Source organism: Hylobates moloch, unplaced genomic scaffold (assembly GCF_009828535.3).
Source record: "Hylobates moloch isolate HMO894 unplaced genomic scaffold, HMol_V3 SCAFFOLD_15, whole genome shotgun sequence".
Classification (NCBI taxonomy): domain Eukaryota; kingdom Metazoa; phylum Chordata; class Mammalia; order Primates; family Hylobatidae; genus Hylobates; species Hylobates moloch.
This window is the reverse complement of record NW_026652290.1, coordinates 53,479,925-53,535,107: the sequence shown is the minus strand read 5'-3', so window position 1 is coordinate 53,535,107 and position 55,183 is coordinate 53,479,925. Positions and strand designations below refer to the sequence as shown.

Genomic DNA, 55,183 nt, shown 5'->3' with positions numbered 1-55,183 from the left:
GTGGTTGGGACAGTGAGGGCAGGCAAGGCCTCCCAGCTTTCCCAGGCCCCAGCCCTGGTTGCTTCACTTGCTGGAATTGCACATCGCATCAGGCCTCTGACCCTCAAGAGAAAGTCTGGGGGTGTGGGCTAGGAGAGCCTGGTCTGGAGTCTCCAGGGTCCCCTCAGGCCTCTGGGCAGGCCCATCCCATCATCTGCCAGCGGGTCCTATATACCAGAACATCCATGGGCAGCTGTGACTCTGGCCACTAGAATGCAGCTTCAAGAGCAGCTTCAGGCTCTGGTCCCAGGGTCAAGCCTGGCTGTGTGAGCCCTGATGACTCTTCCTGGGCATCTCTTGGAGCTGGACACCGTGTGGACATAGCTGGATCTGCTGAGCCACGGGTACCCACAGGGGCAGTCCCAGGCGCTGACTACACAAGCAGGAGAGGCCCATGTGTGCCAGGCAGAGGAGCTGGGCCTAGGGAGGGGGTCGGAGCTGCCTCTCAGGGCTGAGCTGGACAAATAGGTTCTTAATGAGGGCTGCCCCCATCTGGGCTGTCAGATGCCACCCCAGATATGGTATCTCCCTTCTCCTCCTGTCCACACTACGCACAGCATAGTAGAATTCCAGCTTCTGTCACTCTGGCCCTGCTCTCTGCCCTCTGTCTATAGCCCTCCTCTTTCAGATATTCAACAGGCTGCTTCTGCATCATTCGGGCCAAGATCACCTCCTCAGGGGGGCCCTCCCTGATCACATTAGCTAAACAGCAGCCCCCAGCCCATTCCCCACTTTACCTTTCCTCATAGCACTTATCACTATAAGACAATATAGTCAATGTTCATTTATTCTCTGTCTCTCCCGCTGGAATGTGAACTCCATGAGGGCAGGGACTTTGGCCTGTCTAGTCCCAGAATTCCCAGGGCATGCACTAAATATGTTCGATGAACATGAGCAAGCATGCACATGCAACTGACACACGACAAACTTGCACACGCAGACACACAACACACATGCATGCACCCCCGCACGCACTTGTGAGCAGAGGCATTCTCATGTCTCACTTGGCTCAGCTCCCGAGAGCCTGAGGGAAGCGTTATCACCCACACTCTCCCACTCAGGCAGCCTCCAGTCGGACTCCGCTCAGCCCTCCTGGTGCTAACTCGGCCTGACACGCCGGTTGCACATGGGACCTCCTGTGGAAGCTGCAGCGAGCCCACCACCATTGTGGTGGCTGCTAATTGGCTCTGTGTTGGGCCGTGGGTCATCGCTCGGTCAGCCATGGCTGATACTTTCTTCCCACTTGTCTCAGGAAAGGCGCTGCTGTCCCCTCCGCTTAGTCCTCAGCAGGCCACTGAACCGCACATGCCTGGCCACGTGGGACCAACAGGGCCAGCCAGCCTTTCGGATGGTGGCTCAAGCCCCACTCATTCTTGAGAGAGAGCAGAGACAGCTCAGTGACAAGACTGGCCCTGGGCTGAGTTGTTGCCCACGGATGTAGTGTAATAAAGAGGGTATGACGAAGGGCCCAAGCCCAGCATCTGTGCATAACCTGTCACGGTGCCCCTCCATCACACACCTACACACAAAAAGAATCTCAGGAAGGTGGAGAGTATAAAGGTGGTTAGCAGACGCTAGGAAGAAAAGGGGTGGGATGGGGAATGAAGAGAAGTGGATAATTGGGTCCCAAAATACAGAAAGATGGAATAAGTGAGTTCTAGAGTTTGATAGTACAGTATGAAAATTTTAGTTCACAAGAATTTCTTGCACATTTCCAGATGCTTTCGTAAGACGCTTCCTAACTTTCTCATTATGCTGGTTTTTAAACTATTCTCTTTCCGCTCTTGAAATCATGCTGGTTTTTTGTTTTTTGTTTTTTTGTTTTGAGATGGAGTTTCGCTCTTGTTGCCCAGGCTGGAGTGTAATGGTGCAATTTTGGCTCACCGCAACCTCTGCCTCCCGGGTTCAAGCGATTCTCCTGCCTCCACTACCCGAGTCGCTGGGATTACAGGCATGCACCAGCACGCCCAGCTAATGTTGTATTTTTAGTAGAGACGGGGGTTTCTCCCTGTCGGTCAGGCTGGTCTTGAACCGACAGGTGATCCACCCGCCTCGGCCTCCCAAAGTGCTGGGATTACAGGCGTGAGCAACCGCGCCTGGCCCATGCTGTATCCTTATCTGTTGTCTGTTGTTGTTTGTTTTTGAGCCCAGAAATAACTTCTCACCTATATGTTCAAATGATTTTTCACATGAGTGCTAAGAAAGTTCATTGGTGGAAAAGCAGCCTTTTCAAGAAATGGTGTTGGAGAAACTTGATTTCCACATGCAGAAGAATGAAGGTGGACCCTATGTCACACCAGGTGCAAAAATGAATACAAACTGGATCAAAGACCTAATCCCAAGTGCTAAAAGTATCATATGCCTAAAAGAAAACATTGGCCACACTTTTATGACATCAGATTGGGCAATGCTTTCTGGGATATGACACCAAAAGCATAGGCAACAAAAGAAAATTAGATTCCTTGGATTACATCTAAATGACAGACACTTTTGTGCATCAAAAAACACTGTGAACTGAGTGAAAACATAACCCATGGATTAGGAAAAATGTTTGCAAATCATATATCTGAAAAGAGGCTGATATCCATCATATATAACGAACAGCTAGAACTAAACAACAAGAAACCCAAAGCATTCCATTAACAATGGTCAGAAGACTCGAGTAGACGTGTCCGTAAAGAAGATATAGCAATGGCCAATAAGCATCTAAAATGATGTTCAAAATCACTAATCATAGGGAAGCGCAAATCAAACCAAGAATGTGATACCACATATTAGGATGGATATGATAAACAAACAAGCATTGGTGAAACTAGAGGGAAGTAGGAATGCTCCAATATGATTGGAGGGAATGTAAAACCGTGAAGGAACAGGGAAAATAGTATGGCCTGTACTGGAAAAATTAGGAACAGAATTATCGGATGTTCCCGCAGTTGCATTTGTGGGTACCTACCAGAAAGAATTAGAAGCCAGGAGTGGAAGAGATATTTGTACACCCATATTCATAGCAGCATTATTCACAAGAGCCAAAATGTGGAAGCAACCCAAGGGTTCGTGGACAGATGAATGAAAAAGCACACTGGAGTTCATTCATACAATGGAAGACTGTTCAGCCTTAAAAAGGCAGGCACTTCCAGCCGGTGCGGTGGCTCACGCCTGTAATCCCAGCATCTTGGAAGACTGAGGTGGGCGGATCACCTGAGGTCAGGAATTCAAGACCAGCCTGGCCATTTTGGTGAAACCCTGTCTCTACTGAAAATGCAAAAAATTAGATGAGCGTGGTGGCGTGTGCCTGTAGTCCCAGCCACTCGGGAGGCTGAGGCACAAGAATCGCTTGAACCCGGGAGGCGGAGGTTGCAGTGAGCCCAGATTGTGCCACTGCACTCCAGCCTGTGCGACAGAGTGAGACTCCACGTAAACACAAAACAAAATAAAACAAAACAAAACAAAAAAACAATAAAACCAGACAGGCACTTCTGACACAGGCTGCAACACGGATGAACCTTGAAGACATTCTCGTCAGTGAAATAAATAAATCCCAAAAGGATAAACACGACCAGGCTCAGTGGCTCGCACCTGTAACCCCAGCACTTTGGGAGGCTGAGGCAGGCGCATCACTTAAGGTCAGGAGTTCGAGACCAGCCTGGCCAATAGGGTGAAAGTTCATCTCTAATTTAATTTAATTTTTAAATACAAAAATGAGCTGGGGTGGTGGCACACGCCTGTAATCCCAGCTACTCGGGAGACTGAGACACAAGAATCGCTTGAACCCACGATGTGGAGGATGCAGTGAGCCAAGATCACGCCACTGCACTCCAGCCTGGGCAACAGAGAAAGACTCTGTCTCCAAAAAAAAATAAAAAATAAAAAATAAAAATAAAAATTAAACACGGGATGATTCCACTTATATCAAGTGTCTAGAGCAGTTAAATTCATAGAGTTGCAAAATAGAATGGTGGCCCCCAGGGGTGGGCGAGAGAGAGGAATGGAGAGTTTGGTTAATGGGTGCAATTTCCATTTTGAAAGATAAAACTGTTCTGGAGATGATGGCGGTGATGGTTGCTAAACAATGTGAATGTACTTAATGTCATTAAAGTGTAAACTGAAAAAGTGGAAATTGTAAATGTTTATACTGGCCGTTCTGTATGAAATAATATATATTTATCATTTGTAATATTATACATGGTCGATTTTCCCCTAATCAAAGATGAAAATTAAAGCAGTTGGACCTTGAAAAAGAAAAGCAAGAAGCGAACAATACACACAGGCTTTCTCCTGATTAGAGGAAGAGCCCCAAATCTTCTGCGGACACTCACTTTTCTCTTCTTGTTTTTGCATTATTATGAGGAAATCCTTAGAGGTTAGGGAACTTGGGCAACTTTGGCTAATGAGGAGCTCTGTGCCTTGAGCCCCCCAGGCCACAGAATAGTCAATACTCAGTCTGTGCCTCCAGCCCTGCAGTGTGAGGTTCCAGTCCTGTGGGCTCCACACCCGTCACCTGTATCAGGAGGCTCATGTCTCACCCTGTCTTCCTGCCAGTCTTGAGGACGGAGTCTGAGCCTCCATCGTGCACCACTCAGGGAGCACAGTGGACTTGTTCTCCGTGGTCATGGCCCAGCAGAGGGGAAGGGCAGTTCAGCGAGTGCTGAGGGACGGTCGGGAGCCTTGTTTTGTTTCCTCATCCTCAGGACAGACAGGAGAGTGCGGTGGGCAGATGGGAGGAGACCAATGTGCAAACTGTCAGCTCAGCAGACTGTGGAGTTTCTGTTCTTGCTTGTGGTGGTGGGGGTCTCAGAAATCTTATTCCAAATTTTGCCTTCCTCCCCCACTGGTTGTCCTTTTCATAGACATCTCACCCATGATAGCAGGGATGAGTCCCCCTGGGACCTGAGGACTAACATCCCGCTGGAATATTATGAATAATATCACAGTGTGTACACCAGCTGTGATTTTAGGAGTCCTATTTATTTTTAGGATATTAGGAGTAATATCACAGTATATAAAAAGTTATATTAAAAGTTATATCTCCCTAGGGTATTGTGAATAACCTAGGGTATTGTGAATAACACAGTGTGTACACCCACTGTGATATTTGAAGTAATATCTCCCTAAGATATGACAAAAAATATCAAAGGGTGGACCCACTCCGTGACATCAAAAGTAACATCTCTGTGGATATTCTGAATAATATCACAGGGTGTACACAGCCTGTGACATTAGGAGTAGCATCCCCATAAGATATTCTGAGTAATATCACAGGGTGTACATCCCATGTGACATTATGAGTAACATCTTCTTAGGATATTACGAACAACATCACAGGGTGTACGCCCCCTGTGACTTTAAAAGTAACATCCCCCCAGAATATTATGAATAATATCAGGGGTGTACACCCCTTGTGACATTAGGAGTAACATCTGCCTAGGATATTACGAAGAATATCACTGGGTGTACACCCTCTGTCATATTAGGAGTAACATCCTTCTAGGATATTATGAATAATATCACAAGGTGTACACACACTGTGATATTCGGAGAGATCACTCAATGGGATATAAGGTATCATATCACAGAATGTACATGCATGGTGTACCCCCACTGTGATATTAGAAGCAGTATCTCCCTATGATAGCATGAGAAATATCAAAGGGAGTACACTCTCTGTGATATTAGATGTCATGTTTACCATGGATATTATAAATAATATCACAGGGTGCACACACATGAGGTACACCCACTGTGGTATTATTTGTACTGTCTTAGAGAGATATAACTCTCTAATATAACAGAGAGAACTATAACTCTGTAATATCTCTGAGATATTACAAATAATATCACAGTGAGTGTACACCCACCGTGAGATTTACAGTAATGTCTCCCTATACGACTACAAGTATTATCGAAGGGTGTCCACCCCCTGTGACATTAGAAGTAACATCCTTCTGGATATCAGTAATAATATGATAAGGCATACACACCCTGTGACATTTTGTACACCCTTTGTGACATTAAAAGTCACACCCCCCAGTATATTACGAATAATATCAAAGGCGGTTGATGCACACGGTGTACACATGCTGTTACATTAGGCGTAATCTTTTTCTGTGATTTACGAATAATATCACAGAAGGTGTACACACATGGTGTACACTCCAGGTGACATTAGGAGCAACATCCCCCCAAGATATTAGAAATAATATTCCCAGGGTTGCATACACATAGTGTACTCTCCCTGTGACAGTGGCAGCAACATTCCCCTGGAATATTACGAATAACATCAGAGGGGGTGTACACGGATAATGTACGCACCTTGTAAAATTAGGAGTAGCATCTCCCTACGATGTTATGAATAATATCACAGAATGCATACACACATGGCAGATACCCCATGTGATGTTAGGAGTTACATTCTTCTAGTATGTTAGGAATAATACCACAGAGGTGTTCACACATGGTTAACAGCATATGGGATAACATCCCTCCAGAATATTACAAATAAGATTCACAGGGGCTGTGCACACATGGTGCACATGCCCTGTGACATTAGGAGTACATTTCCCTGACACGTTACGAGTAGTATCACAGAGTGTACACCTTCTGTGACATTTGGAGTAACGTCCCCTAGGATAGTACGAATAATATCACAGGGTGTACATCCCCTGTGACCTGAGGAGTAACATCTTTCTAGGATATTGTGAATAGTATCATAAAACGCACAGCCCCTGTGACACGAGGAGTAACATCCACCTAGGATATTAGGAATAATATCACAGGGAGTACACCTCGCGTGACAGTAGGAGTAACCTCCCCCGAGGATATAAAGAACAAATACAGAGGATGTGCACGTGTTGTGACATTAGCAGTAACATCCATTTAGGATATTACGAATGTTATCAGACCCCCTGTGATATTAGGAGTAACATCCCCCTACAATACTGGGCACCATGTCATAGGGTGTACAGCCCCTGTGACATTAGAGGTAACATTTCGTTAGGATATTATGAATAATATTCCAAGGTATAGAGCCCTTGGGATGTTAGCAGTAATATTTCCATAAAATATTATGAAGAATATCACTGTTTGCAAACCATAGGTGACATTAGGAGTAACGGCCCCCAAAACTATTATGAATAACTTCACAGGGTGTACACCCTCTGTGACATTAGGGGTAACATCTTTCTAAAATATTACAAACAATATCGCAAAATGTACACCCCCTGTGACATTAGAAGTAACATGGCCCGAGGATATAAGAAATAATATCAGACTGTGTACCTACATTGTGACATCAGTAGTAACATCCCTTTAGGGTATTCAGAATATTTTCAGAATGTGAACACCTTCTGTGACATTAGGAGTAACATCACCCTACAATATTGGGAATAATACCACACGATGTACACCGCCTGTGACATTAGTGGTAACATTTCTTTAGGATATTACGAATAATATGACAGGGTGTACAGCCCCTGTGATATTAGAAGTGGCATATCCAAAAAACTTTACAAATAATATCACTGTTTGTACACCACGTGTGACATTAGGAGTAACATCCGCCGAAACTATTATGAATAACTTCACAGATTGTACACCTTCTGTGATATTAGGGGTTAACATCTTCCCAGAATGTGAAGAATAACATCACAGGATGTACACCCCCGTGACATGAGGAGTAACATCACTCTAGGATATGATGAATAATATAACAAAGTGTACACAACGTGTATGGCGGGAGTCACATCCCCCTGGGATACGACGAATCATAGCACAGAAAGCACACCCCCTGTGACAATAGGAGTCACATCCCCTTAGGATATTACGAATAATATCACAAGGTGTACATGCATTGTGACATTAAATATCCAGCTAGTATATTGTGAATAATAGCACAGCGTGTACACATTTGTGATATTAGGAGTAACATCTCCCTAGAATATTACGAATAATATCACAGGGTGTACACACCCTGCGACTTTAGGATAATCATCCCCCAGGATAACTACAAATAATTTCACAGGATGTTAAACCCCTGTGACAATAGGAATAATATACTTCTAGGATATGATGAAAAATATCACAGTGTGTACACCCACTGTGATATTAAAAGTTATACCTCCCTCAGATATTGTGAATAATGTCACAGGGTGTACAGCATGTGTGCACACCCACTGTGATTTTTAAAGTAATATCTCCTTAGGATATTACGAATAATATCAAGGGGTGTACACACCCTATGACATTAAGATAATATCACTTTAGGATATTTGAAATAATATCCCAGGGTGTACAACCCATGTGACATTATGAGTAACATCTTCCTAGGATATTACGAATAAGATCCCAGGGTTGACATCCCCTGTGACGTTAGGAGTAACGTCCTCCCAGGATATTACGAATAATATCAGAAGGTGTACACACATGGGGACATTAGTAGTAATATCCTGCTAGTATACTGTGAATAATATCACAGGGTATACACACCTGTGACATTAGGAGTAACATCCACCCTGGAATATTCCGAATAATATCACAGGGCGTACGCCTCCTGTGTATGACTTTAGGAGTATCATCCCGCTAAAATATTAGGAATAATGTCACAGGGGGTTAGACTGTGTAATGTCACAGGGTGTACACACCCTGTGACATTAGAAGTAACATCTTTCTAGAACATCACGAGTAATATCACAATGAGTACACCCCCTGTGACATTAAAAGTAAAATCCCCCTGAGATATTCCGAATATTATCACAGGGAGTACACCCCGCGTGACATAGGAGTAATAACCCGTGAGGATATAACGAATAATATCAGAGGGTGTACACGTATTGTGACATTAGTAGTAACACCTCACTAGGAAATTACAAATAATATCACAAAGTGTACACCCCGGGTGACATTAATTTCTGTAACATTCCCCTAGAAGATGACCAATAACATGACAGGGTGTAGAACACCTGTGATTTATGAGTAACATTTCTACAGAATATTACAAGTAATATCATTCAGTGTGCACCCCATGTGACATTAGGAGTAACATCCCACGAAACTGTGACAAAGAATTTCAAAAGATGTACACCATCTGTGACATTAAAAGTAACATCACGCCAGGATATTACGAATAATATCACAGGGTATACAGCCCCTGTGACATGAGGAGTAATGTCTTTTTAGGATATGATGAATAAGATAACAAGATGTACACACCCTGTGACATTAGGTGTAACCTCCATCTAGGAGACTATGAATGCCATCGCAGTGAACACACCCCCTGTGATAACAGGAGTAACACCCCCGTGGGATATTATGAATAATATCACAAGGTGTACACACATTGTGACTTCAGTGCTAATATTCGTCTCGTATACTGTGAATAATATCACAGGGGTGTACACCCCTGTGATATTACATTAGGGGTAACATCTCCCTAGAGTATTATGAATAATATCATAGGGGGTATACACGCCTTTGGTTTAGGAGTAATATTCCCCTAGGATATTACAAATAATATCACAGTGTGTACACTCACTGTGATATTAGGAGTCCCATTTTCCTAGGATATTATGAATACTATCACAGTAGGGGTTCACACATAATGTGTACATCATGCGTGTACACCCAATGTGATATTTGAAGTCGTACGTCCCTAGGATCTTATGAATAATATCAAAGGGTGTACACCCCATGTGACATTAAAAGTAACGTCCCTTTTGGATATTCCGAATGCTATCACAGGGTGTGATATTAGGACTGCGATATTAAGAGTAACCTCTTCCTAGGATAACCCATGTGATATTAGGAGTAACCTCTTCCTAGGATATTACGAATAACATCACAGGGTGTACACCCCCTGCGATATTGGGAGTCATATCAGCCTCTCCTCTCCATGGATATTAGGAATAATATCTCAGGATGGGTGTACACCTCCTGCTGTATGGGGAGTCATATCGTCCTCTGCCTTCCTGGCTACTAGGAACAATATCAGAGGGTGGGTGTACACAGCCTGCGATATTGGGAGTAATATCACCCTCTCCACCTCCGGATATTAGGAACAATCTCACAGAAGTGTGTACACTTCCTGCGATACTGGGAGTAATAGCATTCTCTTCTTCCGTGAATATTAGGAGCAAAATCACCGGGTGGATGCACACCCACTGCTGTATTGGGAGTAACGTCATACTCCACCCCCTGGAGATTATATTCGGATCAATATCACCGGGTGGGTGTACACCTACTGCGATATTGAACGTAATATCATGCTCTCTCCCTCCCTGGACATTAGGAGCAATATCACAGGTGGTACCTCACTGAGGTATTAGGCGTAATATTAGTATGAATTATTCCTCATTTATTAGTAACATGAATATGAATTACCAATATTAATATTAAGAAATAATTGCTAATAAAAAGTTTTCAGATTATTAATATTAATATTAATTATTAAGAGCTAATATTACTGTTTTCTAATGAATAAGATCAAGATAAGTCATTAATATCAGGCGTTATTAATCATTAATATTAATCATTTATTATCATTAGTATAACTATTTAATATTAATCATCGTTATTATCAGTATTGATTTTTAAAATTATATTATCAGTTATTAATATTGATAATTATTAGTGTCAATTAATAATTGAGATTATTAATTGCGGTAAGTCACATTGCGCCATTCCACCCCTCCCTCGGCAGCTCGTTTACGACCCAAAACGGGGATACAAATGCCCCTGAGAGAGCAGCGGTATGGGATAGATGAGGATGGTCACGTGGTGGAGAGGCGTGTTTTTCTGTACCAGCCCTTCACCTCTGTCGACCTCAACTGGAAAACCAATACCCCATCCTATACCGAAAAGCCACAAGCCCTAATTGATTTGCTCCAAACTGTTATCCAGACCCACAACCCCAACTGGGCTGATTGGCACCAGTTGCTCATGTTCCTCTTTAACAGCGATGAAAGGCGGAGAGTCCTCCAAGCAGCAACTAAGTGGCTAGAGGAACGTGCACCAGCTGATTATCAAAACCCCCAAGAGTATGTAAGGACCCAGTTACCAGGAACCGACCCCCACTGGGACCCACATGAAAGAGAGGATATGCAAAGGCTAAACTGAGACAGGGAAGCTCTCTTGGAAGGATTAATGAGGGGAGCTCAGAAGGCCACCAACGTTAACAGGGTCTCTGAGGTCATTCAGGGAAAAGAGGAAAGTCTAGCACAATTCTACAAGAGGCTGTGTGAGGCCTGTCGTATGTATACTCCTTTTGATCCCGATAGCCCTGAAATCAGCGCATGATTAACATGGCTTTAGTCCGTCAAAGCGCAGAAGACATGAGAAGAAAACTGCAGAAACAGGCTGGGCTTGCAGGGATGAATACATCACAATTACTAGAAATAGCTAACCAGGTGTTTGTAAACAGGGATGCAGTAAGCCGTAAGGAAAACGGCAAAGAGAATGGAGGTCAGGCCCGGCGAAACACTGACCTGTTTGTTAGCTGCAGCAATCAGAGGGCCCCCCCCGCCAAAGAGGCAAGGGAAGCGGGGCCCTGGGAAAGAAACTCAGCTTGGCTGTCAGAGTTTGCAGCGTAACCAGTGTGCTTATTGTAAAGAAATAGGACATTGGAACAACAAATGCCCTCAGCTCAAAAGAAAACAAGGTGACTCAGAGCAGGAGGCCCTGGACAAGGAGGAAGGGGCCCTGCCCAACCTGGCAGAAGGGTTATTGGAGTGAGGGAGACCGAGCTCAAGCGTCCCCAAAGAGCCTATGGTCAGAATGACAGTCGGGGGTAGAGACATTGATTTTCTTGTAGATACCGCTGCTGAACATTCGCTAGTGACCACCCCGGTCGCCCCCTTATCCAAAAAGACTATTGACATCATCGGAGCCACGGGGGTTTCAGCAAAGCAAGTTTTCTGCTTGCCTCGGACTTGTACTGTAGGAGGACATAAAGTCATTCATCAGTTTTGGTACATGCCTGACTGTCCCTTGCCCTTTTTGGGAAGGGACTTGCTCAGCAAGCTGAGAGTCACTATCTCTTTGACAGAGCACAGCTCTTTGCTGCTAAAGTTACCCGGAATGGGAGTCATTATGACCCTTACGGTCCCCCGAGAGGAGGAATGGAGACTTTTCTTAACTGAGCCGGGCCAAGAGAGAAGACCAGCTCTGTCTAAGCGGTGGCCAAGAGTACGGGCGGAAGACAACCCTCCAGAGTTGGCCAGTCAAGAATGGGGCCCAGCTGGTTAGGCAAAAACAGGACCCGGTCCCCAGAGAAGCTCTTCAAGGTATCCAGGTCCATCTCAAGCACCTAAGAACTTTTGGAATTATTGTTCCTTGTCAGTCTCCATGGAACACTCCCCTCCTGCCTGTTCCCAAGCCACGGACCAAGGACTACCGGCCGGTACAGGATTTGCGCTTGCTTAATCAAGCTACACTGACTTTACATCCAACAGTACCTAACCCGTCCACATCGTTGGGGTTGCTGCCAGCTGAGGACAGCTGGTTCACCTGCTGGGACCTGAAAGACGCTTTCTTTCCTATCCGATTAGCCCCTGAGAGGCAGAAGCTGTTTGTCTTTCAGTGGGAAGATCCGGAGTCAGGTGTCACTACTCAGTACACTTGGACCAGACCAGGCTTCCCCAAGGGTTCAAGAACTCCCCCACCATCTTCGGGGAGGCGTTGGCTCGAGACCTCCAGAAGTTTCCCGCCAGAGACCTAGGCTGCGTTTTGCTCCAGTAGCTTGATGACCTTCTGCTGGGACACCCCATAGCAGTCAGGTGCGCCATGGGAACGGATGCCCTACACCGGCACCTGGAGGACTGTGGGTATAAGGTGTCCAAGAAAGAAGCTGAGATCTGCCGACAGCAGGTATGTTACTTGGGATTTACTATCTGACAGGGGTCGGAACGCAGCCTGGGATCAGAAAGAAAGCAGGTCATTTGCAATCTACTGGAGCCTAAGAGCAGAAGAAGGCAAGTGAGAGAATTCTTAGGAGCTGTGGGGTTTTGTAGGCTGTGGATCCCAAACTTTGCAGTATTAGCCAAGCCTTTGTATGAGGTCACAAAGGGGGCGGGGACTGGGAACCTTTGGAATGGGGATCCCAACAACAGCAAGCCTTTCATGAGTTAAAGGAAAAACTTATGTCAGCCCCAGCCCTGGGGCTACCTGATCTGACAAAGCCTTTTCCATTGTATGCATCAGAGAGAGAAAAGATGGCAGCTGGACTTTTAACCCAAACTGTGGGGCCCTGGCTGAGGCCGATGGCCTAGCTCTCTAAACAACTAGACAGGGTTTCTAAAGCATGGCCCCCCTGTTTGAGGGCCTTGGCAGCAACTGCCCTGCTAGTACAAGAAGCAAATAAGCTGACTCTTGGGCAAAACCTGAACATAAAGGCCCCCCATGCTGTGGTGACTTTAACGAATACTAACGGACATCATTGGCTAATGAATGCCAGATTCACCAAGTACCCAACTTTGCTCTGTGAAAATCCCCGTATAACCATTGAAGTTTGTAACACCCTACACCCCGCCACCTTGCTCCCGGTATCAGAGAGCGCTGTCGAGCCTGATTGTGTAGAAGTATTGGACTCAGTTGACTCTAGCAGACCTGACCTCCGGGACCAGCCTTGGGCATCAGTAGAATGGGAACTATACGTGGACGGGAGCAGCTTCTTCAACTCCCAAGGAGAGAGAGGTGCAGGGTATGCAGTGATGCAGTGGTAACCCTGGACACTGTTGTTGAAGCCAGATCGTTGCCCCAGGCCACTTCAGCCCAGAAAGCTGAACTTGTTGCTTTAATTCGGGCCTTAGAACTCAGTGAAGGTAAGACTGTAAACATTTACACTGATTCTCGGTATGCCTTTTTAGCCCTTCAAGTGCATGGAGCGTGATAGAAAGAAAAGGGCCTATTGAACTCTGGGAGAAAAGACAGAAAATATCAACAAGAAATCTCGCAATTATTAGAAGCAGTATGGAAACCCCACAAGGTGGCACTTATGCATTGCAGAAGACATCAGCGAGCTTCCACCTTGGTGGGTTTGGGGAATTCCCGCGCTGACTCAGAGGCTGGAAAAGCAGCATCTGCCCCCTTCCGGGCATCAGTCACAGCCCCTCTGCTCCCTCAAGCACCTGATCTTGGACCTACTTCTTCTAAAGAAGAAAAGGACTTTCTCCAGGTAGAGGGGAGGACAAGTGATGGAGGAAGGATGGATTCGGTTACCAGATGGGAGAGTAGCTGTGCCACAGCTGCTAGGAGCTGCAGTTGCACTGGCTGTGCATGAAACCACCCACCTAGGTCAGGAGTCACTGGAAAAGTTGTTAGGCCGGTATTTCTACCTCTCGCATTTGTCAGCCCTTGCCAAAACCGTGATGCAGCGGTGTGTTACCTGCCGACAGCATAATGCGAGGCAAGGTCCAGCCGTTCTGCCCGGCATACAAGCTTATGGAGCAGCCCCCATTGAAGATCTCCAGGTAGACTTCACAGAGATGCCAAAGTGTGGAGGTAACAAGTATTTACTAGTTCTTGGGTGTACCTAGTCTGAGTGGGTGGAGGCTTATCCAACACGAACTGAGAAAGCTCGTGAAGTAACCCGTCTGCTTCTTCGAGATCTTATTCCTAGATTTGAACTGCCCTTACGGATCGGCTCAGATAACGGGCCTGCGTTTGTGGCTGACTTGGTACAGAAGATGGCTTAGGTATTGGGGATCACATGGAAACTGCATGCCGCCTACGGCCTAAGAGTTCCAGAAAGGTGGAGCGGATGAATCGGACTATCAAAAATAGTATTATTGTCTTCCCCGCTGGATATTAAAAACAATACCACAAGGGGCGTCAAACCACCTGCCAAATTTGAGGGAATGTTATCCGCTCCACCCGCCCCCCGCCGGCCCCCGGATATTAGAGACAATAACACGGGGGTAATGTACACCCACTGCTTTATTGGGAGTAATATCATCCTCTCCCTTCTTGGATATTAGGAACAATATCACACTGTGCGTGTACGCCTGTCGCGAAATTCAATGGAATGTCATCCTGTGCCTCCCTGGATATGACGAACAATGTCACGGGGGATGTACAACTTCTGAGATATTGGGAGTGATATCATCCTCTCCCCTCTGGAAGTTAGGGACAATATCACAGGGGTAGTGTACACCCTCTGTGATGTTGGGACTAATATCATCCTCCCGCCTCCTGGATATTAAAACCGTATCACAAGGGGCGTGTACACACACTTCGATATTGGTATTCATACCATCCTCTCCCTCTTTGGATATTCGGTGCAATAGTTCAGGTGGGGTATACACCACCTGCAATATTGGAAGTAATATTATTTTCTGCCCCCCTTGATATTAGAAACAATATCACAGGGGGTGTCAACAGCCCCTGCGATATTTGGAGTAATATCATCGTCTCCCCTCATGAATATTAACAACAATATCGGGGGGGTGGGTGGGAGTACACTCCCTTTGATATTTGATATCATCCTCTTCCCCCCTGGATATTAGGAACAACATCAGGAAGGGATGTACAGACCCTGCGATATTTGCTGTCATATAATTGTCTCTCCCCTAGATATTAGGAAAAATGTAACTGGGGATGTGAACACCCCTGCGATATTGGGAGTAGTATCATCCTCTCCCCCGTTGCATATTAGGAACAGTATCACGGGTGGGGTGTACTGTCTCTGCAATATTGGGAGTGAAATTATCCTCTCTTCCCCTGGATATTAGGAAGGGTATCAGAAGGGGAGGGTGTACATTCCCTGCGATATTCAATGTAATCTTATCCTCTCCCTCCCAGGGTATTAAGAACAATATTACAGGAGGGGTGCATACCCCCTGCGATATTGAGAGTCATATCATCCTCTTTTGCTCTAGATATTAGGAACAATATCACAGGGTTGTGTACACCCCCTGGGATATTGGGAGTCATATCATCCTCTTTCCCTGTGGATATTAGGAAGAGTATCACAGGGCTGTGTACACCCCCTGCGGTATTGGGCGTCATATCATCCTCTCTCCCTCTGGATATTAGGAAGAGTTTCACAGGGGTGTGTACACCCCCTGCGATATTGGAAGTAATATCATCCTCTCCACCCAGGAAATTACTAACAAGGTCACGGGGGGTGTACTACCCCTGCCATATTGGGAGTAATGTCGTCCTCCCCAAACCTGGATGTTAGCAGCAAGATCACAGAGTGGGTGTACACACCCTTCGATATTGGAAGTAATATGATTCTCTCCCCACCTGGATATTCGGAAAAATATCACAGCGCGGGTACACATTTCCTACGCCGTTGGGAGTAATATCATTCTTTTCCTTTCTGGATATTAGGAACAATATCACGGGGGTGGTGTACATTTACTTCGATATTGGGAGTAATATCATCCTCTCCCCGTTGGGACATTAGGAACAATATCCCAGGGTGGTGTCCACCCTCCGCGATATTGAAAGTAATATCATCTTCTATTTCCCTGGTTATTAGACACAATATCACAAAAAGGTGTACAACCCCTGTGATATTGGGAGTAATATCATACTTTCCTTCTCTGGATATTAGAAAACAATATTCATCAGGGCTGAATACCCCCTGCGATAATGGGAGTAATATTTTTTCTTTCACAGGCCATTAGAACAATATCACAGGGGGTGTTTACACACCCTGCGATATTGGAGGTAATATCATCCTCTGCCCCCCAGAATATTACCAACGATATCAAACAGGGGTGGTGTATACCCCCTGTGATACTGGGAGTAATATCATCCTCTCCACCTCCGGGTATTAGGAACAATATCCCGGCGGGGGGTGGTGCACCCCCAGTGATATTGGGAATAATGTCATCCTCTCCTTCCCTGGATATTAGGAACAATATCACGGGGGTGTACACCTGCTGTGATATTGGAAGCAAATCATCCTCTCCCCCGCTGGATATTAGAAAAAATAATCACACAGAGTGTACACCCACTGTGATATCAGGAAGAATATTACAGGGTGTACACCCACTCTGACTTTAGGAGAAATAGCTCCCTAAAATGTCACAAATAATATCACAGGGTATACAGTAATATCTCCCTAGGATATGACAAATACTATCACAGGGTGTACCCCCACTGTGATAACAGGAGTAATACATCCCAAGGATATTACCAATAATATCACAAGGCTGTACACCCACTATGACATAGGGAGTGATATCTCCCTAGGATATTATGAATACCATCACAGAATGTACACCCATGGTGTGCACCCATGGTGATATTAGGAGTAATATCTACCAGGACATAACCAATAACAGCACAGGGTGTACATACATGATGTCCACCCACAGTGATGTTATGAGAACTATCTCCCTAGGATAATACGAATAACATCACAGAGTGTACACACATGGTATACATACACTGTGGCACTAGGAATAATAACTTTCTGAAATATTACGAATAGCATCACAGAATAGAAACATACGCCCACTGTAACATTAGGCATAATTTCTCCCTAGGATATCACGAGTAACATCTCAGGGTGTACACACATGGTGTACACCCACTGTGACATTACGGGTAATATCCCCCTAGAAGATATTACCAATAACATCACAGGGCGTTCACCCATGGTGTACACGCACTGTAATATTAGGAGTAATATCTCCCTAGGATATTATGAATAATATCACAAGGTGTACAGAAACTGTGATATTAGAGGTAATATCTCTCTAGGATATTCTGAATAATATCACAGGGTGTACACCCACTGTGATATCGGGAGCAATAGCTCTCCAGGATGCTATGAATAATATCACAGAGTGTACACCCACTGTGATATTAGGAGAAATATCTCTCTGGGATATTACGAATTGTATCACAGAGTGTACACACATGGTGTACACCCACTTTGATATTAGGAGTAATATCTTCCTAGGACATTACAAATAGTATCACAGAGTGTACACCCACTGTAATATTAGGAGTCGTATCTCCCCAGGTTATTACAAATAATATCACAGGGTGTACACCCACTGTGATATTAGGAGTAATATCTACCCAGTATATAACAAATAACATCACAGGGTGTACACCCACTTTGATATTAGCTGTAATATTTTTCTAAGTTGTTACAAATATTATCACAACTAAGGGTGTACAAACATGGTGTACACTCACTGTGATAGCAGGAGTCGTATCTCTGTAATACATTATGAATAATATCACAGGGTGTACACCCACTGTATTATTAGGAGTAATCTCTCTGTAGGATATTACAATTAATATCACAGGGTGTACACCCACTGTGATATTAGGAGCAATATCTTTCTAGGATATTACAAATAATATCACAGGGTGTTCGCCCACTCTGATGTCAGGAGCAATATCTCCCTAGGATATCAAAACTAATATCACAGGGCGTACAATCTCTGTCTTCCAGGTTCTAAAGGATTCTCCTGCTTCAGCCTCCCGAGTAGCTAGGGTTACCCGCCACCACGCCTGGCTAATTGTTTTTTTTGTCTTCACTAGAGACGGGGTTTCACCATGTTGGCCAGGCTGCTCTGGAACTCCTGACCTCAAGTGATCCATCAGCCTCGGCCTCCCAAAGTGCTGGGATTACAGGTGTGAGCCATCGCGCTCGGCCAAGAGTTAGATATTCAATTAATTTGGAGACACAGCTCCCACATTTGAGTGTACGTGTACTTTTATGAAGAAATGATGTCAGAAAACCTAAGGACGGCAATAAATAAGAAAAGCAACTAGCATGCTAAAAGGTCTTCCGATTAAGAACTATAAGGTTCGATTTCGTTTTTAGATTAATGTGGTCCTAGCTCATGTGTCGTCCTTTCAAATATTCTACATCAAAGGAATATGTAGCATGGTGTCAGAATAAAATAAAGGGCATTTCACTGCTTCTTAATTTCTTTCCATTAGACTGAGATCTTTTTCTTAAAGAGAGAACATTTTTATTGCATGCTATTGTTTCTGAAAAGAGTAGGCCGTATTTTACTGAGATCACGGATTTCTTATATATTACGTTTTGGTCTTCTAACATTCTTCAGTAGATTTTCTCTAAAGTAGTATGTACAGAAAGAGTTGAAAAGCAAAAAAGCAAATCATGTAATAATTCTGAGATTTTTGGGTTTGTCACACCTGAGAAATATTGCTGACGGTGTATGGTCCTCAAGTGTGAAAATTTCCTTGTGAATTGCTTGCATCCAAAATATACACACAGCATTAAGGGCTGGTTTTTATCTTTTATTTTCCCAGTCTTCTTTTCTTCTCAAGGTGTCCAAGTCACACAGAGCCACGGAATCTCACAGGTGTCTTAGAATTCCTCCTCCTGGGACTCTCAGAGGATCCAGAACTGCAGCCCGTCCTGCCTGGGCTGTCCCTGTCCATACCTGGTCATGGTGCTGAGGAACCTGCTCATTATCCTGGCTTTCAGCTCTGACTCCCACCTCCACACCCCAATGTGCTTCTTCCTCTCCAACCTGTCCTGGGCTGACATCGCTTTCACCTCGGCCACGGTTCCCAAGATGATTGTGAACATGCAGTCGCATAGCAGAGTCATCTCTTATGCGGGCTGCCTGACACAGATGTCTTTGTCCTTTTTGCATGTATAGGAGACATGCTCCTGACTGTGATGGCCTATGACCGATGTGGCCATCTGTCACCCCCTGCACTACCCAGTCATCATGAATCCTCACCTCGGTGTCTTCTTCGTTTCGGTGTCCTTTTTCCTTAGCCTGTTGGATTCCCAGCTGCACAGTTAGATTGTGTTACAATTCACCTTCTTCAAGAATGTGGAAATCTCCAATTTTGTCTGTGACCCATCATAACTTCTCAACCTTGCCTGTTCTGACAGCATCATCAATAGCATATTCGTATATTTAGATAGTACTATGTTTGGTTTTCTTCCCATTTCAGGGATCCTTTTGTCTTACTCTAACACTGTCCCCTCCATTCTAAGAATTTCATCGTCAGATGGGAAGTCTAAAGCCTTCTCCACCTGTGGCTCTCACCTGGCAGTTGTTTGCTTATTTTATGGTACAGGCATTGGCGTGTACCTGACTTCAGCTGGGTCACCACCCCCCAGGAGTGGTGTGGTGGCGTCAGTGATGTACGCTGTGTTCACCCCCATGCTGAACCCTCTCATCTACTGCCTGAGAAACAAGGACATTCAAAGTGCCCTGTGGAGGCTGCGCAGCAGAACAGTCGAATCTCAGGATCTGTTCCATCCTTCTTCTTGTGTGGGTAAGAAAGGGCAACCACGTTAAATCTCTACATCTGCAAATCCTGCGCCTTAGTCACATTATTGTTGTTGCTTGATGGCTTTTATTCCTTTCCACATTTCCTATGTGAATATTGCTTTCTTCGTTATGCCTTTAACTGGAATGGGTGAGTATTCTGGGATCCTTTGTTTAGCATAAACCTCATGACTGAATCCTCTATACCTAGGCGGCCTCCTTTAGTTTCTGACCAGTAACCCTGTCATCCAGGTGGAATCACAACCATCTTTTTATATACAGGAAGTCCTCACTTCATTTTGGAATTCCCTGAACATCGACTTTATGGAAACAACGTACAGCAGGTCCTCCAACACCATTGTTGTGTTCAAAGTTGTTATGATGTTGATGAGGAATAAGTGGTTTCACTATACATAATTTTGCTTAAAGGTGAAGTTTCCAAGAGACTTTCAAAAATGATAAGTGAGGACATACTGTACATCAAATTCATATCCTCTTCCAGAGTTCATGTGGAATTTCTCTATAAACTGCTTCTAGAGAATCTATTTAGGCAGGTTATGTTTAGAGATCCATGTCACCAGTCCTCAAGCTTGTCTTTGAATCAAATCACCTGGGGAGCTTACAAATGATGAGGCCTGGGTCTCATTACGTGAGATTCTGATTTACTTGCACCTGTGTAGGTATGTGGATTTTTTTTTTTTTTTAAGCACCACAGGTGATTCCAATGATGAAGTTTTCAGAGGTATCAAGCTCCAATAAGTAAGAAGTTAATTGTAATATGATTTCTTCAAATATTATCTTCAAATGCATTGCCCTTTAACACCATACAGATTTTTATTATGCTGTTTTTTCTTACCATTTAGCATTTTATTTTTTATTTTTTTGAGTCAGAGTTTCACTCTTGTTGCCCAGGCTGGAGTGCAATGGCACGATCTCGGCTCACTGCAACCTCTGCCTCCCACATTCAAGCGATTCTCCTGTCTTAGCCTTCTGAGTAGCTGGGATTACAGACATGCGCTACCACGCCCGGCTATTTTTTTTTTTTTTTTTTTTTTTTTTGTAGAGACAGTATTTCTGCATATTGGTCAGGCTGGTCTTGAACTCCCAACCTCAGGTGATCCGCCCACTTCGGCCTCCCAAAGTGCTGGGATTACAGGCATGAGCAACCGCGCCCAGCCACCACTTAGCATTTTCATTTTACATTTGTTGAAGTTATGGATTTATACACACATTGATTGCTGCTTTATGATACACTTGCATATACATAAAATGGGAAATAGAATAAAATGGGCACAGTATCCCTAAAGTTTCACATTCTGAGACATTTGAAAAATATTTGCTTTTTCAAAATGTGTTTCAATTAAGAAACTGTGGTATACACACACAGTGAAGTATTATTCAGCCTCAAAAGCAGTAAAATTCTCTCCACTGCAGAAAAAATGGATGAGATTGCAGGTCTGTATATTAAGTGAAATAAGCTAGGCACAGAATGAGAAATATTACATGTCCTCACTTATGTGTAGGAAGAAAAAAGAAAATCTTGGCCAGGTGTGGTGGCTCTGGCCTGTAATCCCAGCACTTTGGGAGGCCGAGTCGCACGGATCACTTGAGGCCAGGCTAAAACACAAAAAATTAGCCGGGCGTGGTGACGGGTGCCTGTAGTCTCAGCTACTCAGAAGGCTGAGGCCCAAGAAGCACTTGAACTTGGGACGCGGAGGTTGCAGTGAGCCCAGATTGTGCCTGTATGCTCCAACCTGGGCAACAGAAAGAGACTGCCATCAGAAGAACACCCCTCCAGGTCAATCCTTGCTCCCTCTCAGGGCTTCTCTTAAACTGCACAGCCCTAACTGGGGCAGGGTTCTGAAGGGTGGGGAGAGGAGGCCCGCTCCCTGGAATACACAATCGATCCTTGCAGGTATCCACCGTCAGGTCTCTGAGCTTGATGCTGTCATGTCCCTTGACACTGCTTCTGGGGCTTTTTGGTGGACGGCTTTTGGGGTGGAAGTGGCAGCCCCAGCTTACCAGCCATCATGCTCATGTCTGGGATCTCAGTCCTCTGGGGAAGGTGAGGTGGCTTTTCCTCAGCCAAGACTGGGATCCTCAGTGGGTGCTGGTTCATCTGACTTTCCTCCCAATGGGGTTTGAGGGTGGAGACGGGGACAGTGCCTGGGCCACAAGAAAGCAGAAGACCTGGCTTCCTGTGGAAGGTGCCCATTCCACTCCCACTTTTCATGCCTCCAGAGCCCAACTTGTACTTCACAGTTTTACCAGGGCCCAAATCTCCTCCTAATTTGGGACTAGAACACCTCTCACTCTCCAAGCCATCCTCCAATCCTGCCTTTTCCACTGCTTCTCTTGCCTGCTTTTGCACACTATGACTACATCCTTGCCCCACCTGCCCCAGTCAGGGGACTGCAGAGCTGAGGGCGGATCTTGGGTAAGGCCCGCCTCTCCTGCCTTTCTTCTCCTAATGCTCCAGCTAGGGGTTCATGACTGCAAAAAAAACCCATTGTGTCAACAACTGCAATGGCCTCCCTTGATATAGTCCATCATGTAGACAGAGGCAGGATGCTGGGGAGGGCCCATGAGAGACCCTGGGTGACACCTCCTGGCCCTGGTCTGGCCCCAGCCTGAGTCTGGAGAACTGAAAGCCACCTGGCTTGTTTTCCACAGGGGCCAGAAAAGGCTGGAGCAGCCGAAGTCTTTCGGAAACAGTATCTGGGGGATATTCAGGGCTGCCTCAGAAAAGAAGGTAAGGGAAAGAAAGAGTGGAGGGCTGCCAGCCCCACTCTTCCACGCTGCCAGGCCTCAGCTTGGTGCATCTTTCTGAGGCCTTCAGAAGTGATGAGCGGCTCCAGGGCATGGACCCCCAGCTGCTGCTGGTCCCAACCTGAGGGAAACAAAGCCCAGGCCTAGGGCTTTGGTATGAGGCATGTGGGGAGTTGAAATTTTGTGGCCTTTGAATAGGATCCAGTATTAATCCAGTAATAATCCAGCCAGTGGATTATTAAAGAAAAAAAATCGAACAAGAATAGAAATTACACTTCTAGCTGATTTATCCTTAAAACCTGGCTGTGGGATTATTGAGCTGATACAGGGATTCCAGGGCCATAAAGTGGGTGGCAGCCTGTAGATCTATGTTTACTTCCAGAGTTTTGCAAACAGGATAGAAGAGAAAACTTGTGGTGTGTGTAGCAGGGAAAATGTATTAGGGACTCAATACCACTTGAGAGACCAGACTATATCTGTGCAAATAACCTTGTTTCTTTAGCCATTAAACAGGATAAAACAAGTTTCTCTCCTTTGGGGCTTTCTGAGCCTCAATGTACTGATGGGCAGTACATTGTGTCTCTCCAGGGTAAGGGTGGGACAGGTGGATTTGGGAAGATTCAGTGTTCCCAAGGACCATAAGAATCCTGTGTTCTGGCCGGGCGCGGTGGCTCAAGCCTGTAATCCCAGCACTTTGGGAGGCTGAGGCGGGTGGATCACGAGGTCAGGAGATCGAGACCATCCTGGCTAACACGGTGAAACCCTGTCTCTACTAAAAATACAAAAAAATTAGCCGGGCGTGGTGTGGGCGCCTGTAGTCCCAGCTACTCCGGAGGCTGAGGCAGGAGAATGGCGTGAACCCGGGAGGCGGAGCTTGCAGTGAGCTGAGATGGTGCCACTGCACTCCAGCCTGGGCGACAGAGCGAGACTCCGTCTCAAAAAAAAAAAAAAAAAAAAAAAGGAATCCTGTGTTCTGGAGATACCCATTAATATCTCTTGAGGAAATACTGGGAAACACTGCCAAACTGATCTATGGATCAGTTTAATCCATTTTATTAATAGCTCATTTTATTATTTGCAGTAACATATAAATCCTGCCCTAAGTTATTGGAAGACAATTTTATAAAACTGAAAACTAAACACTTCCCCTCCTAAAAACACTCAAGTCGTATTTCCGATAGCATGGATCACTGGGGTCGCTGCCTCAGACTTGCTCTGGGCCCTCTCTCTGGAAGAGATTTCTTCACAGAGTGACCAACTCCTCCCATTTTAAAAATGGGAGTCCTATGTCCCAAGAGCCCTCCTCAGTTCTGAGCAAACCAGACTATTGGGCTCACTTTCCTCTAGCAGGTACTGGAAGAGCCAGGACTGGCTGCAGTCAGCCCCAGGAACTCTCTGAGACCTACAGGTCATGATGCAAGGGGACTGGTATCACTGATTAAGCTACTGGCAGGCCCGTCCTCTTTCTTCTGTCCAGTCTCTTGCCTGCAGGTCACTGTCCCTGGGCAGGTGAAGGGAAGGAAAGCTGCCTGGCCCTGCCCACCACCCACAAGCACCCAAGCATGACACTCTGAGTTCCAGCTCTGACCCCGTCTCCTGCACAAACCCCTCCTCCGCCCCACCCTTGCTTCACTCCAAGTGCCCTTCCTGCTCCTCTCTATGCATTCATTTCTCACCAGTCTTTTAAGACTACTGCCTCCAGGAAGCCTTCCTGACTGCTCCAGTCCATTCTAACCTCTTTCTTTTCTAGCCTCCCAATGCTCCCAGCTGATTTACTCTCCCAGCCCCCCTTTCTCACTTTCTAGCTTCAGAGAGTGTCAGAGAGGGAGTCATGCCTGTAAACCCAGGATTTTCGGAGGCTGAGGCAGGAAGATTGCTTGAGGCAAGAGTTCAAGACCAGCCTGGGCAACATAGGGAAACTTTGTTATCTATAAAAAATTAGCCAGATGTGGTGACGTGCACCTGGAGTCCTAGCTACTGGGGAGGCTGAAGTGGGAGGATCACTTGAGTCCAGGAGTTCGAGTCTGCAGTGTGCCATGATCACACGACTGCACTCTAGCCTGGGCAACAGGGGAGGAGGCATCCTTAGAAGCGTCCTGAGAGAATCAAGTTAGATGGGAGCAGGCTTTCGCTCATGTACACATGTAACTGTGACGGATGGAACTGCTAAGTTGGAGAGGGGTTGAGAACCCTCAGGATTCTGGGAGGAGGCACTCTGGCTGGAAGTAGAGTCTTCTGGGAACCTGGTAGGGAGTGACAAAGCCAGTGGAGACAGTTGCCTGGAGAAAGTCTCACAGCCTCTGCTTTCTTCCTTCCCCCAATAACCCTTTCCTCCACCGTCCAGGGACTGTCCCTTGTCTCAGGAAGAGCTCTCCCAGAAGCTCTCACTCAGCCCCAGGCTTGGGCTGCTTCCCAGATGCCCAAAGGCAGATGGGGAAGGCGGGTTTCAGCCAGGCTCAGCTCCAGGAGCTGAAAAGAAAGCTCCAGAAGTGGCTCTGTCTTGCATTCTTCCTTAGGCTCAAGGATTCACAGATAAGGAGCCATGACTTTATAACCTTTATGTAGAGTACATAGAGATTTGTATGTATGACTGTGTCACTAAAAAAGGCACTACATCCATTCCGTGGAATTCTAATCAGCAATGAAAAGGAATGACTGCTGAGACGGGCAACAAAACTTGGGTAAATCTCCAGAGAACTAAGATGGGTAAAAAAAGGTTACATACTCTATGATTCCATTTATAATTTTTAAATTCATTTTTATTTTAAAATTATACAGGGAGATGGGGAGATCGCTATGTTGCCTAGGCTGATCTTGAACTCCTGGCCTCAAGTGATCATCCTACTTCCCAAAGTGCTGGGATCGCAGGCATGAGCCACTGTGCCCGGCCCAATTCTATTTATATAACATTCCTGAAATGACTAAAATTTGGAAATGGGGAGCAAATTAGTTGCTGCCAGGGTTCAGGGCAGAAAGGGAGTGTGAGTATAAAAGGAGGAGAACTGGAGGAATACTGCTGGAGATGGATTCCAGCTCGGTATCTCAACTGCGGTGGTGGATACGTGAACCTACACGTGTGATAAAACTAGAACTAAACACACACGTATTTATAAAAATGGATACAACAGGCTGGGCGTGATGGCTCACACCTGTAATCCCAGCACTTTGGGAGGCCGAGGCGGGCAGATCACCTGAGGTCAGGAGTTCAAGACCAGCCTGGCCAACATGGTGAAACCCCGTCTCTGCTAAAACTACAAAAATTAGCCAGGCGTGGTAGCACGTGCCTGTAATCCCACCTACTCGGGGGGCTGAGGCAGGAGAATCGCTTGAACCCAGGAGGCGGAGGTTGCAGTGAGCCGAGATGGCCCCACTGCACTCCAACCTGGGCGACAAGAGTGAAACTCCATCTCAACAAACAAAAACAAAAAATGGGTATGATAAAAAATGGAGAAATCTGAAAGATTGATGGACTGTATCTGTTAATATCTGAGCAGTGATATTGTAGTTGTGAAAGATGTTACCACTGGGGGAAACTGAGATCTCTTTGTAGTATTTCTTTCAACTGTATGTGAATCTAAAATTATCTCAAAAATTGTAATTTTTTTTTTCAAAAAATAAATACAACCAGATGCAGTGGCTCATCCCTGTAATCCTAGCACTTTGGGAGGCTGAGGCAGGAGGATCACTTGAGGCTAGAAGTTCAAGATCAACCTGGGTAACAATGCGAGACCTCATCTCTACAAAAAAATTTTAAAAATTAGCCTGCCATGCTGGTGCATGCTTCTAGTCCCAGCTCTTTTGGAGCTGAGGCAAGAGTATTACTTGAGCCCAGGAGCTGGAGGCTACAGTGAGCTATGATTATACCACTGCACTCCAGCCTGGGAGATAGAATGAGACCCTATCTCTTAAAAAAATACAATTTTATAAAAGGGGGAACTATGGGTTCCGCACATTTGCTAATGGGCAAGGCAGAAGCCTGGAAGAGATCACCCTCCCTCTATCCCTTGCCCACCGTTTCCTTGCAGCAACTTCATAGGACCTCTTCCACAGGAGGTCTGTTCTGGAAAAATCCACCCCACTGCTGTAGTTCTTTGCCTCTTTCTTCTGGGACACACAATGTTGGTAGCTCAGTACCAGAGCTCCATCTAGAAGTCAGATAACTAAATCCTGATAAAGGAACCAGACAGGCTCGGGAGGGGAGGTCTGTGAAACTTATTCCACTGGTTTTACATGGCACAGAATTCATATTGGTTCAACCTCACAGCCCTCTCTCCACGTACACTTATTTTTGGGTTTCCTGCTATACCATAGCATAGGAGACGTCACAGTTGGTACAGGGCCCAATGATGGAATGGGGGATTCTGATTATTCAAGCACCAATGTCCTAATCCATCATGACCAAAAGCATGTACTAGTGCACATCATTCACAGGGTGTTGTGGCAATCTGGTCCCTAACCTCTGAGCATTTCTGCCGCTATAAAATGGACATACACTTTATCTTACAGAGTGTTGTATAGTTAGGCACTATGAAAGACATATAAACATCCCTGACACCTGACAAGGAGACACATTCCCAAAATGGCAGTATAGACTGGGCAACTGGAGGGCTCATGGTGCCTTGGGAATCTTAGGAGATGTCAGGAGACAAAATGCCCCAGTGGGAAAACTGTGCATCTCAGCGGAGGCTAGTGGATGCCTGTCCTCAGTGCTGCTGCAGTGCTGTTTAACCCTGGCTGTCACGTGTCACCCTGCTGAGCCAAGAGGAGGAGGACAAGTGTTGGACCTAAGTTGAAACCCGAAATGACTGAGTTCACCTGTAAGAGATTAAGTAGATTAAGCTTTTCTGCTTTTAGGGAACAGTGGAGGATTGAGTCAGAAATCAAGTTTAGTTGTAGAAAAAGTTATCTTTTTGTACCACTGAGTTTGCAGTCTGTAAAACACTGGAGCCGCTACACAGATACACACTTCCGTATACAGTGTGTGCTTATACACTGATATACACAGACCATGGGCATTCTCACAGGCATATACCCAGTGGTGCGCTGGTAAGTGTTAACAGCCAGCTTTCTGGAAAACAACAATAACAACAACCTGAGCTGTAGCAATTACTGATTTCTATGGTGTAAATACTCCCACCACGGTGATTTCAAGCTACCAACATAATTACACCTCATGGAAGATGGAGAGTTGTACATAAAACTGGGTCTTTGTGAGCTGTGTGAGCTGGCTCCAGCATAAGTTACAGGTGCACATTTATGCATCTGCCTAAAGGTGCCTAAATATGCAGGCTTGCTTAGGTTTCTTCAAGAACTGAAACGTTAACTTGAAATCTGTAGACACATTAGTATAGAAAAGTATGTGAGGACATCGTCTCAACTATATGCATCTGTAGACACATTCAGTCACTTAGAAACAAAGAGAAGTTCAAATATATAAAAAAAAAACACACCTATGCATAGATTGATACAGGCCAGGACATGCATATAAACTCACACAGACACCCACATGCTCAGAAAAGAAGAGGGAGTAAACTAACCGGATTTGCTCGGGTTGCTGCCCTGGCCTGAGGCCCCACATCCCACAGAACAACTTAAGATCAAGGCAGATAAGGTCCCTCTTTTCTTTCAGTTCCCTTACATGGCTGAAGAGACTTGAAGGACAGAACGGTTTGGCCAGCTGTCTACGGCTGCCTCTGTGCTCTGGAGACCCCATGCACCCCTCGTCCCTTCTGGGTTGGGCCTGGCAGTCCCGTAGGCCGTCTTCCCCTTGCTTTGCAGATGCCAGCCCCAGAGTCCCACCTCCACCCTTGGTAAGGAATCTCCTCACCCCTGCCTCTTTCATTGTGGGAAAGTGAACTCCAGCCTCTCTCTCCTTCCTCATCCCAGATCAACAGATGTTAGGGTGACCCCCTCCTGGCTCCCTCCCTGTGACTCCTGCTCTGCCCCCCACCTCCACCTCCACCACTTGCTTGTTCATCTCTCACCTGGGCCAATGTCCAGCCTTCTAAGTGTTTCCCTTCTCCAAACTCTCCCTTCCCATTTGTCACCCTATAAGTAACCTGCCAGATTATTTTAAAGCACAGTGCTGAGGTCACACATGTACTGGCAACTTCTAATGCAAGACCAACTAGGGCTAGATCTCTTTGAGGCCCCTGACCACATGTCCAACTCCTCCTCCCTCAGTTCACAATTTCACTTCTCCTTATTTTCTCTTTCTCTTCCTGATCTGTTCTGTAAATTTAGTTTCTGCTGTGGAATTTGCTTGCTCCCTTCTTTAGTTCAAATCGGGCATTTGCTACCCCTCATGTCTGTGACACCGTGTTTATAGTTTATAAACCACTCTCAAAGCTATCTGTGGAGTACTGAGGTTAGCCCTGGACATACTGTGGTGAGTAAAAACAGATGTGGCTGTGTTTCATGAATAAAGTCAACAAAATCTGTTGAGGACCCTGACCAAAAGTCACCCATCCCAAAATCCTAAGTGGATTTGTGAGGAAAGATATTTTCCCATTGTCTCTCTTACCACTCTTCCCCCCGACTCCCAAACTATGGCCTCCCTGGGGTCATAGGAACAAAGTACAGAAGACAGAGAAGACTGTGGCTTGCAGATTCTTAAAGAACTTTATTAACCTTGTGAGCATCATAGAAGCAGCTACTGGGATGTTGCAGGCCCAGGGCAAGCTGGTATTGCAACATCTTGAATTTCCTTCCCTTTATATTAACTACCCACACATAATAAGCCACATCTATTACTTGTGTGAGCCTAGGCTTTTTACTTTTATTTTAGAGCCTCTCGTTTCCTCATTTGTAATATGTGATTAGAAATCTGTCATTCTCGGCCTGCCGCGGTGGCTCACCGCTATAATCCCAGCACTTTGGGAGGCCAAGGCAGGTGGATCACTTGAGGTCAGGAGTTCGAGACCAGCCTGGCCAACATGGTAAAACCCTGTCTCTACTAAAAATACAAAAATTAGCTGGGCATGGTGGCGCACGCCTGTGGTCCCAGTTACTTGGGAGGCTGAGGCAGGAGAATCACTTGAACCAAGGAGGCATAGGTTGCGGTGAGCCGAGATCGCACCATTGCACTCCAGCCTGGGCCACAGAGTGAAACTCTGTCTCAAAAAAAAAAAAAAAAATCTGTCATTCTCATAAGGTTTTCAGGATGATCAAACAAGATAAAAGTACATAAAAGAGCTCTACAGAATTATCATGTACAAGGCCGGGCACAGTGGCTCACGCCTGTAATCCCAGCACTTTGGGAGGCCAAGGTAGGTGGATCACAAGGTCAGGAGATCGAGACCATCCTGGCTAACACGGTGAAACCCCGTCTCTACTAAAAATACAAAAAATTAGCCGGGCGTGGTGGTGGGCGCCTGTAGTCCCAGCTGCTGGGGAGGCTGAGGCAAGGGCGGACTTGCATGAATTGATCGACCTCATCTAGCCCGGACAGAGCAAATCCATTTCAAAAAAAAAAAAAAAAAATTACAATGTACAACAAGTATTTTTTTATTCAATCTTTTTTTTTTCGAGTCTTCACTCTTTGTGGCACAATCTCGGCTCACCACAACCTCTGCCTCCTGGGTTCAAGTGATTCTCCTGCCTCAGCCTCTCAAGTGGCTGGGATTACAGGCACCTGTCACCACGCCCAGCTAATTTTTGTATTTTTAGTAGAGACAGGGTCTCACCACGTTGGCCAGGCTGGTCTTGAACTCCTGGTCTTGGGTGATCCACCCGCCTAGGCCTCCCAAAGTGCTGGGATTACAGGCATAAGCCACTGCACCCGGCTACTTTCTTCTTTAAATCAATTATATGGCCATTATTTATTTCATAAATAGGCACTCCGTGACTTTGAAATATTATGGTCCAGATAGAGACAACAGGGCTGTACAACAGAAATATGTAGGTCAAAATTTTAAATATTCTAGTAGCAACACTAAAAAATATAATAGATTGGCAAAATTAATTTTAGTAATCTATAATCTTGATCTACTATATCCGGAATGTTATCATTTCAACATGTGATTCATATAATAGTGACTAATGAGGTATCTTACACTCTTTTTTTGTACTAAGTCTTTGAAATCCTGTGTGTATTCTACATTGACAGGACATCTCATTTTGGACTAACCACATTTCAAGTGCCTCAGGATTCACATACGGATACTGTGTAGGACAGCACACACTAATTGGTAATGCAAATACAAGTTAGTTAAGATCTCTGAGGTACTTTATGGTTTCCAAAAGTCTTTTGGCATTTAAATCTTGCGTCAGCCCCAACAGGTGGATGTTTATCATTTCCATTTTGTAGAGGAGAGGCTGCAGCAATTACCTGTAGGTCACCCAAGCTCATCCAGCTAGTAAATGGTGAACTCCATTCTTGTCTTAAACCTGGGCACTTTCCCTTTTACTTGCTTGCCTAAACAAGCAATACAAAGACAAACTTAATATTATCATATACATACGTCCCATGGCTCATTGCAGTAGTACAGGAGAGAAACAATTATTTCAAAATCCACCTACAATCTAGTCTCCAAAAATCCTGCCCGGTTTAATTGCACCACAATCTATTAACTCTGTAATTCTAAAAACATGTGTGTTGGATAATCTTCCAGCTCTAATGTGCTGTGAATTAAAAAAATGCCATAGGCAGGCATAAAAAAATCCTACCCTCCTCTATTATATTCTCCATCTGATATAGAATATATGATATACACATATTCTATAAATGAATACATGATATAGAGTCTATCATGTAGCGATTTACTTTTTACTTTTGTGAATTACAACGTGGTACGGTAGGAAATGAGAAAGCTTAAAAAGCCTAATTTCCTCACTAAAGCATAACCAAACATAGCAGCCTATTGGGGTTTCTCCACCAGAAGATGGCAGGCAGTCAAGGGGGACAGAGTTCGAAGGGCGACAGGCCAACTGATTTCCCCAAAGAGATGCCAAGGGCAGCTAACCGCCCTCCTGGCCCGCGAAGCTGCTCCTTGAGGGCCCAGAACTTCCCCGAGGAGCCAGAGGAGGCCCTCAGGAGCCACAGCTCTCCCTGACTTGGCCTGTATTTGCACCCCTAGGGATCCCATTCCCTTTCCCGACGCAGTGCAAGGAAGGCGAGCGGAATGGGGGCTGAAAGGCAATAAAAAACTTGTAAAGCCGTATCTGCTAGTTCTCCCGGTGGGCTATGTCCCTGCAAATATCCTCCACAAGAAGTAAGCTGGGTGGGTAGGAAAAGGTGAAGGCTCCCTCCTCAGGGCTGCCGGGACCGCCTCGAGGGCTTGTCTCTGTTTAGGTCCCAATTTCTCCCGGATCCGTATATTCACAAGAGCGCAGAGCAACAATCTAAGCGAGCGTTCGCGTGTGCCCGTGTGACTCGCCATCGCGTGGCAGATGTTCGGTAGAACATTACAGTAATTTCTGTTACAGGCCCATGGCCGCAGGTCCCTAAGCCCACACCTTCGCGAGGGTCTGGCCGAGCGTGCGTCACAACTATGCAGCCAAGAGCAGTGCGCACGCGCAACGTAACGCGGGACTGCCAGCAACTTCCGGGCGTTTACAGGCAGGCAGGGCAGTGACGTGTCCTAAGGGTCCTACCGACCTAGATACCCCTCTTTGGTTCCTCCTCTTGGGATTAGTGTCCATCTCTGGAAGCAGGATCCAGGAGGACGGGAGGGGACCGCAGTCGCTCGACCTGGAGGAGACAGCCTGAGGGACGCAGCGATCCACGGCTCCTGCCGGCGACCCGCCCCACGCATGCGCACGCGCACAGGGAGTCAGCTGGCTGCGCGGGAGGTCACCGGAAGCGGGGCGGTGCCCAGACAGCTGGAGGGAGGGAGGTGTCAGGCGGGGAGAGAAGCAAACGGCGGGACCAGCAGCGACGGTAGCAGCAGCATGGCCGCGATCTATGGGGGTGTAGAGGGGTGAGTGCGGCCCGGCGGAGGGAGCCTGGGTCCGAGGGCGGGGCGGAAGGCCGTGGCCAGCCTGCAAACTGGTGGCCTTGATCCTCGGCGTCCAGGCACTTTGGGCGGCGGGACCTTGCGGAGAAGAGGTGTGTGCACCCGCAGGGGCGCCCTGGAACGCACGGCCGTATGCTTTACGGGGACTATGCCTGTGCAACAGCCACACCCCAGGTTGGGGATCCTTTGTGTTTCTTGGCGGAACCACGCCCCTTTCTCCCATGAAACACCCACTCCGCTGTCTTCAGCTGGAGAAGCAGCTCCTCTTCCCTATTCCTGACCTCGGACAGAGTTTTGCAGAACAGGTGTCAAGTGTGAAATTGCTGAGCGTGGGCAGGGTGGGGAGAAGCGGGACAAACATCTTGGCTGGAGGTTATCCGGGAGCTGGAGCAGCTGCGAGCCAGAGTACTAGGTTGTCCTGATGTCTGAAAACCGCTCCATCCCTGTTGGCCTTCCATGCTGCTTTCACTAGATTGCATTTTTCTGCTCAGAAGCTTGTTTACTGAACTTTTTGTAATAGCTCTGCCCCTGGGTATGACTATGGACAAGATATTTACCCTCCCTGGGCTACAGTTACCATATGTGCAAAGTGAGGATAGGGATAAATAAGATCGCTGCGTCCCTGCCAGTGGCAACATTCTGTGAATCTGAGTGTGAAATCAGGGAATAATGGGAGTCGCTGTCTTCTCAGCCAGGGCACTGTACTTTCGAATCTGTGATTGTTTTCACTTCTCTGGCAGCCACACCCCACTGCTGATTCACAGACCCCAAAGCCTTTTCACATGAATTGTTAGGAATGATCTTTCCCATCCTGTATCTGTAGCACTTAAAAAAACAGTATAGGAGTGTGCATTCATCCTTGTTATAGTCATCTGTAAGATATGACCCATTTCTTACAGTTCATCAAGACATTCTTTTGGATGTTGAATCTGCCACCTCGTGTATTAACTACCCCCTTGAAATTTCATGTCCTCTTTGAGTTTGATGAGCGGTCTTCGGTGTCCCCTTCTGCCATTCCTAAAAGTAATGATCAGTAAAGAAACATATGTCCCATCACCACAGATCTCCCTGTGAACCACTGTGACCCCCAGTAATCAACATTTGAAGGTTTAGTTGCTTAAGTATGTATGAAGTCACCCTGCCATCTGGTCAGCATTTCTAGCAAAGGTGTCTTGAAGACCTTGGCAGCTGGATCTTGAACGGCAGTCTTTAGCTATTGTGAGGGAAGCAGAGAGATGTGCCATTTTTCTTAGGAGTGTTTGCTGAGCATTGCCTGTGCCAGCTCGTTCTGAGAGGGTAAGTAAGTGATTGGGAGCTTGACCCAGTGGAGTTTGAAGTCTAGTGAGAGGTGGACACAAAGCCTCTGAACACACTCTTCATACAGAGGAGACTTTAATAACTTTGGAGGCACTGTGAAGGTTTAACTAATGGAGACTTAACTAATTCATTGGGGTGGGCCATACCTCAGAAAAGGTTTCAAGGACTAGGTGAAGTATAAGTAGAGTCTTGCAGGATAAGGAGGACATCCCCAAGGGAAGAGGAGTGAGAATTATGTTTCAGTTAAAGAGCACACAAACACTGAACCACAGAGGCGGGTTTGGGAGTGGTGATTGAGTTTGTTGAAGCTGTCTCCTCCATCACACTGGGCTCTGCCAGTGTGGACAGCACAAGCTTAGCTCTCTCTGCGGGTTTTTCCGAGCAAGATCAAGTGCCCTCTTGTGTTCTGTAGGGGAGGCACACGGTCCAAGGTCCTTTTAGTCTCAGAGGATGGGAAGATCCTGGCAGAAGCAGATGGACTGAGCACAAACCACTGGGTAAAAACCACACTGAGGGGATCAGAGGGCTTGGTTCTGATTTTATTCTCTATAATTCCTGTTGAGGTGGTGGCTGGGGCTCATAGAGCAGCCTGTGGGGGCAATATAGCTTCTGTAAGCCTTTGTAACTCCTTCTTCCCTTGATTGGGACCAGCTGATCGGGACAGACAAGTGTGTGGAGAGGATCAATGAGATGGTGAACAGGGCCAAACGGAAAGCAGGGGTGGATCCTCTGGTACCACTGCGAAGCTTGGTGAGTCTGGGGTGGAGCCTGGGAATTCAGCCATCAGTGACACTGAGACAACTAGCAAGTTTGGACTAGATGAGTTTGATGACTGTAGAGGGAAAGACCTCCAAGACTTGGTCCCTGGTGTCAAAACTGTCATAATCTCACCCAGTCTCATGGCTTCAGTTGCCACCTACAGACTGCAAATGTGTTGGAAGAGCACAGGGCTTTGGAGAGCTGCCGAGACCTTGGTTTGAATCCCAGCTTTGCTGCTCAGTATCTGCGTAACCTTGTGTAGGTTACTCACCTTCTCTAAGCCTCAGTTTCCTCATTTGGAAAATGTGAATAGTAGCTACCTCAGAGTTGTTGGGAAAGTAAAATGGCATGAGTGGTTAGTATAGAGTCTGACCCATAAGCACTCATTAAATGTTAGCTATTATTACTCCTGGTTCAGATCTTTCTCCCAAGTTGCGGTAGCTCCGGCTACTCCCTGGACATATATGTGAGATGTTCTGCAGACATAGGCAAACCTCATGTGTGCCAAACCAAGCTTACCTCTCCATCTCCCCTCACCTTGCCCCGCTGCCTGATCTTTCTGTTAAGAGCACTACCGCCCTTCCAAGCTCCAAAGCTGGCATTGTTGAATCCCCTTTCTTCTGTCCATCCCCAGTCCAGGTTGTTCTTATAACCACAGCCTTCTGAGGGGTTATTGTGTGGGGTGAAAGGAGGACTGGGGCTGGGTGAACAGGGTATGGCCAGATAGGGAGAACAGGAATCAGGCATCAGGAGGGGGCAGGGGTTGAGAAAAGAGCTGGGGCTGGAGCTCTGCACACTCGCTCACCTCCCGCGTGGCCTAGGGCCTGTCTCTGAGCGGTGGGGAACAGGAGGACGCGGGGAGGATCCTGATCGAGGAGCTGAGAGACCGATTTCCCTACCTGAGTGAAAGCTACTTAATCACCACCGATGCCGCCGGCTCCATCGCCACAGCCACACCGGATGGTGAGGAAGTGGAGGGAGGGGTGAGAGTGAGAACTGGTTTTTTTGGGAAAGCCCCTTAGATATAGCTGACAAAACTTGTTCTGCAAATATCCAGAAGGCAGCCTCTCTTATATTCCCCTCAACTCCTTCAGTAGTTTAAGTCTCTGCCAGAGCAAGGACCAGGCAGCAGGAGGGAGGGCAGTTTTCTCATCTATAAAATAGAGGTAATTGTATTCATAAGATGGTTTAGGGTATGAGTGAATATCACTGTGAGAACAGGTCTAGCACAATCCCAGTAAAGCAGGTAGAGTCACTGGAAGACCGGCTGGGCAAGGAGCCACATTCCCTCTAAGAGGTGCAGGCTTTCATTTCTCTTTGTCCCCCTAGATGAGGGCATTATGGGATTAGAGTTTTTCTGAGACCCAGGCCCTCACCCTCAGGCAGGAAACTAGCTGGGCTGTTTTCTCCTCTGCAGGACTGGGTGGTGATTCCCTTGCCTGGGGCTGGTTTCTGTCCTGTCTTTCCACAGTGGCAGGCTGTTGCTCTGTGCCAGGCCTTGGCCACACTGAGCCTCCTATTCCCTTTCCCCAGGTGGAGTTGTGCTCATATCTGGAACAGGCTCCAACTGCAGGCTCATCAACCCTGATGGCTCCGAGAGTGGCTGCGGCGGCTGGGGCCATATGATGGGTGATGAGGGTTCAGGTGAGCTCACTGACTGGCCCAGCTCCAGGTCCTGGATCCGCTCCTTCCTTCACTCCCTGTCTTTCTCTCCCTACCCCTGGCTCACTGAGCCCTTGGGGCGTCCTGAGGACAACTCCTGAACCTGGCCATTCCATGTGCAGGATCATGACTGAGATTATAGAGGTGCAAATGCTGGACGAGCTGCTGACCCTGCTCTCCAGCAGTGACTCTCACCCAGGACTCAGATTCATCCCTCAGCACAGGGGCCTGCCTGTGTTGACTTGCTGTCCTTAGGGAGGAGTTGAAACTGAGGGTAAGGCCATAGATGCCAGGAGATGCCATACCAGTCTGCTAGGGGAAAGGGTGTAGAAGCCCTTCCAACATCACCTCTTTCTAGGTAGCGCGTGTATATTTTCATAGGGGCCCTTGAGGTCCAGTTCATGTCAGTGACTCCGGTGGTGTTTGTGACAACAGACTGACCTTGTCTTATCCTTGGGTAGGAGCTGGTGTGACACAGCCTCACCTATTCTGTTTTCCCCCTCCAACTTTCCCTTATCTTGGTCAGTCATATACAGTTTGATAGAGACCCTCCCACCCCCCTCTCCCACCCCCTGCCACCCCTGGCTGGGAATCAGGAAACCTAATTTGTATAAAACTCAAGCAGATCACTAACCTGTCTGGATCTGAGTTTCCTTCCTCGCGAGCTCAGGATGACTGCTCGCATCTTCTTAGCCCTCTCTGCTCCCTGCAGCCTACTGGATCGCCCACCAAGCAGTGAAAATAGTATTTGACTCCATCGACAACCTAGAGGCAGCTCCTCATGATATCGGCTACGTCAAACAGGCCATGTTCCACTATTTCCAGGTACTCCTCCTGCTCCCAGTAAACGTGCACCTGGGGTAGGGCAGTGAAACACTCCAAGTAAGAGTGGATGCAGGGGAGGGCCTGGGTGGGCCGGCAGGAAATAGGATGAGTGTGGGTCTGAGTTGCAGGGTGAAGTCATAGGTGAGGACAGGGTGCATTCTAGGAGGTGCATTCTAGGACAGGGCAGTGCATTCTAGGAGGGTGTCAGTCATGAGGAAGGGGTGGTTTGGGGACAAGTGATTAGCCAGACTTCATTCTTGGGCAGCTAGAACCTGCTGGGAGGTGAAAGCAGATGGCATTCTAGGCTAGAATGAAAAGTGCAGGATGAGATCACAGGGCAGAGAGAGCAGGTAGAGTATGAATGCGTGCACTGGGCTGTGAGCTGCTTCTGGCCTGGATGGGTCAAGAGAGCCCTTGAAGAGGTGGACAGGGAGAGTTCTGGGGGAGATGCATCTTCCTCCTCTGGGCGTTGGGGATTGACTTCTCCTTGTCTGTGCTGTGTTCATTTGTGGTAAGTTAGGAAACACCTGCCTTTAGCGGAACCAGAGGTAAAAGGCGGGAGAGAAGGTGAAAGGGAGAGGACAAGGTTGATGAGTTTGATAGTTACCTGTGAGGCCCAGTTAGTCTTCCTGTCCAGCCATTTAGGTGGGCTGGGGCTGGGGCTGGGACCAGGACCAAGGAAGAAAAATAGAGATGCTGGGAAGTAGGGCCTGGATTCTCAGGGCTGAAGGATTGATGATTAAAGAGGAGCCCCGGCTAGGCCAAGGTGAGGAATAGGAGGGGACCAGGAAGAGAAATCACTTGATAAGCAGTTGTCATAGGAAGTGCAGTTAGTAACTGTTAAGCTATCCGGACTCAGCCAGTTGGTTCCAAACTCTACTGATAGGTCTACTGCTCCCTCTTCTATCCTTTAGTCATTCTTACAGGGTTGTTTCAAAGATCAGATGAGATAGTATATAACACGCTTACTACATTGCTGTAGGTGCTCAAGTTTTACCACCAACCCCTTCAGACATTTACTTAAAATGTATTCTGGGGGCCGGGCACGGTGGCTCACACCTGTAATCCCAGCACTTTGAGAGGCCAAGGTGGGCGGATCACTTGAGGTCAGGTGTTCAAGACCAGCCTGGCCAATATGGTGAAACCCTGTCTGTACTAAAAATACAAAAATTAGCCAGGTGTGTTGGCGGGTGCCTGTAATCCCAGCTACTCAGGAGGCTGAGGCAGACAGAATTGCTTGAACCCAGGAGGCGGAGGTTGCAGTGAGGTGAGATCACACCACTGTACTCCAGCTTGGGTGATAGAGTGAGACTCAATCTCAAAAAAAATAAAATATTCTGGGGAACCATTGGTTCCTCAGGACCTTAGAAGTGTTAAAGATGTTTAAGCTTTTTGGGATTGGAAGGACCTACCTTCTGTGGTCAAATAAGTTTTGGGAGAAACAAATTGATTTCTTGATTGCAGGACTTCTCAGAGCCTTTAATTTGCTAATGTGCATTGTGACTCCCCAAAGGAGAGTTACAATATGCAATATTCCTTGGATTCCTTTGACCAAAGAAATCTTTTCAAGAGCACCCAACCCAGCTATTCAGGAGGCTGACGTGGGAGGATTGCTTAAGGCCAGCCTAGGCAACAGCAAGACCTTGTCCCTAAAAAGGAAAAAAAAAAATTACAAAAAAAGAGCAGCTCGAGAAACTATAGGAAACACTTTGGTGAACACAAATCTGTTCTCTGTGCTGCCTTCAAACTATAAGAAATAATGAAGTCCATGTTAGGGAACACAAATAACTTTTCTCAAATGAGAAATCTCAAATCCTTGTACTTTGGAGTTAAAAAAAATTATTCTAGCTTTTCCAATGGTAGAGACATTAGGAAGGCCAACTTTGGTGGGCAGATTGGGGATTTTCCTTTGCTTCTGATGACTCTTGTGCCCTTTCTCCTCTCAGGTGCCAGATCGGCTAGGGATACTCACTCACCTGTATAGGGACTTTGATAAATGCAGGTTTGCTGGGTTTTGCCGGAAAATTGCAGAAGGTACTGGAGGTGGGGTGGGTTTTATCTGGCTTTATTCTCCAGAGATCCCCAGTTGAGAGATTGAGTGGGGTTCAGACAGGACTGACAACAATTTTCCTCTCACCAAGTGACCTCAGTTCTCTGCCACCACTGGCCTTGGTGGTGGTGGGCCTTGGGGTGGAGGCAGAAGGGCACGTGGGTCGTGTTGACAGTTTTGTATTACCTGTGTTTTTTTCTTTAATAGCTCTCATGGCTTGCGTAGGCTATATGCCTGTTTCTGAGGAATTTATGAAGCAGTTGTCCTTTGGACAAATCTATAACTTTTTTTTCCTAGCCAATTACACTCAAAGAACTAGGGGATTATAGAGAGGTTAGGCATATTTTGTTGGGTGTCAGGAGATGCTGAACACAGGGCTTGTATATCTGTACATTGCTCTTTCTCCACTGTAAGGTCCATCCTGCCTTACTTTGGGTTCCTGCAGCCTCAGGGCATTCTAGGGCTCTCTTAGATCCTGCTGGACTGAGTCCCCTCTAGAAAAGAACCAGGAACAGGCTAACCAACAGCAGACTGTTAGAAGTCAGTGGAGGTCACTGACAGGAGTACCAGCCAGCTGTTCAGCTAGGGTCCTGGGTCCCCAGAGCTGACAGCGTCATAGGAACAGACTTACAGTAACTCAGTGTGAGCTGGATGCATACTAGGTGCCAGTACATTCCTTTAGTGGGTGCTGCCCTCCCTTCCTGAGTTGGGGGCCTGAGTGAGCACCTCTGTACAGGGCACCCTTCTACAGAGGGAGGTAGCTGGTATGTTTGTCAGTGGAGACTTGCTTCTCCACCTGCCACAAGGTGGGCATCCATCCTGCAGTAGACTCCTGCTAGCTCAGGGTGCTCCCATGATGGCTGCCTTGCAACAGAGAGAGGATAGCCCTGGAATGGCAGCTCCCTCCTTTCTCACCAGTTCCCTTCTTCCATCCTCCCTAACCCAGGTGCTCAGCAGGGAGACCCCCTTTCCCGCTATATCTTCAGGAAGGCTGGGGAGATGCTGGGCAGACACATCGTAGCAGTGTTGCCCGAGATTGACCCGGTGAGTTGAGGTGGGAGTGAAGGTGGGGAGCTGCTGGGTGAGGGGTGGTCCTTTCCCACTGTGGATGGGACTATCCCATCAAACCCTGTGTAAATTGGATACTATTTTAAATGAACTTAGGGTCTGAGAAGCATTCTTGCAGAATGTCTGTAACAAAAAAGTTCTTTGGTCAAATGCCGCCTTCTGTAATTAGCCTGTAATCTGTATTTATATATAGTAAATTAGTTTAGTGTACGTGTGTGTGTGTGTGTGCTGTCCCCTTTCTTTTTATTTTATTTTATTTTTTATTTTTTTGAGACACAGTCTCACTCTGTCAGCCAGGCTGGAGTGCAGTAGCATGATCTCAGCTCACTGCAGCCTCCACCTCCCACTCTACCTCCCAGGTTCAAGTGATTCTCGTTTCTCAGCCTCCCTAGTAGCTGGGCTTACAGGCGCACATCACCATGCCCGGCTAATTTTTGTATTTTTAGTAGAGACGGGATTTTGCCATGTTGGCCAGGTAGGTCTTGAACTCCTGACCTCAAGTGATCCACCCACCTTGGCCCAAAGTGCCGAGATTACAGGCATGAGCCACCGCGCCCAGCCTGTCCCCTTTCTTTCAGTTAATTTCAGTTCAGTCATGTTTCTGTTCATTTCCCTCACTTCTGTCTTTCCTTCCTCTCTATTGTTGCTTAACGCTTTTTCCTTCCTCTTCTCTCCTTGGCCTTTATGAATGTCTCCTATTTTCCTCTCTTTTTTTTTCCCTTTCCTGAATCTGTCTACTGTTTCTTGGCATGAGGGTGAGTAACTGGGATAGGCTGGGTTGGTCATAGGAAACTCCCGCCTTCAGCACTGGAGAGGCTAGGTTGCCCCCCATATCCATTTTCTGCTCTCCACCCAGGTCTTGTTCCAGGGCGAGATTGGACTCCCCATCCTGTGCGTGGGCTCTGTGTGGAAGAGCTGGGAGCTGCTGAAGGAAGGTGAGCCTGGGGGGAGGCTGGAAGGGCAAGGGCAGGGGACGGGGCTGGAAAGGAGGTGGCCCAGGAAAGCTGCTTGCCCCAGAGAGAACCTGCTTCCTGGACCCTGAGGCCTAGACAGGCCACTGATGCTCCCATCTAAGGCCCTCAACCTCACTCTGCCATTGAGCCCTTTAATGATGTCCCATCCACCTTCCTTGAACTCTTGAAAAGATGTTGTGTTCCAAATGATTTATTGAATAATAGCTACTTTTAAAAAGTTAAAGACAAATCAAACTTAAAATCGGAGCACTGACTGGCGTGTGATAACCTGTGGGGACATCCCTGGTCAACATAATTCTAGCTAGAAGAAAAGAGGCCTGGCTTCTTAGCCCTGGCAACCTTATGCCAGGCAGTTGGATGGTTTCCACTGGACATTCTGAAGTAACTCAAGGACTCCCATTGCTACCATGGAGTTCCTGGCATTGGGTCCTTTGGAGCTGAGAGGAGGGCAGGCCCCCTATGCTGCTGGCTCCAATACCCAAGATTTTTCAGGCTCCAATACTCAAGTACCCAGTGCACCCTGTGTGCTGGGGACTTGGCATGTAGGCTCCTACAGCATCTCTACAGGAGTACCTCAGGGTCTGGGCGTACTTGTCTGTCTTCCTTCCTGGCCCCAGTACAGGTTGCTGTTCTCCTCTTATCTCTGTCCTTGTGTTCTTCCCTCCAGGTTTTCTTTTGGCGCTGACCCAGGGCAGAGAGATCCAGGCTCAGAACTTCTTCTCCAGCTTCACCCTGATGAAGCTGAGGCACTCCTCCGCTCTGGGTGGGGCCAGCCTAGGGGCCAGGCACATCGGGCACCTCCTCCCCATGGACTATAACGCCAATGCCATTGCCTTCTATTCCCACACCTTCTCCTAGGGGGCTGGTCCTGGCTCCACCCACTCCAAGCTCAGTGGACACTGGGTCTGGAAGGAAGGAGTCTTTTGCTTCCTTTCTCCTTTTTACAAAAACAAACATAGAAGAAAATAAACGCACTTTATCCATTCCCCAATTGGACTGCATTATCAAACACATGTGCTGTGTACATCCTCAGTGCACCTGCCAGCAGATATCCCAGAGGGCTCATGAGTGGATTTAGTCCAAGGTTTAAAGCCCCACCCCCAGGTGCTCAGCCTGTGATCTGCATCCACTCAGCATGCACTTGGGCAGATAATTTGTCTGTGTGCTACCCTTCCCCATACATTACCACAGATATGCACTATGTGGCTGCCAGTTAATCTGTGACCTGTTTTCTCCTGTCATGTCAAGTGGGTAACGATCCTTATGTGACCACAGTCACCAGAACCAAGTGCTCACCATTCAGAACATCACAGGGAGTAACCTTAGGTATATCACACCCTCTCCTGAGACTCCCAGCAAGATTTAGGGGCTAGGGTACAATTCTAGACTGGGAGCATCTTTACCTCACTGGATTTAGTAATTGCAGGTAAGCAGGACATTTTGCAGTTTTTCCTATGAATGAGTTCTTGAAAGGTTATGAGGATGGCTGAGATCCAAGAAGACCAACCAGGTACCGCTCACCTCGGTGGCCGACCTGGCTACTACTAGCCTGGCTCTGCTTACAGCGTGACACTTTGTGTTATGTGGCCCTGGGAATGAGGAGCATCAGTGAAGAACAGACATGATTCCTGCCCTCTGGATACCATAGTTCGGCCAGTGAAGACAAACCTGAAGCTTCGGTTCCACAGCCTGTGCTGCTTGGTGAAGACTAAGGACAGGACTCTCGATCCACAATAGCTGCCTCTCCGGGTGTTTTATTAGGAGGCATGTGGATCCATGCCCTGCATGTCAGTTCTCCAACTTACAGACATAGTTATTCTAGAGTTTGTTTTCAAATAGGGTTTTGGCCAGGCGCGGTGGCTCACGCCTGTAATCCCAGCACTTTGGGAGGCCGAGGCGGGTGGATCACGAGGTCAGGAGATCGAGACCATCCTGGCTAACACGGTGAAATCCCGTCTCTACTAAAAAATACAAAAAATTAACCAGGCGTGGTGTCGCACGCCTGTAGTCCCAGCTACTCGGGAGGCTGAGGCAGGAAAATGGCATGAACCCAGGAGGCGGAGCTTGCAGTGAGCCGAGATCGCGCCACCGCACTCTATCCTGGGCAACAGCGAGACTCTGCCTCAAAAAATAATAATAAATAAATAAAAATAAAATCAGGTTTCTGTCTACTCCCCTCCCCTGCCCTGAGGTATCTGATGATAATAGGTTAAGGATGGGATGGGGAATTTTCGTTTCTGTTATACTAAACAACTTGAGTAATTGCTGCTGCAGAGGTCCAGCATTTGCACTTGAGGGAGCTGTACGCTACAGCCGGTAAGTTCTGATTAGGCCCTCTAAGACGTCTTGAACACTACCTTGTTGCCCAAGTCAGATGACAATGTCCTTTCACAGTGTAGCATTCATGTAGAACACAATAGTAACAGCTCTCCTTCCATCAGCTCTAGCCTAGTGCTGCAAGCTGGAGCTTTGAGCAATAAGAACTCCAGCCAGGTCTTCTGAAAGAACAGCCAGCCATCTTCACATCCAGCTATGACCAAATCACTGTGGTCTAGCACTCAGCAAGTCTCCAGTTCAGCACCTGGTAAAAAGCTTGCAGAGAGGACAAGGACACAGCAGAGGCATCTTTGCTATATCCCACAGTCTTGAAAAACTGTTAGGTTATTAATGAGTGGTCAGCTTTGGAGATTTTTTTTTTAATATGCTCTCAGGATGAGGACAGCATTTTGGTGAAAAGAGTTTATAACTACTGAGATCTACTTATGTTCTTCAGAATATGGCCATCACTTTTCCGTAGAATTGTCTAGACTGCAATTCCAGTTGGACAGTGGAGGTTTTAGTGGAGGAGCACATCTTAATTTTTTTAATCCCAGCATAGAAGTGTTGAAAAACATGCTGAATAAAGGCAGTATTAAAGTGCATAAGGTCAGATGTGTTCCTAGTTCCTGTCACATTTAGGAGATGTGATGAGGTCACTTCCCAGTTATTAAAGCTCTATTAGGCTGCAGTGCAGAAAATCAAAAGTGATTTTTTAAAATTTATTTTAGAGGTGGGGTCTTATTCTTGCCTAGGCTAGAGTGCAGTGGCACTATCATAGCTCACTGCAGCATTGAATTCCCGAGCTCAAGTGATCCACCTCAGCCTTCCAAGTAGCTGGGAGTACAGTCATGCACCACCACACCTGGCTAATTCTGTCATTTTTTTGTAGAGATAGGCCTTGCTATGTTGCCCAGGCTGGTCTCAAACTCCTGGCTTCAAGCAATCCTGCTGTCTTGGGCTCCCAAAGTGCTGGAATTATAGGTGTGAGCCACCATGCCCAGCCCAAAAGTGATTTTTGCTGAGTTTCTCCCATTTTATTTTATTTTATTTTATTTATTTTATTTTATTTTTTATGTTATGTTATGTTGTTATGTTATGTTATGTTTGTTATGTTATGTTTGTTATGTTATGTTACTTAAGATGGAGTCTTACTCTGTTGCCCAGGCTGGAGTGCAGTGGTGTGATCTCGGCTCACTGCGACCTCTGCCTCCCAGGTTCAAGTGATTCTCCTGCCTCAGCCTCCCAAGTAGCTGGGATTACAGGCATGCACCACCATGCCCTGCAAATTTTTTGGTATTTTTTAGTAGAGTTGGGGTTTTGCCATGTTGGCCAGGCTGGTCTCAAACTCCTGACCTCAGGTGATCTGCCCGTCTTGGCCTCCCAAAGTGCTGGGATTACAAGTGTGAGCCACTGCGCCTGGCCTTCTCCCCCTTTAATTTTAAACTTATAGTGTCCCCCAACAAACTATCAGAAGCAATTCATGGGATTTTGTGTTACCAAGGCATTAAGAGATGTATACATTCCTCTCATCTGAGCCTGTAACAGCCCTGTGATGAGACGAGAGCTTGGAACAAGCATTGGAATGAGGCTAGCACTCCCTTATCTCCCTGTGTGATCTCAGGGATAGTACAGCTTCATCTGTCCCTTTCATTCAGCAAACATTTATTGAATGTCTTGTAGGTGTGATGAGTACTCTAAGCATTAAAAATAAGTACACCAAGGCCAGGCGTGGTGGCTCACGCCTGTAATCCCGACACTTTGGAAGGCTGAGGCGGGCAGATCACGAGGTCAAGAGATCGAGACCATCCTGGCCCACATGGTGAAACTCCATCTCCACTAAAAATACAAAAATTAGCTGGGCGTGGTGGTGCGCGCCTGTAGTCCCAGCTACTCAGCAGGCTGAGGCAGGAGAATCGCTTGAACCCAAGAGGCGGAGGTTGCAGTGAGCCAAGATCGTGCCACTGCACTCCAACCGGGTGACAAAGCGAGACTCCGTCCCAAAAAAATAAATAAGTACACCAAGCCGGGCACAGAGGCTCAAGCCTGTAATCCCAGCACTTTTGGGAGGGTGAGGTGGGTGGATCACTTGAGTTCAGGAGTTCAAGACCAGTCTGACCAACATGGTGAAACCCTGTCTCTACTAAAAATACAAAAATTAGGCAGGCATGCTAGCAGGTGAGGCATGAGAATGGCTTGAATCCAGGAGGCAGAGGTTGCAGTGAGCCAAGATCACACCATTGCACTCCAGCCTGGGCAACAGAGTGAGACTCCATCTCAAAAAAAAAAAAAAAAAAGAATGTATCATTCACCTCTTCAAGGAAGTTACATTCTAATAAACCCTATTTACACAAAACTACATGTAACTATAGGATTTTAAAATGCTGTAAATAGGCAAGTCAGCTCCGGATCCACCAAGCCCCCAACCCCCCCCCGACACCTTCCATTTTTAGGAAGGAGGCAAAGAAATGATAGGACTCAGAGCAAAAGCCATGGGTCCTGGGCTGGTCCCATATTGTCTTTTACCATACGATAAAGCCCCTCAACAAATCACTGGGAGATCTGAGTGAGGTTTCAGTTTAAATAATTAGGCATTGCCAAACCGTAATCACAACAGCAGGGACTGTGGCTGCTTGGTAACTCCCGTAACCCCTGTACCTAAGACAATGCTTGACATATAGCAGGATGTGAAACTTGTTCAACAGTTAAAAGGCAGATACGGAATACTTGTTTTCTAGGTAGTAAGAGTCAGTTTTGCCCAGAAACAGGAAAACAAATGCCTAGTTTCCCTTCTAGCCCAAAGATGTCACTGCCTCTTTGTTCGGAGCTGTACATATCATTGCCACTATTGGCTACCATGTATTAAGTGCCTATTATATGCCAGGCAGTATTTTAAAACTCTGTCATTATAGTTCCAGGGGAGAGGTGTTGCACCTTTACAAATAAAGAGGTTATTTGTAAATAAAATGCAGGCCAATGGCACAAAGTTGTGAAGGTGGAATTCACTCAGGTCTATCACTTCCAGCCCATGTTTTACTACTTTGTAACCCCATTTGGAAAGAAAACCGCAACTAAGATTATGACCCATCCTGACACAAAAAGTTTCACACATATACACCACACATACCGCACACCCCTGCCCCCCACAGTATGATGACACAGTGACCCAACCTCATGCAGAAGGGTACCACTGCCAGCAAATGCACTTAACATTTTATTGAGATTTTCAACAGCTGCCATTTGGTTTGTATAGCAAATTTTTTACAAAGTAATTTTTTTCCACTTTTGATATTTTTATGAAAATTATTTTCTTCAGTTTTAAAGCCCTGTCCCTCCCCCAAAGAAGGGTTAATAACTACCAAGTAATGATTAGGAAAAAACAAAAGCAAAAACAGCTTTTAAACACTTGTGAAACAGGGTAAGCGTCCAAAGTCAAGACCTTCTGGGCCCAGTGGAGGTGCTGGGCTGCTCCGGGACACCATCACCACTTCACCATCCACAACACCCTCAAGAGCTGAGCAGCCCTGCACAGGCCCTGGGGGGCTTCCTGTTCCACAAGCTCCACTCCCTTTTTCCTCTCCGTCTTTGCTGTTGGGCCTCCCCTCCAAATCTGCCTAACAAAGGCAGCACCATCTTTAATACCTGTGCAGCTTTGTCAATGGAGCCAAGATACTCTATTTTGAAAGCTGAGATCCCTGTCCAGTCTGGGGGAGGAAAAATTATCCAATGTAGCATGGATGGTTTCACTTTCTTGTCCACCCAGACACATGCTCATACTTATTATATGGATTTATCAGACACTTCAAAAGTTCTGACGTGTAGTAGCACAAAAGTTCCTTGTAAAAAAAGAAGTTGCAAAATTATAAAAATTTCTGCAGCAGTTCTGGCTCCAGATGACAAAACTCATTCTGATAAGTAGTTTTTTTGACATGCACAGCAGCTTCCGCTGTAAGTCCTACATTCGGAGGGTTCCATTTAGACCACAGAAAGTTCAAATCCAAGTTTAAAAGACTCCCTGCTGACAAAATGTGGTATATCCATCAACAGAATTCTACTCAGCAATAAAAGGAACAACTTACCAAGACATTATATGTCATGGACAAACCTCAAAAACATTAGCTAAGTAAAAAAGCCAGACATGGCCGGGCGCAGTGGCTCACGTTTGTCATCCTAGCACTTTTGGAGGCCGAAGCAGGTGGATCACCTGAGGTCAGGTGTTCAAGACCTCCCTGGCCAACATGGTGAAACCCCATCTCTACTAAAATACAAAAATTAGCTGGGCATGATGGCGGGTGCCTGTAATCCCAGCTACTCAGGAGGCTGAGCCAGGAGAATCGCTTGAACCGGAGAGATGGTGGTTGTAGTGAGCCGAGATCATGCCACTGCACTCCAGCATGGGCGGCTGAGTGAGACTCTGTCTAAAAAAACAAACAAACAAACAAACAAAAAAACAGACATAAGACCACATACTGTATGATTTCATTGAGTCGAAGTGTCCAGAAAACACAAATTTATATATAGAGAAAGTTTGCCTGGAGCTGGGGTGAGAACAGGATTAACTGTAAAAGAGCATGAAGGATCTTATTGGGAGGGATAAAATTGTTCCAAAACTGAGTAATACTTATGGCTACACCACTGAGGGAAGTTACTAAAATCACTGAATTGTATACTTGAAATGGGTGAGTTTTATGATATGTAACATATGCCTCATTAAGGTTTTTGTTGTTGTTGTTGTGTTGTTTTAAGTGAGGCAGGAAAATAGGGTTTGGAGGCAGGGAACATAAGGCCAATTCACACTTCACCTGTGACAGGAAAGATCCTCTCCATAGGGCATAGACCAAGTAAATGACTGTAACTTTACTTCATCCTCTCCATTTACATAGGGCTTACCCCAAGTAACCAATGGAATCCTCTAGAGGGTATTTAAACTCCCAAAAATTCTGTAACTATGCTCGGGCCCACTCCCACACTGTGGAGTGTACTTTCTTTTTCAATAAATCCCTTCCTTCCTTGCTTTGTTTGTGCATTTTGTCCAATTCTTTGTTCAAGATGCCAAGAACCTGGACACCCTCCCCCATTAACAAAAGGACTCCCTGCCTCCCAAACCATCCTTCAAGCATTAAACATTTTTGAAGGCTCACAATCAACAGGAAAGAATAATTACTTAGTGATGATTTCCAGAGTGAAATCTTTTACTGTTTTACAGTAAGCACATTTTAGTATCTGTACACTAGTAAAATGTTTTTAAGATTTTATCTCATTTTTGTCATATTAGCCTAAAATATTTATTATTTTTATATAAAAGATAGGCAATAGGAAGGTAGGATTGGGGAGAAAACTCAACAAATGTCACAAAGGAGATTCCTAGTAACAAAATGTGAGGGAGCTTTTTCTTTTAAAATAAAGATGGTAGATCTGTCCCTTTACAGATTTCTCTCCTGTCCCCTGGGACTGGGGAAGGTGAATCTCCTGCCTGACAGGATACACTAACCTTGTAGAGATTAGTGTATCCAGCTGTTCTAGTCCCATGATTCGTCTAAAAACCAGACTGACTGGGAATAGCAGTAGGGGTTTGGCCAGTGAGGGCAGGTGGCCAAGTGGTGTGCAGGAAACTCGCATGTTTCCCTGGGTTGGCTTCCTGCTCCCCTGTCCCTGCCACCAATAGCAGCTTCAATATGGGAGAAGATTAAGACAAAGGAAAAAAACAAAAAACCGTTTCCAAATTATAACCAACCAAGTCTGTGTAGGAAATTCACAAGGCAGCAGAGCAGAGGCTGCAGAGGTGCTCTGTCTACCGGGAGAACCAATGATCCCTGTGAGCAACGCAGGGTGCAATGAGTCACACGGGGAAATGTGGACAGAGGCAGAAGGACATCAAGGCCCCCACTACACATCAAATTAGAGTCAATCCTCCTGTTCTCCCCACCTACTTCCGAAACTAATGACGTCCGCATTATCCCAGAGGAGAGCGGCTAGGGACACTCAGTCCTTCCCAATATGTGGACATCTCCAAATCTTGGTCAAATCTGTCAGATTTCTAACAGTTCCAATACCTCAATATCACCTAAACTGAGAAAGATTATTAGCCCGTGATGGTGGGACCCTTACTGAAGAAGGCCTGCCCCCTCCTCGCAGTAGGGTAGACTCCTGGGTTCCCGATGGTTCAGGAGCCTGGGCTGTCATTTGTCTACCTGGGGTTTGTAGCAGCCCTAATACAAGAAGATTCATTCATGCTGTTTATTTTGGCGGCCTCTTCACACAACTTTCCTCTCTAACACGTGTTAATTGTCAGAGTATTCACGTCACCTCCTTACTTCCCAGCTTCTCCAAAATCAAAGCAATAGTAATAAACAATTTGGAAAATGCTGCTTAGTATTTTAAGCCATAGTTAGCATTATAACCTTAATTAAAGAGACTCCAGGCTGAGGTGGCCCACCACACCCAGCGTATAATCCCAGCACTTTGGGAGGCTAAGGTGAGAGGATCTCTTGAGCACAAGAATTTATGAACAGCCTGGAAAATACAGCAAGATCCAGTCTGTACAAAAAATTTAAATTAAAAAAAAATTAGCTTGGCGTGGCGGTGCATACCTGTTGTTCCAGCTACTCAGGAGGCTGGGATAGAAGGATAGCTTGAGCCCAGGAAGATTGATGGAGTCTTCATGAATGAGATTAGTTTTCCTATAAAAGAGGCCTCAGAGAGCTGCCTTGTCCCTTCCACCATATGAGGATACAGGGAGAAGCTACTATCCAAGGAGAAAGCACCAGCTAGAAGGAAGATGACCTTCACCAGACACCAAATCGGCCCAGCCTCCAGAACTGAGAAATTTCTGTTTTTTTATAAGGTACCCAGCTTATGGTATTTTGTTTGGGCAGCCTAAATGGGCCAATGCAGTGGGTAAAATTTATGACATGATGGCTCTGGGTCATTGGGAACAGTGAGGCAAGTTTCTTGAACAGCTTTGGCAAGCAAGTTGTAAGTCTTGAGAAATAAACTATTTTAGTTGGTTCACTCCCAGAGCAAGTGTTTCCTGGAGTAAGTACTAAGTTCTTTTTTCCTGATGCCAGTAATGTGTAATACAAGGACAGGAAAGTATTTTGGTATCAGTTATCCCAGCTGAGTGCAGAGGACCACACTCAACCATACTGGAGCAGGTCAAAAGGCTTTAGGAGGCACATGTTAAAGATGGTGAAATTGGGGCTGGGCGTGGTGGCCCACACCTGTAATCCCACCATTTTGGGAGGCTGAGGCAGGCAGATCACAAGGTCAGGAGTTCAAGACCAGCCTGGCCAACATGGCAAAAACTCGTCTCTACTAAAAATACAAAAATTAGCTGGGCATGGTGACACACGCCTGCAATCCCAGCTACTCGGGAGGCTGAGGCACAAGAATCACTTGAGCCCAGGGGATGGAGGTTGCAGTGAGCCAAGATCATGTCACTGCACTCCAGCCTGGCAACAGAGCCAGACTCTGTTTTTTTTTATAAAAGAAGATGAAATTGACAGCATCATTTAAGAAACAGTATATCTTGAGATAGGGTAAAACAATTGAGAGTTTGGGGTACATATATAACTAATCAAGTAAACAAACAAAAAACAAACTTATTTACTCCCCCCCTCCCCCTGGCCACAAGTAAATTATTTGCAGGGAAGGAAATCATAGTATATTACATGACCCTGCTGTAATCATACATGGTAGTAATAACAGAGTATAATAATAAAAACACCTAATATACATCTAACCAAAATTATTATGTTTGGAAGATGGAAAGAAGAGAATGGGTTGAGTGTGTGAGAGATAACACACCAGGAGAAAAGAAGTTATTGAAAGAGAGATAAATGTTATCTTCCATAGTGGGGAGTCAATAGAAGATATAAGGAACCAAAAAAATCAAGAAATAGTAATAGAAGCATGTTATTTAGTGATATGAAGGTAATTTTTTTCTCTTTTTTTTTTGAGACAGAGTCTCACTCTGTCACCCAGGCTGGAGTGCAGTGACATGATCTCGGCTCACTGCAACCTCCACCTCCTGGGTTCAAGCAATTCTCCTGCCTCAGCCTCCTGTATAGCTGGGATTACAGGCACGTGCCACCACACCTGGCTAATTTTTTTTTTTTTTTTTTTAGTAGAGACAGGGTTTCACCACATTGGTCAGGATGGACTCGAACTCCTGACCTTGTGATCCACCCGTTTTGGCCTCCCAAAGTGCTGGAATTACAGGTGTGAGCCAGTGCGCCCAGCCGAAGGTAAATATTAATACTTAAAAAAGCAGTTAAAATATTTTAAACGGATTGTGTCTGGAGAGGGCAGAATGGGAGAAGGGGGGAGTAGGCAGTGGTACTCAAAGATTGCCTTTTTTCCATTAAAAGTCTTGAGAAGTGTTTTATTTAAATTATGTGCATACAAACTTTAATAAAAATTTTTTTTTAATTTAAACCTGAAAGACAAAAAAATTGTCATTTGTAATCTCAAGCTGAGATTTGGGACCAGGACTATGAGAAATAAATTTGTGTTTTTTATAAGGTACCCAGTTTATGGTATTTTGTTATAGCATTCTGAATGAACTAAGACAGTGGGCAAAATTTATGACATAATGGCTTTGGATCATGGGTCACAGTGAAGCAAGCTGTGGTCTAATTATTTTGACCCACTTTAGCATATCTTTTGTTACAAACAAACTTTCTTAGACAAACTGATGTTGAGCACACGTCAAAGTTTATTAGCTTTTTAGCAAGGGAATCTGAAAAGAGTGCCTGGTGCCAGGTCCGAGAGGGCATGGAAACTGGAGGGCCATATATTGGGGAAGAGAATGCTTACATAAGCAGCTAATTTTTAAAATTAAGCAACTTATTAGATTAAAAATGCAGTTCCATTTCATATGGTCATAAAAACACTATGTTTGTAGAAAGGAAATCGGGAGCAAAAAGCCCAAGAAAGAAAAGCAGATGATAAGGAAACACCAGTGTTCATTAAGTGACTAACCAGGGTTTGGTCCCCTGATGATTCAATTCACATGGAAGCATGAGTGGTCCCCAAACAGCTCAGAAGCAGAGTGTGGAGGAGGCCTGTCTTTGCACAGTGAATGCACATGTTGCAAATGAAGTTGAAGAGTCAAACCATTTGTCCGTTCTCTAATCTTGGGACAAATATTTTTGATACTTCACACAAAAGTAGAACCAGACAACTAGTAACAGTAAAAAACATTTTGGGTTTCCAGTTTCTAGAGTGATAAAACTATAAAACAAAGACCAGGCGCGGTGGCTCATGCTTGGAATCCCAGCACTAGGCCGAGGTGGGCGGATCATTTGAGGTCAGGTGTTCAAGACCAGCCTGGCCAACATGGTGAAACCCTGTCTCTACTAAAACTATAAAAATTAGCCAGGCGTGGTGGTGGGCACCTGTAATCCCAGGTACTCGGGAGGCTGAGGCAGGGAGAATTGCTTGAACCTGGGAGGCAGAGGTTACAGTGAGCTGAGATCGTGCCATTGCACTCCAGCCTGGGTGAGAGAGTGAGACTTCATCTCAAAAACAAACAAAAAACAAATGAACGACAATCCTCAACAATCAGATTAGTATTTTAACAATTCCATCTTGCAGTGTGCTGTGGAGATGTCTCTTAACGGGGAATTTGTATGTAACCCCAACTCATGCTGAATATAATGGATTATGTAGATAATCTGATTTTTCCTGATACACTCCTGAATTTTATTTGCTATGTTTTTAAATTTTATTTTTCCTTTTTTTCTATGCATACCCATTTATTTGATATTTTTAAATTTAGGATGTATGCATTTAAAAATATTTTTGTCAGGTTTTGACTTGAAGTTCTAGGGCAGCATAAAATGAACTGGGAGAGCTTTGAATCCCTTTCTATTTTCCTGGAATTGTTTAAATAGCATATGAATTATCTGTTCTTTAAAGCCTATGTAAAATTCAGTTATGGACTTACTATCCTATAACTGAATTTTACATACATAACAGAATTTTACATTCTATAACTGTTCCTGGTGACTTTTCAATGGCAGAATTTTAATCACAATTTCAGTCTCTTCTGTTGAAATTGATCTATTCATGTTTTCAACTTCTTCAGATAACTTTCATAATTCATACTGTGCTAGGAAATAATCTATTTCTTTTGGATTTTCAAATATATTGCTATGGAGTAACATGTACTATTGTACAATTATTTTATTTTACTTTATTTTATTTGAGACACAGCCTCACTTGTCACCCAGGCTGGAGTGCAGTGGGGTCATCACGGTTCACTGCAGCCTTGACTTGCAGTGGCATGATCACAGCTCACTGCAGCCTCGACCTCCTTGGCACAAGTGATCCTCCCACCTCGGCCTCCCAAGTAGCTGGGACTACAGGTGTGCACCACCATGCCCGACTAATTTTTCTATTTTTTGTAGAGATAGAGTTTCACCATGTTGCCTAGGCTGGCCTCAAACTCCTGAGCTCAAGCAATCCACCTGCCTCGGCCTCCCAAAGTGCTGGGATTACAGGCATAAACCACCATGCCTGGTCAGTTTGTACAATTAGTTTATAATCCTCCCTAGATTTTTATTATGTCTTCTTTCTCATTCCTATTAATCTATGTTTTTGTATTGTCTATTCCTAGAGATGGGCACGTATCTTATTTTTAAGCATCTTTAATTACTAAGATGTTTAGGTTTATAATATTTATTGTATTGTACATTAAACATTCCCTGTGTCCCACAGATTTTGGCATGGAATGTCTAACCTTTCATTGTTTCTAGACAGCTTATAATTTTCCATTGCAGGATCCAACTAAAGCAGTACTTAGAGCAAAATTTACAATGCTGGGTGCCTATAAAAGAAAAGAAGAAAGGTCTCAAATCACTTACTTCAACTTCCACCTTTAAAAACCAGAAAAAGAAGAGCATGGCTAGGCACAGCGGCTCACGCCTGTAATCCCAGCACTTTGGGAGGCCGAGGCTGGTGGATCACTTGAGGTCAGGAGTTTGAGACCAGCCTGGCCAACATGGTGAAATCTCCTCTGTACTAAAAATACAAAAGTTAGCCAGGCACGGTGTCGCCCTGTAGTCCCAGCTACTCAGGAGGCTGAGGCATGAGAATCGCTTGAACCCAGAAGGTAGAAGTTGCAGTGAGCCAAGATCCCACCACTGCACTCCAGCCTGGGCAGCAGAGCAAGACTCTGTCGAAAAGAATAGAAAAGAAAAGAAGGAAGGAAAAATAAAGGAAGGA

At 45.9% G+C, this 55,183-nt stretch overlaps 1 protein-coding gene and 1 pseudogene across 2 annotated transcripts; both read left to right on the top strand.

Annotated features, from left to right (window-relative positions):
- Window positions 1-12,810: 12,810 nt before the first annotated feature.
- On the top strand, window positions 12,811-29,393 carry LOC116484249 (uncharacterized; annotated as a pseudogene).
- A 3,180-nt stretch (window positions 29,394-32,573) lies between these two features.
- Window positions 32,574-42,624, top strand: NAGK (N-acetylglucosamine kinase). Of its 2 annotated transcripts, XM_032176749.2 has the most exons (10): window positions 32,574-32,947; window positions 34,713-34,797; window positions 34,952-35,050; window positions 35,881-36,022; window positions 36,593-36,703; window positions 37,434-37,546; window positions 39,493-39,580; window positions 40,543-40,640; window positions 41,521-41,599; window positions 42,306-42,624. In XM_032176749.2, exons 1-10 carry the CDS (start codon window positions 32,781-32,783, stop codon window positions 42,494-42,496), a joined length of 1,173 nt encoding a protein of 390 aa, XP_032032640.1. In that variant the 5' UTR covers window positions 32,574-32,780; the 3' UTR covers window positions 42,497-42,624. The 2 variants fall into 2 exon arrangements, with proteins under 2 accessions (XP_032032640.1, XP_032032641.1); XM_032176750.2 differs by lacking the exon at window positions 34,713-34,797 and having other exon boundaries at window positions 32,856-32,947.
- The last annotated feature ends 12,559 nt before the right edge of the window (window positions 42,625-55,183 follow it).

Coding starts and splice junctions, on each gene's coding strand:
- NAGK (XM_032176749.2), top strand. CDS start 32,781: ATGCGCACGCGCACAGGGAGTCAGCTGGCTGCGCGGGAGGTCACCGGA. Junction 34,798..34,951: donor GACTGAGCACAAACCACTGG/GTAAAAACCACA, acceptor GATTGGGACCAG/CTGATCGGGACAGACAAGTG. Junction 36,023..36,592: donor CGCCACAGCCACACCGGATG/GTGAGGAAGTGG, acceptor CCCTTTCCCCAG/GTGGAGTTGTGCTCATATCT.